A 61058-nucleotide genomic window follows, 5' to 3' on the forward strand; every position below is an offset into this window, starting at 1 on the left:
ATCAGTATGTAGTGTCTCTACTTTAAAGAGTCCTCTCCTGCTGATGTACAGGTGTATATCACTATGTAGTGTCTCTACTTTAAAGAGTCCTCTCCTGCTGATGTTCAGGTGTATATCAGTATGTAGTGTCTCTACTTTAAAGAGTCATCTCCTGCTGATGTTCAGGTGTATATCAGTATGTAGTGTCTCTACTTTAAAGAGTCATCTCCTGCTGATGTTCAGGTGTATATCACTATGTAGTGTCTCTACTTTAAAGAGTCCTCTCCTGCTGATGTTCAGGTGTATATCAGTATGTAGTGTCTCTACTTTAAAGAGTCCTCTCCTGCTGATGTTCAGGTGTATATCAGTATGTAGTGTCTCTACTTTAAAGAGTCCTCTCCTGCTGATGTTCAGGTGTATATCAGTATGTAGTGTCTCTACTTTAAAGAGTCCTCTCCTGCTGATGTTCAGGTGTATATCAGTATGTAGTGTCTCTACATGTCTCCATGTTTTAATGTTCAAAAAGCTCTTTATTTTTCTCATACTGTCTGTGCTGCAGCACCTCTCTTCACCTTCTGCCTGAAACCAGAGCCCAGTCTGCTCTGATTGGTTAGCTGGCAGTCTTAGTTTTTTTACTAATTGTGTTATAATAACGTGTGCATACTTAGCAACTTACCACTTTATCTGCTGTTGTAATCATGTACATTTCCCCGTTGCGGGACAAATAAAGGATTTCTAAATTCTGATTCTGTTTTTCTGCACAAAAATACTGAGGTCTTCATTTGAGTGGCTATAGAGTGGTGCAGTGACACGTCCTAAAACCCGGAAGTAAGCTGCGCATGTGTTGCCTGGACAAAAACGCAATGCAATCTCTCCATAGGATTTGGGAAAATAGCTGGAAATAAGGTCTGTAGTTGAGACACATTTAAGAGACGGATCACATTTTGTTCTGCCGGATAATCTCCACATGTCTACCCTACTTTTATAATTTAATTGAATAAATCTAGTCGTCAGAAGCAAAATGCTGACGTTATGCTATAAAGGAACTACAGCAGGGTCGCTGCTTCAACGTCACGCCAACTTAAGATCTAAATGGTTCAAGTTGAAGCGATTGTTTTAACAGTTTGCAGGAGGCAGGTACTTGCTTTCAAGCAGAACACAGGGGAAAACAAACTTAGAGTGTTTACGTGTTCGGCGTAATGACGTACAACGGCCTCCACAACTTCTGTGGTCCTATTCAGCCACTTGGTAACTAGGGATGCCAGAAACTGACCATGATCAAATTCGAAAATCGGACAGCCCTGGCAAATATTAATCGATTATTCACCGCTGCTGGCTTCCTCCAAGTTTACAGTAAAACAAACTGGTGGTGTGACCAATGGCCATTTACAATTATTAATACTATTACTATTATTAGCATTAGTCTATATTTTGGTTGAAACTAAGCCAGAAAAAATAAATAAAAACATAAATAATAATAAAAATATATATAAATAAAATCGAAATTTAAAAAATAATTTTCGATTATGGAGACTGTAACGAATATTCGAAAAATCGAATAATCGCTGGCATCCCTATTGGTAACAACCATTGTTTTTCAGACACGTAAACTCTTCAGAAATCACCAGTCACTGCTGATGGATTTAATGTCGTAGAACAAAACGTGATCCGTCTCTTGAATGTGTCTCAACCACAGACCTTATTTCCAGCTATTTTCCTAAACCCTTTGGAGAGATCCCATTGCTTTTTATCGAAGGAACCGGAAGTGGTAAAATGCTAACTCACTTCCGGGTTTTAGGACGAGTCACTGCACCACTCTATAGGATTTCACATTTAGAAAACTGTGGCTTACTACACACAATAAACCCATTTTCTGGAATCAGCAGCACTCGGATTTACCAAGGCACTCCTGACAACAAAGTGCTTCCTCATGAACATAAAATAAAAGGTCACGCTGGAGCAGAGGGTTTAAAGAGAGTTTTTTCAATGGGTTTAATATGCAAACTTCCTGTCTCTTCTGCAATAATCAAGCTGCCCTTCTCCAAATATCTAGAGGCTGAAGAAGGAAAGCCGAGTTGTGCAGCTTTTAAGTGTTTCTTTGTGTAGACGGTAAAATCTGGAAAGCGGACTTCTGTTTTTTTTTAATGCACATATTTTATATTTCATGCCATTCTATTTCAATGTAAATACTGCTATATTGTATTTTTTAATGTTATTATAGTTTTCTTAAAATAGTTCTGTGTTTTTTTTATTTTTGTTTTACTTTTATGTATGTACCACGACACCAAGTCAAATTCCTCGTACGTGTCAACCTACCTGGTGATAGACCTGTTTCGGATTCAAGTGACGGCAGTTTGAGATGCGAGAGTCAGAGAGAACCAGTCGTACCTGCAGCCTGAAGTCCAGTCACTATGTTGGGCTGCTCCAGTGATTTGCAGACAGGCTTCCCAGAGAAAGCAGCGGAGTGGAGCGAGCGCAGGAAGGGAGCCGAGCTGCTGCTCAGGTAGTCGGCCGTCTTAAACTCAGACACAGAGCTCTCAGAGAGCACCGTCACATTCAGCTGTCTGAGCTGCAGGCAGTCAAACACCTGCAGGAGAGAGAGGGGCACAATTAGCTAAAACACAACAGCATGGGACAGGGACAGTTTCATCCCACAGGCCATAAGACTGTTAAACACCTGAACTTTTGAAAGAACATCCATAACATTAATCTGTTTGCAACTTATACAGTATATATATCAATATTCCAATTACTTGTATATAGACTATTCTGCACTATTTCATAACTACACTGTAGCTGTGGTCCTCAGTCAGTAGGGGCTTGGACTGGGGGCTGTAGGGTCGCCGGTTCAAATCCCCGACCAGACCTAAATATGGAGTGTGGACTGCTACTTGGAGAGGTCCCAGTTCACCTCCTGCCCTGCCGTGGTGTCCTTGAACAAGGCACCGGACACCCCCCTTCCCCCCCACTCCCATTGCTCCCCGGGCGCTGTACAATAGCTGCCCACTGCTCCTAGTGCTAGACTCCTGGTACTAGGGTGGGTTAAATGCCGAGAACACATTTCACTGTGTGCTGTGTGCTCTGCATGTGTGACCATTAAGGAGGGTTTCATCCCTCCCTATTCTATTCTACATATGACAATAATAATAACTTAGATTTATATAGCGCCTTTCAGGGGACCCAAAACAGCAAAGAACAGGAGTAAAACAAACATGTGGTTTATTAAACTACCATTTACATTTTCTATTGAACTTACAGCATTGTTTAATCATTGAAGTGATAATGCTTGACTTACATGTTTTAATTTACATTTTTTATAAATCTCCCTTCCTCCCCTAAAGTTACTCTTACCCCAAAAACACGTCGGTCAGGACAGCTTGCACATCTTCCGGCGCAGACTGAAAACTCATCTCTTTCGACTCCACTTCGAGCGATATAATTACTAACAAAGCACTTATATACTAATAAAGGACTGGCTTATCTAAAGCCAGTTGAGTAGCACTTGAAATGTTTGGCTCTATGAAACCTGATAATACTTATATGATTCTGTTTTCTTCAAGGTTGTGTCTTCTTGGTCGAATGCACTTATTGTAAGTCGCTTTAGATAAAAGCGTCAGCTAAATGCAATGTAATGTATCTCACCCTGAAAAGTCCCTGTATGTTTGGCTTTGTCGTTCTCCAGTAAACATTGATTAAAGTGTACCATTATACAACTAACTAGCTCCCCTGTAATTACGTACAGGACAACATTTTTCTGTCTGTTATAATCGTGTTGTGTGCCCTTTCTTTCCAACAGGCTTTGAGCTGACGTGCCGATAAACTTCTCCTGTTTCTACATCGATATGCTTCATAGTTGTAGGAAAACGGATATAAATCTGCTACCTGAGGAGAGAGAGCTGCTCCTACATTTCCCTGAATAACAACATCATCTACTCACAGTGCCATCCGTCTGATTTGTGTTGTATAAACATACCTTTTCTGTCCATTGGAAAAGCTGGTCTTCTGCAAGGTAGCAAGTCACTTGGCATATCAAAACCTTCAGGGAAAGAAATACAAGAGATATATTATGCAACGTTTTTCAATTAAAGACATGCTTTTAATTCTCATATAGTCTGTGTTATAGAAATGCAAACAAGAGGGAGTATCTTTTAAAAAGGGCCCTGTTATGCTTTCAAATTCATATCTTCTGTCTCCCCTGTGACATGTCTCCATGCTTTAATGTTCAAAAAGCTCTTTATTGTTCTCATACTGCCTGTGCTGCAGCACCTCTTTTCACCCTCTGTCTGGAACCAGAGCCCAGTCTGCTCTGATTGGTTAGCTGGCCTGCTCTGTTGTGATTGGTCAACGGCTTAGAGATGTCCCGCCCCTTAGCCTATCACGTAGAATGTGTTGGATCCATAGCCAATAGAAGTGCGAGTGTTACAAAGATGTCACGATGTTACAGAAGTAACAAAGGAGTCCATGTGAGGCGTTTCAGGGAGGGGGGAGAGAGACTCCCTCTGGTAGGAAATTTGAGAGTTTAGCCTTTGCAGACCATTTACATGCACTGAAAGCTATATAACACACTACAGGAATGGGATAACCATTCTTTTACTTCTAGAGAAAGGTCACTCTGCTGACCATTTTGTTATCTAGCAGACACTGGCAAATCAATGTCTAAAGTGCTTAATAATGCTTCAAAATGTAAATAAACTATATTAAATAAACACAGTCCGATCACAGGGCTCCCCAGTGGATAATTGACACATTATGCTAGCGCTGCATTATTTATATTATTGATTAATCAGCGGATTATTTCTTGATGAACTGTTTGCTCTCCGTCGGCAGAAAACTGTGAAAAAGCCGAGCACCGTGTTCCGGAGCACAAAGTGACGTCTTCAGGTGTCTGATGTGAAGCGCAGTAAATCAGTGATGTATAAACTAATGGGTGATTGCTGCAGTATCTGTTGTTCACAGCTGCTTCCCACTGTTTGAGAATCTTCTCCTTCAGCTCATTAAATCCCTGCAGCCGTCAGAACACAAGTGTGTAATAAATCTGACGCGGCACACATCAGACGCCCGTTATAACTCTGTTTTCTGACACTTTATGGGAGAGGCGGCGGATTACCAGGGCTCATTAATCCTGTGTTCGTGGCCTACTTTCCAACTTTTAAAGCTGAAATGGGGTTTCATATTATGTTTTTGAAATGATGCTGACATGACTTCCAGTACAACATACACTACAAAGGTGTTGGATTCATTAACTTCTACTAACTATAAAAACGGCTTTAACAGATGTTTTTATGATTTATTTAAATGTTCATTAGACGCATCTTGTTGTGAAAATACTGAATGTCCTCTTCCAATATGAGAGTAACATGATAACAAAGGTATCCCAACTGTAGCTGTGAACATGACAGGATGTGTGATTACCTAGAAGAGCATCAGGACTGCTTTAGGCAGATGATAGCTATGTGATTAACATGATGATTCAGCCTCTATGGAGAGAGACATCAAGCATGCTCATTTCTGACGTGGAGCTAATCTGAAGTAAACATTGAAGACTGCTTTCTATTCCTCCATCTTGTGACTGTGTAACTCCCTCTCTTGGATATCAGCATGTGAAGGACACTGCTCAGGAACTAGTTGATGCTCTGTATGTGATGCTACTTCCATTCTGGAGAGGATCACAGATACATGGATCCTGAGGTTGAAGCTCAAGCCGGGGACCAGGGAGATATTTCTAACACATCTGCATTTCTTTGATCTATCTAATTTCCTCAGGACTTTCCTCCTGTTCGTAGCTTGACAGTGAACTGGGGAGGATCGTTATAATAGGCTCCTGATAAACTAATAAAACAAATGAAAGCTCAGCAGTAAAGTCCGTACACTGAATGATTATTGAGTTCACAGCACTGTGGGGTCACTCACTGCTGGGTTGTCCTTCGGTCTGTAGAAAACACAGGTCGACTCCTCGCTGGCGACCCCCCCGCTCCTCTCGTTCCACACCGATGCTCGTCCCAGCGCGTCCCAGTTTTCAGAGGTGAGAGCGTACACTGACAGAAACCCTGTGGAGACGGATGAGAACTCAACAGCAGCTCAAACGTCAGACAGACCTACAGTACATTTATAGCGCTCTCCTCACAGCGGACATTGGAACAGGTATCTGCTATGATTCAGGTCTGACCAATTAATGTATAACATATTTAAAAAGTTAATCATTTAAGGTGTTTCTGGGAAAATGCCTACTATTTATTGGTTTCATCCGATGAACGGTTAGCTTTAATTAGCTGTAGCCTATGTGACGTTGAAGGGGTCCCTGAACTTATCCAAATCCTAATGATGGGTCAGAAGAAGCCTTTTGTAATCTTTTTGTGTTGTTAGGTTGCAAAATAGTACAATCATAATTCATATTAAGAGAGCAAAATCAAACTTTTGTTACACTGAACATGTTCACAGTTGCAAGATGAAAACAAGATGCAGTTCAAGCCAGAGTCCTGCACGGGTCTGATTTTCAAGACCCGCTCCCGCCCCGCAACGTGCAATACCGAACCCGCCCCGCTACCCACACATATTGCCAATTAGTTCCGCAACCCGACCCGTCGGCACAAGATCCGCAACCCGACCCGATCTAGGATGACACCAGAAGCCTCCCAGACGTTGGATTTCGCTCTTGAGGAAGTGTTATTGAAAATGCTGTATTCTCCGCTAGAGAGCTTCACCTCAGCCATTTCGAATGTGGCGCGCTCAGCAGCAGATTGATGCGCTGCAGAGGTTATGATTATGCGCGGTCCCGCGGGGGAGAGGTCTGAGGATTTAAACATTAAACTAAATTATTATTATTTTAATATATTTATTATGCAATACCCGCGACCCGACCCGCATCTTCTTTGTTTTACCCAGAACCGAACCCGGAAAAAAGCGTTTGAAAAAATACCACCCGCGAATCACCTTTTTTGCGGGTCACCCGTCGGGTACCCGACCCGATGCAGGACTCTGGTTCAAGCTGACATTGTGTACTTTACCATACTGTGATGATATTACTATTTAGTTCCAACATTTTATTGACAAACAATCCAATGATGAAATAAGGAACCACATTCACTAAATCAACCTCAAGTTAAAATATTCAATGTAGCTCTTCTATCAACAATGCCTGGCCTCATTATGTAATTTAGTTCTTGATGGGTTCTTGTCCTCCTGTGCATTTGTTTTTTCTGTTTGTTTTGCTGAACTGAAAATCTGTGTTATCTCAGAGTTAATGGCGCTGGATTGCTCCATGTTCCAACGTCCTCTGAGGGAACATTAACGTTTCATGTGATCTGTAATAATATTGGGTGTTCTTTCAGAAAGACTCAATAATGGTAATGCAACATTCAGCTGCTCTGACACTTACTGGCGGCGTTGTGTCCCACAGCGAGGATGAAGTCTGAACACGGCAGCTTGTTTCCGGACTTCAGCGACTCGGAGACTTCGGGGCTCCAGTGCAGATGAACCTCCCTGATCAATGAGGGACGGGGGTTAGGAGAGAAGCAACTGTTATACAAAACACTGCACAACTAAATATTTATAGACTAAAGTCCACTTAGTATCCAGCTGCCTGCAAGTAACGACCATTTTTTCCTTAAATCATTTTCCATATAGGTCTCTAGCAGATTTGACACAACATTTTTATGGTTATTTCTCATATTTTATTTTTAATGACATCTTTGTCTACTTAACTTAAAGGTGGGGTAGGTAAGAATGGAGAAACCAGCTCGAGTGCGCTAGAATTAGAAAATACACAGCAGGAAAAAATCTGCCCCTTCCTTCAGACTTCCTTACAGAGCCCCTCCTCCAACACACACGAACGCGCACATGACCAATGAGGGCACGAGATAAGTTTGTGCACAGATGGAAGGCTGACAGGCAGGGTAGGCCATCCAGTTACCTGCCGCGGGCCGGCTCAGATGGTTCGTCGTGCTTTTTACAGCGCCACGGCTTCCACAGATGAATTTTTTGTATGTATTTATTGTCAAAGCATTTCATGTATTCATTGCTATCGGGATGTTAAGAGCATTCCATGGAATATAACAAAAAGTGTTTCTGAAGTGAATTACCTACCCCACCTTTAAGCACTCCTTAAGGCCACGATAATCAAACCCCCCCTCTCCTCAGAAGAGATTGAATCAGGTACTTTACTTTGAGGTATTTGGACTTGTCAATTGCATGCTATTTTGTACATCTACTGAGTAATCTAGGAAATAGTGTGCTTTTTAAGCCAACTTTATTCGACAGCTCAGTTCAATCTTGCAACCCAGGTCCCGTAGGCATCAGGTTCACCAAATATGTGCTTAAACTGAACGTAAATTGCTTTTTAAAGTCTGCATCACAGGCACAGACTGTGTGTAGATCAGGGGTGTCAAACTCAATTTTGACACCCCTGGGGCCGAATCCCGTCCATGACTTCATTTGATGTGGCCCCACAAGAGCTTGCAAAGAATATAATATGTTTATTATACGGTTCCATGCCAATTTACAGAAGCACGTTGCCATAAACTACATGTCCCACAATGCATCTCAAATGTGATTTTTTTTTTCTCAGAAGTTGCCTTTCTTTAAAAATGTTACTTTTTTTCAAAATTTCATTTATTTTTCTTGATTTTGATTTTTTCTCCAGAATTTGGCTTTTCTTTTTTAAATCATTTTGTGACGTTCTCACTGAAGAGAATTGCAATTATTTGCCCCAGACTTCTGCTTTCAGATGTAGTTAATTAAGTTATTACTCTATCCGATAATAATCCAATGCAGAGGCAATAATGTTATATAATACATTATTTTATATTACATTTTTATATGTATTTTTATATAGTCTTATATATAAAACTGGCCCTTTGAGTGCTACCATGATGCTAATGTGGCCCGAGATGAAATTGAGTTTGACACCCCTGGTATAGATTGAATAATAGTATAGTAAGAGTTCTGCAAGGAAGAACCTTGGATGGGAGTGGATTTACATAAAGGTAGCAATTGTTTAGCTGAGAGTGATGTACTTAGCAGAGGTCTAAGCACATTTACTCAAGTACTGTACTTTTTTGAGATACTTGTACTTTACTAGAGTATTTCCACTATATGCTACTTTGTACTTCTACTCCACAACAGTTCAGAGGTAAATGGTGTACTTTTCCTCCACTACATGTGTTTAATACCTTTAGTTACTTTACAGATCTGGATGAATGATGTGAAATATAATCAAGTGTTAAATCAGACTTTAGTTCCACCTGGAGTAAATCCACAAGCTACCCTGCAGTATACAAAGTCATTCAAACTAGCTGCACCTTTACCAGCTTTGAGAACACTTTCATGATCAATCATTATAAAACATATCATATATATTATTCTGAAATGGACCAATCTGCACAACGACTACTTTTACTGTCGCTACTTTCACTATATTTTGATGAGAATACTTTTCTACTTTTACTTGTAACAGAGTATTCCTACACTGTGGTACTTCTACTTTCACTCAACTATAGGATCTGAGTACTCCTCCCACCTCTGCTGGTTATAATGCCATACACACATCATGCTGCAGGATTGTTTTAGTGATCATTAACATTGTTTGAATCTGAGCCGTTATTATACGTTTTTAACTGGTTTCTATTGAGTCTTATTCACTTTTTCACTCAGCTTTGGATTCCATAATGTACCCATCTTCTATTTGATTGTAAAAAATAAACCAAAGCAATACAAATATTGTCACAAAAAGGAAATCAAGGGGTGGGTGTTACTGAAATGTCATGTGTCATGTTAGCTAGCTAGAGCCTGGAAGATGCTAACTCAGATCAACGTGTTTTACATACAACTGTAAATACGTGTATAATGCTCACATACAATATAACGTCTTACAACTTATTTCACATGACTTGATTAAACTGTCTGTCGTCATTAAACTAATATTACATGTCCATGCTTCCTGATTTCCAGTCCTTATGCTAGCTGGCTAACGTTATTTACCTCTTTTCCTCCAGTTCTCTGAGGATTTCTGCATCCTCTTCGTTCTCATCGACCTCCTCTTCGTCTTCCTCCACAGCCCGGGAATACACCGACAACACTTCACCGAAAAACGTCGCCATAATCACTTAGTTTACTAAAGGAAAAGCGAAAGTTTACTTAGTGGTTCAGACTTGCAGATATGAAAATACTTCCTCAACTTCCGCCGGCAGCGACACCCCTTCAAAATAAATTCTCAACGCTTGAATCCTTCAGAATAAAATAATAACTTCCACAAACTAAAGCCAAGATAAGGTACACATTATTTTAAGGACTTATCTTGAGGTACATAACGTTGTACAGGAGCATTGACACGCCAAAAGGTTAGTTATACCTGATAACAAATTACTTAAATTACATAAATTGAACAATCTAAAAGCCTGAATAGATAGAAATGGGCTTTTATTACATTTTATAGTTGCATTTTTGCAGAGGTGGGAGAAGTACTCAGATCTTGTACTTAAAGTGCACTTATCGTGCTATTTTTAGGCAATAGCATAGGTCTCAGATATATACAAATATATATATTTTTTAAATGTCTATGAAGTGTTTTGCTCAAAATACCAAACAGATCACCCATTCTAGCCATGCCTCATATCCCTCTATTTCACTTCCTGTTTCAAAAGTGCTGATTTTGGGTATAAAGCTTTAAAAAAAAGAATTGATTAAAAAAAAAGGAGGGGGCTGAGCTCATGCCGGACCTGGCAGCTACTGTCTAAACTAAATACTGCCGTGATGAAACGCGATATCATGGATTATCAAGGATTATTTCTGAAACAGTATGGAGCTCAAAGGCTTTCTCTCTTGCCGGTTATACCACAAGGTGAGTACCTTTTTATTTTCACACTCATGCTCTCCAGTACAGGTTAGCTCCGAGTGTTAGCGATGCTAATGTAAACACCGACCATATTACGTCCAAAACAGTCGGGCATTGTTTATGATAGCAACGTTTCTAATAGGGCCGTGGGTGTAAAGCCAGCCTACATTTCCGATATTACGTCATATCGGACGCAAATCTGGATCAGCTTCGTTGTATCCCCGTTTTTTTTAGATTTGGGCGCGGAGGAAAAGAGAGAGGGTTTTATTTTCTGACGCTGCGTGAGTTCCCCGACACACCGGGGATACATATTTATGTATAAAAGACATAAAAAATGCATTTTGCATGATAGGTCCCCTTTAAACTAAAGTAAACTTAAGTAAAAGTAGAAGTAGTGTATAAATATTCTGTTACAAATTAAAGTCCTGCATTCAAAATGTTACTCATTAAAAGTAGAAAAGTATTATCATCAGAATCTTGTTAAAGTAGCGACAGTAAAAGTAGTGATTGTGCAGACTGGTCCATTTCAGAATAATATATATGATGTGTTTTTTAATGATTGATCATTAAAGTGTTCTCAAAGCTAGTTTGAATGACTTTGTATACTGGAAGGTAGCTTGTGAATTTACTCCAGGTGGAACTAAAGTCTGATTTAACACTTGATTATATTTCACATCATTCATCCAGATCTGTAAAGTAACTAAAGGTATTAAATACATGTAGTGGAGTAAAAGTACAAAGTAGCATAACATGGAAATACTCAAGTAAAGTACAAGTACCTCAAACAAGTACAGTACTTGAGTAAATGTACTTACTTAGTATGATCCGCTTTCCAAGGTTATTGACATCTACTATAAATATCCTCCAGCTATCGACATATGAATTAATCATACCTCATATTATATAACATCATCTTTATTTCCCTTGAAGGGATATGCTGCAGAAAACCCATTTCCTCAAATGCTCCATACATTTTCATTTAACACAAAACGCTAATCAAAGGTAACTTTCCTTAAATAGTAATAATCTTTTCTCAGACAACAATAATTGAATAAATTATAATATTAAGAGACAGATTTAGCTATGATGGGTTATGACTTCTTACAGTAGTTTATCTTAAAGCTGGACAAAGGTGAAAAGTAAGTGTTGGAATAAATATCAACTGATAACAGATTGCATTACACAGATGTGGTCGATACAGTAGGGAAAAAGCGTATACAGTGTGCATAGATTTATGTTTCACAGTAATAATATTGACAGGTTACAAAAACCATAGTGTGTATTTTACTCACATTGTGAATTCATGTGCACCTGTGGTTTAAAGATACACCCAGCATTTATTTTCATCACTGTGATACGAGTTCCTACAAGTAAGGTGTGCATGAATATTTCAAAAGCACAGAAACACCATCAATTGAGCAGCTCAAACAAACAGAGACATGCAACACCAGTCGCTGCTCACAATCCCTGCTGGGAGCTCAGAGCGGCATGCACGAGTACGGCCTGTCCCTCATTCTGCCTGAGCTGCTCGCTTAAATCAATCAATCATTTAAGGCCTGTGTCTCTAGAGGTTTCACATGTATGGCTATACAATTCATATAGGGGCTTGAATGTGACAATTAGCACAGGGAATCTTGATGTGCTATTTTTAGCCCCTTTGTGCTAATTAAGGTTAAATCTGACATAGCGCATGACATCTTAGTGGCGATGAATAATTAACACAGGTGGAAGAAAGCAGGAAAACACGATTCTTGAAGGATTCTGGCACATCCTTCAGTTGTACAGCTAGATGGAAACATAAGCCAAGTCATGTTAGGGGAAATTGGCTTCAAGATGACTGCAGAACATCCATCCTTTCCATTGTGTTGTATAATTCATTTTCCCCTTTAAGCTGTGCCCCCCGAGATGAGGGACAAACAGAAATGTGATGACATCAGCACGACCATAAAAATGCTTCATTGTCACCAGAAAAAAAAAGGTCCAGTGTTCGAAAGACAAATTGGACGGCGGGGTGAAGCCTAGGGTGGAATAGAGAGTATAAGCTCTATTACCAGGGTCATGAGATAATGTGGCAAGATGGCCATAAAGCAGCAGAAGAGGGGTTTGCTGTCACAACATGGAGCAACATGCTAGGAGCAAGCTTCAGGCTGCTGTTAATATAACGGATAGTGGAGGGAGGGATGGAGAGAGAGAGGGATGTTCTGCAGCTTAACAAACAATAAAGCCTCGGGACGAGAAGAGAGGAATGTCAAGAGGACAAACAGGGAATGTCACAACATCATTGGCTATTAAAAAAAGGGATGAGGACAGTCAGAGGACATTCAGAGAGAGACTGAAAGCCTGCCTGTCTTTATCTTGTGAGGGCTGCAGTTCTAATTATTGTTATTTATACAGTCGTTCTTCAGCGTCAGAGGCACGAACCTGGCATGTTCCCGAGAGGAGAATTTATAATTATACTGTTGACCCCCCCTGTGACATTTCCACCAGTGCCGCCGTGTCCCAGAACATCAGGAAATATCAATATCTAACTGGCAGATTAGCAAAAGATTTACTGTGCAAAGCCATGATTCTACCAAGATTAATGTTTTCAATTGTAGGTTCTGTTGTTTCATATTTGGCCAACTTCAATCAGCCCACTAATGTACGATTATTTTAGTGATTTTAGAGAACACTGCAGCCTTGAGAGGAAACCAGCACGACGTTAAGACGTTAAGTTCAGTGATTTTTTTGAGGTACTTACACTTCACTTGAGTATTTCCATGTTGTGCTAATTTACACTTCTATCTCCTCTTAATCTCAGAAAGAAATACTGCGCTTTGTATTCCTCCGTCCCAAATGTATTTATTAAATTACTCTTGTATTAAAAACCATATGATATGCTTATGCAATAGGGTGCTCTGTAAAGTATCTGAAATTGGCTGGACTAAATTATGAAAATATGCTTAAGGATGATTACAGAATATAACTGTAAATATAATAATATAACTGTGAAAGGAGCCATTCTGAACATTGAGTACTTTTACTTTAATTTATTTGTAACATCTTGTGATGGAGTATTGTTAGACCGTAGTACTGCTTTATACACATGCATGAAAAATGAAAAAAAGCTACGTGAGACCTTTGAGTGTTTTTCACACCACCAAAACGTTTACAGGAATTCAGGACTTACTTGTAATGAAGTATTTTCAGACCATTATATTTCTACCTTTACTTAACTACAGTATTTATTTCAATATTGCTTGATATAGAGATGCAAGAAAACTGGAGATAAAAAGCTACGTGAGACTTTTGAGTGTTTTTCACACCTCCAAAACATTCCCAGGAATTAAGCAATTTGACTTGTAATGAAGTATTTTATATTTCTACTTTTACTAAAGTATCCAACACTGCTTGATTAACAGATGCATATCAAACTGGAGAAATGTGGTACTTGAGACCTTTGAGAGTTTGTCATACCTCCAAATGTTTGCATATTGATGCAGAAATGTTTAACACACACTCATGCACCGCTTCCATCAGACCTCCCACTCACACTCACATAGTCGTGGGGTGATTTAAAGTGATGTGGACTGTGGGAGGAAAGCGAAAAAACGCCTGGAGTATTTCCCACGCAGACACACACACGCAAACAGATACATGCGAACCCCATGATCAGTTGCTTAGGAACCGCATTGTTCATCCACTGGGGGTGTGATCACTTCTGAGTAAAGTGTGGGATTAATCATGTGAACTTGTGTGTGAACGCTAGCGGGGCTCTGGTGATGCTGCTAGAGCCTGGAGGTGGGTGGGAAAGGTGAGCTGATGATGATGATGATGTACCCGATGAAGAAAAAATCCATACAACCGCGTCTGTGAGCAAACTGTGAGGGGGAGGACGTTTACAGAAGTTTGATAAATATCACATGTTTAAAAATAAGCTTACTGACTGACGTCGGACACAGTTTAAAATCCAACCATAGGTAGTGTGCAACATTTCATAAGTATACTCATACTGTATCCTATTGGCTATCTGTTAAAGCGTTTGAAGACGAGTTCTAAAAAAATAAATACAGTTTCTTAACAGGTCAGTCCAGGGTTAGCTTCTCCTTTTCTATCTGCAATAATACAGTTATACCCATTAATGCATTAGCAGTTATAATCCACTAATATAATATAAATTCTTCTTCTTCTTAGTAAGTAGTTTTAGCTTTGAATTTGTACTTGTAAAGTAGTATTTGTACACTACGGTATTGCAAATATTTTACACAGTAGTTTTACTTTTAATACCAAAGGTACACTTTGCTGCTTCCAAACATTTCCCAATTTGGGATCAATAAAGCACATCTTATCTTATCTTAATACCGTACTTATACTTCTTTGTATTTTACAAAGCCGTATTACTTCAATAACCTATAAAATATACAAGTATCTGTTTCCACCACTGGAGACAAAGGATTATCCTAATCAAACACAAAGGAATATATATTAATAAACAAGCGGCCGTAACAGTGTGTGTGTGTGTGTGTGTGTGTGTGTGTGTGTGTGTGTGTGTGTGTGTGTGTGTGTGTGTGTGTGTGTGTGTGTGTGTGTGTGTGTGTGTGTGTGTGTGTGTGTGTGTGTGTGTGTGTGTGTGTGTGTGTGTGTGTGTGTGTGTGACCAATTAGCCAAAGAATAGATCAATCAACACATCTCAGACACAACGAAAGGATAATTTCCTTCTTTCCACGTCTCACATATATTTGATGAAAGATTTCTTTCAGCTGGCTATGTCACTCACAGTTCTAAACAGGCATATAATAAATCTCAGTGACGCTGGTGATGTCATAACTCTCACTCCCCGCATGTTTCCCTTTCTCCACCTCTACTGTCACTACACAAGGAATCCATTAACAGGAAGAACAAAGCAGGGAGGTTGTCTGTCTTCATTTAGAGTGCAAACATGTAAAATCCTCACATAATAAATGCACGCAGTTTATCACACGAGCGCTCAGCGACAGGTTCATCATTAAGAAAAAGTCAATTTGTGGAAAGACATTGCCTCTCTGCGGTCCTCATTCATTATTTTCCTAAAACCATTTCTGTTGTGCACAAAAGGAAAGTTGGCCTGTGTGTGTGTGTGTGTGTGTGTGTGTGTGTGTGTGTGTGTGTGTGTGTGTGTGTGTGTGTGTGTGTGTGTGTGTGTGTGTGTGTGTGTGTGTGTGTGTGTGTGTGTGTGTGTGTGTGTGTGTGTGTGTGTGTGGCCTAGCATTACCATCCTTGTGGGGACCTAAATCTGTTTACACAGTCACGTGTGGGGACTCGCCCCCCTTATGGGGACAAAATGAAGGTCCCCATAAGGGGAATCATTAATTTTAGGGTGAAGACTTGGTTAGGTTAAGGGTTAGGGTTAGGCATGTGTTGGTTATGGTTAAGGTTAGGATAAGTTTCCAGGAAATGCATGTAAGTCAATGTAATGTCCCCTGAAGTGATGTATACATGGTATGTGTGTGTGTGTGTGTGTGTGTGTGTGTGTGTGTGTGTGTGTGTGTGTGTGTGTGTGTGTGTGTGTGTGTGTGTGTGGTGTGTGTGTGTGTGTGTGTGTGTGTGTGTGTGTGTGTATGCATGAGTGCATACATGGTAAACGGGCTTTTGTGAAGCTCATTCGAAATTCTGCTGACAGAGACTTGCAGGGGAAGCTGTGGCGTGAGCGTGGAAGGAATATCAAGAGGATGCTCCTGCCTGGAGATGGCCTGCAGCTTTAAAGATATCAGCTCATTCATATAAAGAATCACAGACACACACACCCAGACACACACTCTGAGTGGACAGCAGCGTGTACATCGATATACGTTTAGCATTCAGACCCACAAAGCTTTCTCATCACAGTTAATAATCCTGATTAACACAAGCTGCAGTCACAGAGTCTGGAAGAGGAAAGGGTGCCTCAATAACAGGCAGAAACATAATGTATCATTGAGAAAGAGAATAGTTTGGGGTTTTAATGAAACTGACAGTAAGTCACTGAATATATTTACTCCTGGTCTGCACTAAAGCACAATTCTCAGGTATACTTTATACTATAATGAACTACAATTAAAGACATATCGCCACATTTATTTTAAAACTGTTGTTAACCCTGATGGAGATTTATTATACAGAATATAATAAAATATGACTATTATTATTATTATTATTATTATTATTATAAGTAAGGTTATAGTATGACTCATTTGAGCCCAGCTATATACCAGCTGCAACATTAAAGAGGCCCTATTCTGCTTTTTGTGGTTATCCTCTTCCTGCCTGTTATTCAGGTGTTAGTGCATGTAAATGGTCTACAAAGGCTAGAATCCCAGAGTTTCTAACATAATGACATCACTAAGTCAATCAATCAATCAATGTTTATTTATATAGCCCAATATCACAAATGTAACATTTGTCTCAGTGGGCTTCACAGTTTGTACAGAATATCAGTATGACACCACAACACCCTCTGTCCTTAGACCCTCTGTCCTTAGACCCTCTGTCCTTAGACCCTCACATCGTACAAGAAAACACTTCCAGAGAAAACCCACAGCTTAAAGGGAACATGGGAGAAACCTCAGGGAGAGCAACAGAGGAGGGATCCCTCTCCCAGGACGGACGTGCAATAGATGCCGTGTGTAAATCGAAGAGATAATACATTTACAACATAGGTAGACCGAATGTTTGGAAATGCATGTGTCTGTAATTAGAAGATGAATCCACGAGGATGTCAACAATCCTGTGGGAGCCATCAGGGAAGTAGTATGATGAGAGTCAGGCAGGACCGCAGTGACAGGTTCAGCCACGACTCAGGATCCAGGGCTCAGGATGCAGGACTCAGGATCCAGGGCTCAGGATGCAGGACTCAGGATCCAGGGCTCAGGATGCAGGACTCAGGATCCAGGGCTCAGGATGCAGGACTCAGGATCCAGGACTCACCTGTTCCTGTTTTGTTTTCTTCAGCCTATGTATCTGTATGATTATTATTACCTTTTTTTGGTTTGTTTTGTTACTTCCTATTGTAAAGCGTCCTTGGGTTTCGTGAAAGACGCTATAGAAATTGAAATTATTATTATTATTATTATTAGGACTCAGGATCCAGGACTCAGGACCACAGCTACAGGATCAACCACGACTGGCGTAGATAGACACCAAAAAGAAATGTTTAAGCAACAATCACTCTTCTTTTGGCTAACGTTACAACACAATATATGTGATAGGCTAAGGGGCGGGACATCTCTAAGCGGTTGACCAATCACAACAGAGCCTGCCAGCTAACCAATCAGAGCAGACTGGGCTCTGGTTTCAGACAATAAACATAGGTATTATTTAGTACTTTTACTTATGCATATACTTCCTCACCACTGGGAACTATTTATTTTTGTTGAGATGCATAAAACTGCTAAAATAAACATATTTCTATTACCGCTTGATGAAAGGACGTTTAAGAAATGTCTTTTGTAACCCATAGAGAAATATCCTCCAATTCTTCAGTTTCCCCGCAGCTCTGCTGAGTGTTTCCACATCTTTCGGCCCATTGTTTTGGTTTTCACCGCTGTGGTTCACTCTCTCTCAAACCTCGTTTCCAGCCTCAGCGAGCTCCAATAAACCCACTGCTGTTTGTTGATGGGCGGGTAGCACACAGTGTGCAGCAGTGTGAAATTGGACAGGGTTTAAACTTCTCTCAAGCTCTTTTTCTTTCATGAAAGCCTTCAAAGAGAGACTTGTCTGAACGGTTGTACTATTACCTCCATTTGTACAATTAATCAAAGATACACACTTTCTGCAATTTAATCTGTTTGTAGAGGCTTTCAAAGACAAACTCCTTCTACGTTAATACGACAGGATTTCCTGCCACAGCTGCAGAGCCACCACTAAATGCAGCGTCTTGTCGACCTTCAAAGCCCCAAAGAGGCTGTATCTTGAGAGTTTTTTAAATAAGTAACAAGTATGCCATTTATTTGAAGGTTAAGTGTGTCCTCTGTGGTTGGAGTTAGGTCAGGTGGATCTTAATACGAGCCAGTTGACCTGAAAAACTGAGCGGACCTGATGAATATTAAGTGCTATAATCACTCTCCATTTAACAGCCCTAAAACATATGCCCGGCTTTAAACTGTGCATGAATAGTTGTATAAATGTTTCAGCATGCACTCATCTTCAGCGAGTTCATCATTCAGGAACCCTCTCTCCCTCCGAGGACATTCATTTTTCATGGAGCCCCGCTGGTGGGAAAGATGTCCACAAGTAGGACTGGGATAATACTGTAAAAAACGCTTTGTGGTGCCCTTTTCTTTTATCTGTAACTTATATCACAGGGTTTTACACATCCTGCAGCACTGTAATCTACTTTCACTGCACAATTATGCAAAATTGACTTGGAAATATGACTTTTATCACATTTTCCTAAGATTTAAGTCCAACATTTAGGTAACAATAGTGTCCATTATTAAATATTTCATCAAACACTGCCTTCAAATCCTAAAATCTGCTTGCAGCTTACTAATCGAAAACAGTGAAAAGTTTAAAAGGGGCTCTATCATGCTGATGTTCAGGTGTATATCAGTATGTAGTGTCTCTACTTTAAAGAGTCCTCTCCTGCTGATGTCCAGGTGTATATCAGTATGTAGTGTCTCTACTTTAAAGAGTCCTCTCCTGTTGATGTTCAGGTGTATATCAGTATGTAGTGTCTCTACTTTAAAGTGTCCTCTCCTGCTCATGTTCAGGTGTATATCAGTATGTAGAGTCTCTACTTTAAAGAGTCCTCTCCTGCTGATGTTCAGGTGTATATCAGTATGTAGTGTCGCTACTTTAAAGAGTCCTCTCCTGCTGATGTTCAGGTGTATATCAGTATCTAGTGTCTCTACTTTAAAGAGTCCTCTCCTGCTGATGTTCAGGTGTATATCAGTATGTAGTGTCTCTACTTTAAAGAGTCCTCTCCTGCTGATGTTCAGGTGTATATCAGTATGTAGAGTCTCTACTTTAAAGAGTCCTCTCCTGCTGATCTTCAGGTGTATATGAGTATGTAGTGTCTCTACTTTAAAGAGTCCTCTCCTGCTGATGTTCAGGTTCATATCAGTATGTAGTGTCCTCTACTTTAAAGAGTCCTCTCCTGCTGATGTTCAGGTGTATATCAGTATGTAGTGTCTCTACTTTAAAGAGTCCTCTCCTGCTGATTTCAGGTGTATATCAGTATGTAGTGTCTCTACTTTAAAGAGTCCTCTCCTGCTGATGTTCAGGTGTATATCAGTATGTAGTGTCTCTACTTTAAAGAGTCCTCTCCTGCTGATGTTCACGTGTATATCGTATGTAGTGTCTCTACTTTAAGAGTCCTCTCCTGCTGATGTTCAGGTGTATATCAGTATGTAGTGTCTCTACATGTCTCCATGCTTTAATGTTCAAAAACCTCTTTATTTTTCTCATACTGCCTGTGCTGCAGCACCTCTTTTCACCCTCTGTCTGAAACCAGAGCCCAGTCTGCTCTGATTGGTCAGCTGGCCGGCTCTGTTGTGATTGGTCAACCGCTTAGAGAAGTCCCGACCCTTAGTCTATCACGTACAATGTGTTGGTGTGCTAGCCAATAGAAGCACGAGTGTTACATAGTGATGTCATTGTGTTACTGAAGTAAACAAAGGATTCCAATGGAGGCGTTTCAGGCAGGGGGGGGGATTATTTGGGAGACAAATTCCCTCTGGTGGGAACACAGGGATTTGAGTCTTTGGAGACCATTTAAATTCACACAAACCTATATAACACATTAGAAGAAATGGAAGGGAAAAAATCCGTTGGGCCCCTCGAAAAGAATCACAAATGTGTGAATTATGATTATGAATTAGAGTTTATCTGATTTCTGAAATAAATCTGAGTAAGATTTTATCTACCAATAGATGAGTAATATAAAGTCAGATTTAAAAAACATTTTAAATCAAAGCATAAAAATAATAATGATTCGTAATAATGAAAATAGATTTAGAAAATGAGAGGATGTTCCCTTTTGTTCTCAGTCGTGCTTGCTCTCGTCAGACTTCAGAAGCCACACGCTGTTTTCTCAGATCTCGGATGACTCTGCTGTTTGTCATCAGGGACGAAGAGGCTGAATATGAAAGTGTTGTGGACCGGATTGTGGAATGGTGTGGGCTGAACCACCTGCGGCTCGGATAAGATCAAGGAGAGAAGACTCCCCTGTTCCGCTTCAAAGCAGCTGTTCCTGAAAGTGGCCCTGGACAATAAGAGCTACTCAGTGAACTACATCCTGTTGATGTTATCGTGTCATGAAATGGCCTTTATCAATTATTTTCAATTCCACTCAGAAGGGGCCAATTACTCCCACCAGTAAACCAGAAGATGCATATCTATGAAGAGCTGCAGGATTGTTTTTCAGTTGTGTTTGGAGACAAAACTACTAAGTATTTTAGGAAAAATATAATGGTTTGGATTAAAATAAGTATCCCTATGTTACATTACTCAAATGAGGCACATATGTCACCACCAGACCTTTTATTTATTTCAAAGAGAGAAACATTTCCCTCAGTAGTCGGTGCAGACCAACACAGAGCTAAGAGACTATATATTGAACCAATATCATAAACATTAAGACTGACCGCATCACGGCAGCTGCACCGCCCTCAACCGTAAGGCTTTACAGAGGGTGGTGGAAACTGCAGAGAACATCACCTGGACGGAGCTGCCATCCATGGAGGGCCTCTACTCCCAGCGGCTCAGGAAGAAAGCCCTCAGGATTACAAAAGACCCCCATCATCCCAGCCACAAACTGTTCCGTCTGCTGCCGTCTGCAGGCGTTACCGCAGCATCCGGACTAAAACCACCAGACTCAGAGACAGTTTCATCCCGCAGGCAAGAAGACTATTAACATCTGAACTGTTGAAACAACATCCATAACATTCATCTGGCCGCTACTTAGAAATGATTTATCTATTTATCTAATATATCATTCCAATAGCTTGCATATAGACTCTTATTTCACAATTTCACTATTTTTAAAGTATTTTTCTTTTTGTATTTGCTTTTTAATATTTACTTGCACTATATTTTTCTGTTTATCTGTATTATTGTGTTGCACTGTTGGAGAAGCCTGTGACCTAAGATTTTCATCGACATAACTACACTGTAGCTATGTTCGTATGACCAATAGAGAACCTTGAACCTTGAACTTAGTTAATTCTGTGGCCGTTTCCTCCAGTTAACAAAAAATCTGTTATCTGTTTGACCAAGTTTCTAAGCTACCTAATCCAATAGTTTCCATAAAATATAACTGACCTTAACGATGCTGCCAAGCGCAGGAATAACAAGAGAGCATTTTAAAAAGCGTCATTATTGAACATAGAGTCGTGACCAAGACCAAGTCTTTTTGGTTCGGGCACCTAGTTAGGATGCCACCTGGGCGCCTCCCTAGGGAGGTGTTCCAGGCACGTCCAGCTGGGAAGAGACCAAGGGGTAGACCTAGGACCAGGTGGAGGGATTATATCTCTTCGCTGGCCTGGGAGCGCCTTGGGATCCCCCAGTCAGAGCTGGTTGATGTCGCCAGGGAAAAGAAAGTTTGGGGCTCTCTGCTGGAACTGCTACCCCCGAGACCCGACCACGGATAAGCGGGAGAAGATGGATGGATGGATGGATGGAGTCGTGACATATTGACCGTTTTGTCTGTCAATGAGGTTGATTCTTTGTTGGTGGTCAGTGTCTTCTTCCATGTGCTGTGGCAGCAGACTGAGAGCAGCTGACACTAACAGAAAGAAAAACAAGCAACATCAGGAAAGCTTTGTGTGAACTGGGGGGAGGAGGTGCAGCCTGAATCTCTGCTGGAGGTGTCAACGAGGAGCTGAAGCTGCAGAGCATCAGGAGCAATATCTTACAAACTTCTTTCTGGGTGAAACACACTCCTTCCTCACAGAGACAACACAACGATAATATCTCAGCAACTACTGTATTTGACCGCTTTAACGTTGGTGCATTTATTCCATAACCCCAGACGATGAATCGTGCTGAGTTTGGTGATGCCCTGGTTGTTTAAGTCTGCAAGAGGTGGAAGCTTTAGGAACCAAAACATCATGATCCTGAAAGTCCAGAGTGACACATTTGTGAGTTTGAATTAATAGATGCCAAAAAACTGCTACATAGCAATTTATAATATCAATCCTAAGGAAAGATTAAACTGCTTCAGGATCAGATTAAGTTATAGGTTCTCACTTAGAAGGAATTTGACTTGGTGTTTGGTGCAATAATATACATTTTACAGTAAGTACTGCAAATGTATTAGACTGTTACAGCAATAATGTATTATAGTCTTTCAGGATGAAGTTGTTCACGTTTCATATAATCAGATTTCATAATTTCTTTGATTGTTTTTTGCTTTGTTCTCAAAGCTATTCTACCTTCAGTCCAACTTATGGGCTTTTGTTTCACAGATGTGAGCATGCCATCCTATTAATTAGTGCAATGCGTCCTGGGAAAATGTTGTCATCAATCAACACCACAATCAATCAGCTAATTGTAGTATGCTTTACCACGTCTCCAGTGTGAACACACACTTACTGCTTAGAATCAGTATGTGGTGTGAAATGCAGACTCTCTTCTGTCTCACACCAAGAGACTCTGGTACTGCAGACACAATCAGACATAAAAACACAAAATGGAGAATGATGTTTTTTGTCTGAGTTCACACTGCTTTAAGGTCAAGGTGCAGCCTCATGGTAAATGTGACTCCTCACTGCACACACTATATTTGGAGTGCTTGTCACACCGCCTGCAGCACTCTTCAAGTCGGGGGGAACTGAGCTTGATTTGGTGGGTGTCTAAATTAGTGGTTTTCTAACTTTTATCTTCGGCAAAAGTAAAAGCGGGGTGTATTATTCACAGCTAATGTCAAACTGCTTATATTAGGCTATTATTAAGAGCACTTCCTTCATTTAAACCAATGGCATAACTGCACTTAGTCTGTAAAGACCAGTTATCAAGTGATGAGTCAGTCCATCCATTGGATTCATCACTCATCATTCTGCCAGAATATTTGGTCTCCAAGGAAGTCTGGCGGGGGATGAGAAGGCGGCGAACATCACAGATGACTTTTAAGACTCTAATGATTGTTTTTACTTTTATATTAAATTATTATCTGGCCTTATTAGTATATTATTAAAGTGTGCTCTCTGTGGGCTCTTGCTGTCAACATAATGTTGTAATTCATATTTGTATTACACATTACACATTAAAACCTTCAGCCTTAATTATGGTTTTAAGGAATTCATTTTAGGATTTCTTTAAATTAATTAAAAGTGTTTTCAAAAAAATCTTAATAAATGGGGACTTTTTGAATGGGTTTAAATTGCTGAGAATGTATCCACATCCTTTCCATAGGACAGACAAAGCTTTCAAGGATGTTTAATGATAGTGGCAGTATTTGTAATGAGATACACTGGTTTAATGAAAGATTTATATTGTAATTAATGCACATGGATGTTTACTAATTGCATATTTTGTATCTGAAACTATACAATATGGGCTTTCAGCCAACGTTCTCTCTCTAGTTTCTGGGGGAAAGCTAATAATTGGCACATTCCTACTTGCTCTTGGCCAAAGGAATGCATGACAGCTGGACATTATTTATACCCCTCGTTATGAGGCTTAAACGCTACAAATCATGCAGCATTTGACTGACCACACCCTCCGGAATGTCAGTGGATAGGCTGCAGATCAAGTTCTAAAATTATAACTAATTTATTCATTGTTTGATTCAAGTGAAACGTCAATAAGCACAGGGGAGCATATGCACGCTGGGGTTGGTAGACTGTTTGAAGAAAGAAAAAAAAACAGCCGTGCAGCTGACTATAAGGAACCTTTAATGCAGCTGCAGCTCTTCATTCAGATGCTGAGCGGAGCAGCGGAAGAGCGGAGGAGGGAGACGCTTTTCAGGGGAAATCACCACAGCTCTTTTTGTTATCGCGTTTTTAAAACCCACTTTAATGCACAGTGAGGGAATTCCTTCCCGTTACTAATTTAGCGGGGGAAGTGGTTTCCTGGATGCAGACTGAGCGGATTGCGGCCATTTAAAGCGTCCTGAGTGATCGGAGCTCAGCAGCAGCCTCTCATTGTATGAAATGCGTCACCGTGATCCTGTTCTTCCATTCACACATCGGCTCTCCACTCACGGACTGTTCCCCGAACTGACTGTTTCATCAGGTAAGGATTCCCTTTATTTGAATTTATTTTTAGCTCAAGATGCAACAAATGCAGACATTATCTTCTGACAAAGATGCTGCGTGAGTGCAGGAGAGGATGGCTCCTGTTTGGCTACATATTGTAGGCCTATTACAATAGATGATGTATTGTCCCGACTTCTACCATCTTATATTCATGGCAGCGTCTTTTTTGTACATTTGCTCTAAAGGTAGGCAGCTTTTTCATTGTGGTTTAGCGTGAACAGTGCGCACTGCCAATGTGAAATGGCGTTACAAATTGATCCAGTTAATGAGGGTTGGTGGGCGGGTTCTGGTGGTTCTGATACAGTGTCCTCTGAGCTCGCTCTCATGTGTCTTCTCTTCGGTGCAGGTAACCACATGCGCGGGCCAGTGTCACCGCGCTGAGCCCGGAGAGCACGAAGGGTACCGGGGTCAGAGAGACACAAGTGGCCGGGAAAGGTGGACCGGATGACGGCCAGAACCTCTGAGGCCTCGGGGCTGTCGGTGCCACCGCACCGCTGTCACGGGGGTCTCCAGGCCGGTAACGGCACGTGCGCGGAGCAGCTCCACTTCTTTCCACCCCTCTCCTCCACCCTCGCGCTCCTCGTACTGGTGGCCGTGCTCGTGGGGATCGTCCTCGTTTCCCTGGCAACCTTCCACTTCCACAAAAGGAAGCTCCGGAACAGGAAGATCCAGCGCGCGCAGGAGGAATACGAGCGCGACAGTCGCAGCCCCGCGCACGGCGCAGGGACGCGCGGAGAGCCCGTGAGGCCGTGCGTCATCGTCAGATCCGTGAGATGTGAGGAGGAGAGGCTGTCGTGCCCCCAGAGTGCAGCGAGCCAGGACGCCACCGAGGTGCTGCACGAGACAGTTCACATTGACTGTTAACTTCAGGGACTGTGGAATAAACAGAAAAGCAATAAGGCACAAAGAGCTCCCCATCTCTGCTGCTTGTAGATTAGAAACATTAACGCAGAATACTGAGCAGAATAGTCGGCAGAGGTAAAACTACAGTGACACATAGGATAGCTTCACACCTTCCTTAACACAATAATATTTAGCCAACCGGTAATTACTTATGAGACTGTAAAGTATTTGCCTGCTTTGACTTTTGGACCTCCTCCTCTTCCTTTTAAACCCTCAAAGATGTTTAAACTTTAAATCTTCCCTGGGATGTGACACGAGGTTGTGTTGAATTATTAAGAGTTTAGTGACACAACACAGACCTTAATGGCTCGCTGATCTTCCTTGGCATGTCTCTCTGACACACTACCAGTATGTAGTTAGACTATAATGGATGTTGTGGTGCTGTTAGGCAGTGCAAAGCTGCATATAGGCTGTAGAAAATGGCTTATTTGTTTGCGTAGTATTTTTTCCTTCAATTAAGTGACTTAGCATATTTGCCTAAAGTACTGTCCTCCAATGTCTGTTAGACATCTAGCTCTAGTTAGTCCGACGGACTTTTTGCTGTAGTAATGCACATAATGGTTTTTTTAATGTGTCAGATAGTAAGTTTTAGCGCTAATACAGTATTTTCCTTTTTGAGTATTTATAATGTATTCTCTGACATGTAATACGTTTAGAATCCAACAGAGGGTTTGAGTTTAAGCCCATCTTCTTTTTTCTCCTTTTTTAATCCTTCATATTGTATTATAGTGGGCTTAATATCAATTCTGTGTCATTTATTATATGAAATCACTGTAAATGTATGCCATTATGAGAGCTGGAATGTTTTACAGTAACATCATCTTTCTGGAGTTCATATAATCTGCCTTATGAAGGAAAATATGTAATATTCTAAGTTTATAAATAAATACTTACATTATGTTAATCCTTGTAATGTGTCAGTTACCTTAAATGCTTGAAGACTGTTTGGGATTCTTTAAAAAATCAGATTGCTGCTACTTCTCAGTGTATTGAATGGACTGGTGAAAATGTACATGCCATTAGATAATATGCAAATTGTAGATGGGTTTTCATTACATCACCCAGTAGGCGAATGACCTTCCAAGGGGAGATCCATTTGCACGGGGTCCCCTGCATTAAACCTCTATAGCAGGGGTGGGGAACCTTTTTCCTCTCAAGGGCCATTTCAATGTTTACAATATCCTCAGAGGGCCGTACAAATTATTGACCTCTGCTTAAAAAAACTAAAATCACAGCCCATTCATTTCATTCTGTGCAAAGAAAAAGCAACCTCTTAATCCAGATAACTCACCATGACTCGTGCATGCATGCACGTGCACGGTGTGGCGTGACCACCAAAACAGAAAGATATTGACACAAGATGTGTGCAAATGTATTTAGTTTCCTATCCATGTGAACATGATTTAAGTGTGGGGGGGGGGGACCTAACCTCCTCTAGGGGGGTCCGGGGGGCATGCTCCCTAGGGAAGATTTTTTTTTTAAATGTTGAAGTTAAAAGCAACAATCTGGTGCACTTTGAGAGCAACACTAGGAGATCTATGGATACCTCTCTCAACACCCATATGAAACAGAACTGTAAGCAGATTAATTTTTCTTTATGGATATTTTACAAATCACTTTCAAACTGTATTCTTCTTTATTAATAACAACTTGTTTTACTGTCATATAGTATTTTATACCTGTTTACTTTATTCTCTTATTTTTTATATAACTATAATGCTGCTCATATAAAGATGTGCCTTTACCTCACTGGTTGTAGAAAAAGCTTTTTATATTCGATAGCATAGCTAGCTAACCAGATGCTAATAACAACAAAGTTATTGACTGTATGATCAGTATGACAGATGAACAGATCGTCACTGGGCTTTCAACTAAAGACACAGTCACGCAAAAACTGCGGCATGTGTACGGCTCCTTATGGGTACTGCAGTTTCTGAAGTGCCAGAGCAGCGTTCTGGTGCTCTCCGGCAGAACTGCACCCCTGTCAGACGAGACCATAGATAGACTGTATCAGCGCCGGACTGTATAAAGAAGGTCGAAGACATATACCACGTGATGACACGTGAGGCTCGTGTTGTGTTCAAGGACCCTGACCTTGGCCAGGAAAAACAGGAACTCGCTTGTTTAATTTTTTTGCAGTCTAGATTTCTTAAATGTTGTTATTTTTTGCGTGTGTTTATAAATTACCTCGAGGGCCGTACAAAATTGTCTCGCGGGCCGTATACGGCCCGGAGGCCGGAGGTTCCCCACCCCTGCTCTATAGCTATCAAAGTATTACTGCTTATCCAATTCCTATGGTATAAACGACACACGTAAAATACTGTTACTACACATTTAGACCCAGTGCATATAGAACTAGTGCACTGTAAATACCCCATCAATCTTTCAATGGGATTTATGAACATGAAGGTTATCCATAGAAGTACCACCCTTAATCTCAACATCTCATCATAATGGCGCTACAGCCTGTCATATTGGAGGTCAGTGGAAGTGAATCAGCGTCATTCAGTGTTGGCCAGGTACCAGGACACCATGTTCCTAATTGTCCCCAGTCGGAAAAAGGCCTGGGAATATGAAGTAGTCTTTGGCAAAGCTCCGGTCCCGGAAGTTGCACTGACAGACTGCCCGTCGACCCTATCTCATTGGCATAAGAGCAACAGAATGAAACCATTTATCTTAGCAGGGGAATTGGAAGTAAGTCAACAAAAGATGACTAATGCTTTCTACATTCAAACGTATGTTCCCCTCAGACCAATTTAGAGATTGGGAGCTGGAATACCAAACATATTTTTGGGATGAACAAAATAGGAATTACATGGCACTCGAGACATGGATTTCTTGACTATTATGTAAGTCCAAGTAACTAAAACCAGGTAGTATGAAGTCGTCATAGATATAACTATATTTGTGTCTTTCAACCATCTTCTGGATAGTGCATCTGTATTGCCTGGCTGTTGTACACTTTTCCATCTGCTAAAAGCTGTGTTAAATTGTCATCTATTGTGCAGGGTGGCAACACCTCTTGCTGGTAAGTTCTGAAGCTGGCTGGACATCAGTAGCAAAGAATGTATTGGAGAGACCAGGGATGGATGGAGGTCAAAGAGGGGAATAGATCGATATTGGCAGAAAGATATATACGAGTGGAGAGATGTCAGTCGCCAGGAATGAGTGGAGGTACATTGCTGGTAAATGATGGGGTCAAGGAGTTTAGAAAGCAAGCGATGGAAGGAGGTCAGGGAGTCTAGGGATGGTCGGTGTCTTGCAATCATACAAGAAGAGTGGCTACCAGGAATCAATGGAGGTTAGTTGTTAAGAATGAATAACAGTCAGTAGATAGGACACAGGTTAGTGGCTGGGAATGGACTAAGATCAGAAAAGTAAACCTGTATTCTCTCTAAGATCCAGCAGGGGGGCTTAATTGGTTGCAAGAGAAAGTCAGGTTGTATGTACACAAAAATGATCCTACATCTGATTTGATTTATTGTGTCAATTCAACTTTTCCTAATTTGTTTAGGGTCTCACTTGCTAATTTCAGCTCTTCTTCAATTCAGCATGATTTTCCATTTAATGATGGTCCTATTGAGTGATAACTAGACAATTAAACAAAGTACATTTTAGGGTGTTGCTATGATTATAGTCCCTACCATGGCATTCTCCACTCTTTTTCCAACCTTTTCTCAATGTATTTGTAGTTCATGGAAGTTTATTGTAACGTTTTTGGACAATCATCTTGTTCAGGGATTACATTTTTCAGTTTGTTTTTGGCTTGGCTCCAAAAAAACAAGATGACGACGACCGAAGACCAAATTGGCAACTGTGAAAATGCCAAACTGAGGCTTCAAATCGTAGTTAACAAATCAATGTGTGGCATCGAGGTGACTTCCTCCACATCTGTTACAGTGTCTGTGGTAACAGTTGGTGGCTAGGAATCAATGGAGGTCAGTTGTTGGACAATGATGAAGGACAGTGGCTAGCGATCAATGGAGGTCAGTGAGTAGGAATGGATGGAAGAACAGAAGGAGATGGTAGTTCACTAGGAATAAATAAAGGATGGTGGATATGAATCAATCCATGGCTGCGAATAGATGAAGGTCAGTTGGTGTGTAGGAAAAAATATCAGTGGCTTGAGAAAGAAAATAAAGTCAGTGGTAAGGAAACGTGGAGTCAGTAGAGGTCAGTGGCTAGGAATCGATGAATGTCAGAGGCTGTGAGTTGATCGAGGAATGGATGAAGGTCAGTGGTCGTCAGTTGGTGTGCAGGAAAAAATATCAGTGGCTTGAGAAATAAAATTAGGTGAGTGGTTGGGAGACGATGTAGGTTGGTGGCGTGGAGTCAGTAGAGGTCAGTGGCTAGGAATCGATGAATGTCAGAGGCTGTGAGTTGATCGAGGAATGGATGAAGGTCAGTGGTCGTCAGTTGGTGTGTATCAATGGATATCACAGGCTTTAGAAAAACTGAAGGTCAGTGGTAACGAATCATTAGGTCCATGGCTGAGAATGAATATTGGAAATTGAACAAGGTCAGTGGCTAGGAATCGATAGAGGTCGGTGGCTTTGAGTCGTCTTCCGTGGCTTCGAAGGATGTACGTCAGTGGTGTTTGGTTTCTAGCAATGAAAGGATGTCAGTGGCTAGGATTCAATGAAGGTCAGTGGCTACGAATCAATAGAGGTCAGTGGCTATAATTGGTTTCTGTGATGGATGGATATTGGCGGCGGTCAGTTGCTTGGGATTGAAAAAGGTCAGTGACTAGTGTAAGCTAAGGTCAGTGGTTATTAATCAATGTGGGGTGGTGGCCTATAGTCAGTAGAGATTAGTGGCTGGGAATGATGAAGGGAAGTTCTTAGAAAGTGGATGAAGGGTCCTGCCTATGAAGGATTGAAGAGCAGAGGTCACTTGTTGGGAATGTATGAAATAGAGGTCATTAGTCAGGGAGAGATTAAGTAGGTCTGCCTTTAGTTATTGTCACACATATGGAGCTCCTTGAGAAAGAGAGGCAGAGCGAGAGACTTTTGTGTCACATAACTTTGCTTTGGGAATAGCCTAGTTATTGTGTATAGCCTCATTTGGAGTTAATGAGGCCAGTTTGCAGGGTTTTGCCTTCCCACAGGGTTCTGCTCCTCAGTGCTGCAGATAAACTTTGCAAGGGACGTTAGTTGGCCAGTGAGTGGATTAGGTCCTCTGAGACCTTTTATTACAGCCTTATTATGGTCGCGTGTAATGTGTTTGTCGCCTCAGGCAACTGGTCTTCAGTTATCAGCATTTAAATAGTACAACATAATCTAATCTGGAGATTTAGTGACCCCAAGTGAATACAACCCAGATTCACACTGAGCATATGCTCTGTTAAAGGTTGGCAGGTTTAATCTAAATGGGTGATTTACTGTGAAATGGTGCAATGCCAATGTTCATTGTTGCAGATTGGTGTAATGGTTGAACCATGGTCCGAGTTATAAGGGTTGTTGGGCTGATTGTTCTGATTGGCAGTGTCCTCTGAAGCTTAAGTGTAAGTGCTATATAAATGAAGTTTATTACATACTTTAACTTTTCTTCACAGGTCCTATAGTGCCCAAGGACACATTTTACATTTGTAGGCCCACTTTTGGTAAGAATGTGTGTTACATTTATTGGCTATACCTCTATACCTCTTGGCTATAAAAAATGCTCCCAGCTCTTTAATACATTTTGAAACTAATATGTTGAACACACAGTATTGAATATTTTTTAAATCATCGATTTCCTTTCATTTCTTGAAAGATCAACTTGCAGACACTTGAAATATAGTCGAGTCTGCAATCCTGGGTTGGATTGACACTCAAACTTTTTCTTCTGGCTTGCATTGGATATAGTCAGCATTATTGTAAAATATGCAGTGTGATTGTATAGACATAAAGGAAGACGGGTCTTTTAAATGATTTCAATTGGAAAAAGGAAGATTTCTGCACAGCAGGCGGTGAAGAGGAGACCGTGGGAGGCTTGCAGATTTGGGCCAAGAAGCTGTTTAAAGAAAACAGTACGACTCAACTCAACCATTGTTCCTTCCTACAAGGCCTGGCAAGTAAACTACTGGGTGCACTAATTAGTAGGTTTCCGTTTGCACTCGATATAGAACTAACACCCTGCCAACAGCCTGCTGAGGAGCCTCAGACTCTAAAGGACCACACTTTAACAAAAGCAACATTTCACAAGGTGAGTGGCTGCATCAAGATTGCATTCAGTTACAGCTTACCCATATTGATGAGACTTTGTCCTCAACTTTACAGCCCACTCTTATTATTCATCTGAGCTGCATTAGCAGATTGGTTCTGCTCTCTAAATCTGAAGTCACAGCGATGACAAGTGACAGTTCACTGTCAGGAGGAGAGGACACCGCTGCTCCTCTTCTCACCCGTGCTGTCAGGGTTCGAGGTGGATGATTTGTCACCACCAGTGTCTGTTTCTATGCTTCATTACTGCAGGTTCAAGCTGTGGCTGGGAGGTACAGTTCCAGAAACTAAGAGTATTTTATCTGCTTTGTAGGCCAGACCAGGACAAATCTCGTATGATTTCTCTATTGTGCAATATTAACTTTTAACTTATTGCTGAAGTTTTCTTTTAACATAGTCTCATACTTAAACATACACAACATACATACACAACATAACATAACATACACAGCATTTCTGCCCTTCATACTCGTGTACTTTTGAGAGACCTTTGACTGGAACCATTACTGACACAGTTTGAAATGATGAAGACCAGAGCTCAGTGGTTGGGAATGGATGAGATGATTGAGGTCATCGTCAGAGATGGATAAAGAAGGTCTGATTATACTTATCGTCACACATAAAGAGCTGCACTGGACAGAGACCGGTAGAATGAGAGACTTCAAGGAATGGCCTAATTACTTTCCATAGACTCATCTCAAATTCAATTAGAATCTGATCCTTAACCTAAATGTTCATTTGAACTGATTTATTCAAATGGGGCAATGGAAACACTGACATATTATCACTATAAAAAGTTGCCCTGGTGCACTTGCTGGCAAGCTGATGCTTAAATTACACATCTAGCATATCTGAAGCATCCTTTTCAGTCATGCTTCCTGCTAGCCTGTGAATTGATCCAATAGTCTCTCTCTTCTGGCTCTGTTTCTGGTCTTCACAGCTGCTGTGATGAATATCTGGCTTTTAGCTGCTAAAAAGCTCCACTTTCTTCACCAGATATTCACTAACTTTGGCTGTTTGAAGGCTAAAATTATATTTAGGCGTGAGTGAAACTGCAGACTTGGGTTTGTCTCTAGGCACCCCTTTCAAATAGAAGATATTATATGAAATAAAAATTACTTAATATTTGTCAAAGCAGATTTAAATGCCTGAGGTCTATCAGACAACAAGAAAAAGTACCGTGGCATCATGGGAGTTATTGTCTTCATCACCATTGCCGTCATTTCTGTCATCTTTTCCCAGTTGGGATTCATTCATTCAAGACCAAGTGCTACCGAGGTGTCCCTGAGCAAGGCACCGTTCCCTACACTGCTCCCCGGGCGCCGCACATAATGGCAGCCCACTGCTCCTAACACTAGGATGGGTCAAATGCAGAGAAACCATTTTTGTTATAGTACCTGTAGCCTACTACGTAATGACAATAAGTTGAATCTTCAATCTTCTTCAATTCAACGTTCAGGAGCGTTTCTTCCTTCCTAGAAACAAACAGACATGTTGAATAAAACCTGTAATAAAATATATAAAGCAGTTTCACAAAAACAAAGTGTTCTCCTATGATGCTGCTGCTCCAGTTGCCTTTACTTGTTTCTCTCATAATACATAAAGAAAACTAACAAGATCTCAAATACATGACTTCAAAACTGCCAGGATGTTTCTGGCAACACCATAACAGAGATTCATGCTCAACATGGTTATTACATTACATGTTTTTATCCAAAGCGACTTACATACTCAATACTGTGGACAATCCCCACAGGAGCAATTTGGGGTGAAGTGTCTCAGGGACACAACGACATGCTGACTGCAGTGTGGTTTGAACCTGTGACCCCCTGATCCGAACACCTACGCACTAGTCCACTGCGCCACACGCCTCCCATGACTTGTATAATTACTTTCAATTCAAAGGTAATTTTAATTTTTATTGCAAGTCCACAACTCAACAAAATATATAAAATAGTTCCTGTTGCTTTTAGACATTTCAATGACTAAACATACTTACCTTTAAGATTGTATCAGTGGTTTACGTCTAATGATTCTAACTGATATTAGGACACACACACCACCATGTATTTCAAATCACCGGGACTTTTAGCTCAGTGCTATGAACTGTGAGTACAGCAGCAAACAACACAAAGTAAGATGGCTCACACCACCGAAGTGGAGAGGGGCTTCGAGATGAGATAAGCTGATGGATGAGGCTGCTACCTGCCTGGCTCTCTGTAGATTTATGGCGCCACAGCTCCATGTCCTGTATAGTAATGCATTTGTGGGACACTGCATCATTTTCTGACAGCTGAATTAGGTTTCTGTGGGATTGCTCACCTTAGTTTATGACATAATGGCTTGCAACATCAAACCCTGTGCAGAAGCCAGAGGTGTTTTAGTTTGTTTTACTAATAAAATTGTTACATCATTAAGTTACATTGCCATAACGTGACAAATCATTCAGTAAGTTGTTCAGTCGTAATAGAGATTAACCTTGGCAGTGCTAGAAACTGGATTTTTGGTCAGTGAAAAATTACAAGCCATGAATTACAAAGGAAAAACTTCTCTGAAGGAAAAGTGTGCCACAGACTAAACATGTAACTGACCTTCATAAAACACATTACGTCCAGTAACTATGTGCTATATGGTTATGGTAACGATTTATCGAATGACAACGTGGAGGGGTCGCTTTTAATGAGCTACATTATATTATTGGCTTAAGCTCCCACCTTCTGGAGCCTCAGTGAAATGTGTATGATTTTGTATCCGTTCGACCTCAGAATCATTTTCATTTGTTATACCTGCTCATCGGCTAACAGCTAAAGAGACAGATACTTCCCTCAGGGGGTGGCCGAGGACCCAAAACAGAGCTTAAATAATACACATTTGTACTTGCATTCATCAGGTGGACACAGACAAGACTCCTTATCAGTGGTTGTTGTCACGTATCTGCTGGATGTGGATAACATTTCAAAAAACGTATGATTTACATTTTAAAGGTGACTTGTCTGCTGCTGCACGGGAACATGGGTTATTGCTGTTGTATGCGTCCAGTAGCCTACTAAATGCCACCAAGGTGAAACATAAGCTTTGATTTCAATACGCTAGAAAAAAGAAAATGCTAATGAAACTTAAAGAAAGCACGATCATTATCATCGATAACTAAAGCTTTATGGACTGTGTTGTATAGGGTGACATATTGTTGGAGAAATACAGTTTTCTTCAGAATTTGGGAGTCGAGTAAAGTTGGAACGATATTGGCAGATTCAGATTTCACGGATCAATGACTCATGAACAAAACGTTGTTCAGAAACAAAGTACGTCTCCTAAGTACCGCGGTCAATCAATCAATCAATCAATCAATGTTTATTTATATAGCCCAATATCACAAATGTTACATTTGTCTCAGTGGACTTCACAGTTTGTACAAAATATCAGTATGACAATACGACACCCTCTGTCCTTAGACCCTCACATCGTACAAGGAAACACTTCCAGAGAAAACCCACAGTTTAAAGGGAAAAATGGGAGAAACCTCAGGGAGAGCAACAGAGGAGGGATCCCTCTCCCAGGACGGACAGACGTGCAATAGATGCCGTATGTAAATTGAAAAGATAATACATTTGCAACATAGGTAGTCCAAATGTTTGGAAATGCATGTGTGTATAATAGGAAGATGAATCCACGAGGATATCCATCCAGGACCTATGATCCAGGACCACAGCCACGATTCAAGATCCAGGGCTCGCGATCCAGGACAGAGGAGCGCAGGATCATCCATGACTCCGGATCCCGGCGTATATAGACACCAAAAAGAAAGACATTTGGGGAAGCTGGGTTAATCGGAACATGAGAGTACACAGGTATAGACAGAGAGAAGGAAGAAGTAAGATGTCCCCCGACAAACTAAGCCTATATCAGCAAAACTAGGGGCTGAATCTAATCAGCCCTAACTATAAGCTTTATCAAAAAGGAAGGTCTTAAGCGCACTCTTAAAAACGGATAGGGTGTCTGCCGCCCGAACACAAACTGGAAGCTGATTCCACAAATGTGGAGCTTGATAAGAAAAGGCTCTGGCTCCCATTGTACTTTTAGAGACTCTAGGAACAACCAACAACCCTGCATTCTTGGAACGCAATGCCCTAGTAGGACAGTAGGGTATAATGAGTTCTTTAAGGTAAGATGGCGCCTGCCCATTAAGGGCTTTGTAGGCGAGAAGAAGAATTTTAAATTCTATCCTGTGTTCTATAGGGAGCCAGTGTAAGGCAGCCAGAACAGGAGTAATGTGGTCCCTTTTCCTAACTCTGGTTAGTACACGAGCTGCAGCATTTTGAATCAGCTGAAGCGACTTGACTGACTTCTTGGTACACCCTGATAATAAGGAGTTACAATAATCCAGCCTTGAAGTAACGAATGCATGGACTAGTTTCTCTGCATCGTTTTGAGGCAAGATATACCTGATTTTTGCAATGTTACGTAGATGGAAGTAGGCGGTCCTTGAAATTGATTTTATGTGGGCGTTAAAGGATAAATCCTGATCAAATATAACACCAAGATTCCTTACAGTCTCACTGGAGGCCAAATTAATGCCATCCATAGTTAGTATATCCTTAGATAATTTGTTTCGTAGATTCTTCGGGCCAAGTACAATAACTTCAGTTTTGGTCGTGTTTAACATCAAAAAGTTTATGGTCATCCACGTTTTTAAGTCCTTGAGGCAGTCTTGAATTTTATTTAGATGATTAATTTCATCAGGCCTGATTGATAAATATAGTTGAGTATCATCCGCATAACAATGAAAATGTACAGAATGATTCCTTATAATATTGCCTAACGGAAGCATATATAATGTGAACAAAATAGGTCCGAGCACTGAGCCCTGTGGCACTCCATGGCTAACTTTGGTTTGCGTGGAAGATTCATCATTGACACGTACAAACTGAGAGCGTTCAGATAGATAGGACCTACACCAGCCTAAAGCAGTTCCCTGTATGCCAACTAAGTGCTCTAGTCTTTGCAATAAGATATCATGATCGATAGTATCAAATGCAGCACTGAGATCGAGCAAAACAAGAATAGAGACACGTCCCTTGTCAGAGGCTATTAGAATGTCATTTGTGACTTTAACCAGAGCTGTCTCTGTGCTATGATGTGTTCTAAAGCCAGACTGAAAATCTTCAAATAAATCATTGTTTTTTAAGTAATCACACAACTGTTTTGCGACCGCTTTCTCAATAATTGTTGAGAGGAACGAAAGATTAGAAATAGGTCTATAATTGGCTAAAACCTCTGGATCGAGGTTGTGCTTTTTAAGAAGTGGTTTTATCACTGCTACTTTGAATGATTGTGGAACATAGCCTGATAATAAAGACATATTCATAATATTTAATAAAGAAGTGCTATTTAATGGAAAAATTAATGGTGGTAAGGTTGACAACGAACTACAATCACATGTTGATAAAAAAAAAAGCCAATACGTGCCGTCCTCCAAACTGGACACATTACATTGGTCTTTATCTGCAGCCGGAGAAGAAATTAGTGCTTAGGGACCGTCTGCAAAGTGCAACTCTGAAAAAAGAGAATACAATAATATTCAATAATATTCAATAACGTTACTATTATACAGTACATTTCTACCAAACTCACTACACACATCAATAGTCTCCTGGTGGTCAGACTACAGCAGAGAGTTTGGAAGAATGTGGTTTGGAATAATTTTGGTGAATATTTATAGTGTAAAATCTTCAATAAATATGGTATAATCTTCAATAACGTCACTATTATACAGTATATTTCAACCAAACTCACTACACACATCAATAGTCTCCTGGTGGTCAGACTACAGCAGAGTTTGGAAAGATTTGCTTTTGAATAATTTTGGTGAATATTTATAATGTAAAATCTTCAATAAACATGGCATCATCTTCAATAATTTTACTATTATACAGTTTATTACTACCAAACTCACTACACACATTAATATTACATTCCATTTAGCTGACGCTCATCCAAAGCGATTTACAATCGGTATAGTCTCCTGTTTGTTATACTCCACCGATACATTTGTATAAATATTTTTGTGAACAAAACTAAATGTTTATTACAGATTTAGCAGATTTATGTTCCACATGTGTTATACATACAGAAACATTGAAATACCGTTTCTTACAGTCCCACAGCTTGAAAAAAAACAATATATATATATATATATAGGGCTGTCAAACGATTTTAATCAGATTAATCACAGCTTAAAAATTCATTAATCATGATTAATCACCATTCGAACTATGTCCAAAATATGTCATTTCTTTATGTATATTGTCGTGGGAATGGAAAGATAAATGAAAGAAGGCAGATATATCCATTTAACATGTGTATTGTAAAAAAAATTGTGTGTCAAAATGAAAGAGAGCACCTATCAATCATCAAACCGTGGGGTCTTAATTCATTACGTGTTGATTTCTATTAACGGGGGAGTACTTCAGGAAAGTCGACGGGGGGGGGGGGACGGGGGACGGGGGGGCTAGTGGAGTACTTCGTGACCACAGATGCCCCTTTCACACCAACGCGTTTTCAGCTCCGGCTCGGAGCTGGAGCCTCTTAGCTCCGGAATCCGGTTCACTTCCAGCTCCAAAATATTGTCGGTCTAGAGGCAAGAGCTTTGGAGCTAAGAGGCGGCGTCGCTTACGTCTATACGCGGGATTTGATTGGCTGACGCCTCCGTCGAGGCGGCAAAAGTAGAACATTGCTCTACTTTTGCAGCGAGCACCGCGAGAGAAGCTACGCTTTGCTCCCACAATGCAGTTCGGCGAATCGTGACGTCACCCCATTCAAAGTGAATGGGCAGAAGCGTTGAAGCGGCAACGCACGCCGCCGTGTGTAGGCTCCGTTACGGCCCGTCCACACAGCGGCGTGCGTTGAAGTAGAGAGTATTTCAAGATGCGCCGGAACAGACTGGGAAAAGAGGACTGGGTTAACATCAAATGGCAGCCTGGAAAGATAACCCACACCTTCCAGAAATATGCCACCAGTTGTGGAGTCTTTGTCATGCAGGTGATTCAATGCAACATGTTGTGTTCATTAATAATAAAGCTTTTTATTTTAAAGGGAAATTCAAAAACACGTCATAACGTCATGTTATTTTACCATCTGTCCAGATGGCCAAGATGACAGTGAAGGAATTTCTGAAAATTCCACAGACGTTTCCATCAAGTCATCACAACAATGTCTTCAACATATACGAAGAGACATGGCAGAAGAAATTCTCAAAGGATCAGGTATTAGCCAAAAATATTAAATTAATATATGGATGGCTTCCTGTAAATTGAACAGTAATACACCGGTTTTTTTGTCAGTTTCAAAGGATGACTTCTGTTCCTTCTGTGGAATTGAGGACCTGCCCACCACTGCTGTTGATGCTGTTTGGGTGAGGCTAAATTATGAATTGTGTCAAGGAGAGAACTCTGAGGCATGAACTCAAATGCACGACTCAACTCAGACTCAGGTAGTGTTCAAAATAAAGACTTTACTGGTATTGTCACAGTAACAAAACAGAGAAAAACTATAACGCTCTTTCGAGGAAAAACAAGGACTATGATCATGAGCTTAGAGGAACGTAATATGTCCGTGGAGTAGGCTTGTACGTGTATCCTAAATGAGGAAACGAACTGGCAATGGACAGGAGGGGACTAGCACAATATATACACAGGGTAAGGGGAAACAGGTGGAAACAATCAGGGCGGGGAAAACAATCACGGACACAGGAGACAGATAGGGGCGGGGAGCGTGGAGGCCTGAAATGAGAGGGAGAATTACTTATTGGAATAAACATAAAGCACAGGACAAAGGGACCTGACAAAACTAACATAAAGAATAAACGTTCACAATAAGTTTCTTAGACATGACAGATTGTTTTGAAACTCCAGAAGATAATCTGAATAGTAGATAATATATAGATCTGGAGTTAGATTTCAGGAATAACATAAAAGTAATGACATTTTGTATATATTTATGCATTACAGGTTTCCTTTTGTTTTTCTTATAATTTGTTAAAGTTTTAGCACAGTACAGATAAACCTGAATAACAACAAGTATTTATATATATATAAAAACAAGTATAACCTCTATAAAATATAAATGAATATGCCTGCTTTACAAGTGTCCTACACTTTACATTTTCTAAATATCTTTGTTGTATTTATCCCCATGTAGATTCAGTGTGAAACTTGTGGAAGATGGTTTCACACGCAGTGCCTCGGAATGACTGCTGCACGAATACCCAAAAAAAGACCCCGTGGTATTGTGTGTTGTGTATCCTCCCAAACTAAAGAGGCTAGAGGTGAGTTTGTGTAACTTTTACCAGAGGTACCAGGATTTGGGGAGGTAAGGCTTGTAGTTTGAACTACTACCACAGTAGAAGTAGTGCGCTTACAAACGGCATGTGGGGGGGAAATCCAGCCCAGCCAGTGATTTGAAATCGGCTAAATGAAAGCTGAATTTTGTACAAAACAAACAAAAATCCAGAAAAAAGCTTTGCTAAAGATTTTGGGCAACTGAAGTAATGATTAATAATCACCTGTCCATAGTTTTAAATTGTTATATTCTTAATTAAGATGTTAAATATATTTTCAATTACAGATTAAAGTAGTCATAGATGTTCATGATGTTTTCCATGTCTGACATTAAATTGTGGATTTGTTCATTAATATTGTACAGTAGGTGAAAAGCCTAAAATGTTTTATTTTTCAATGTTAACTTTATTTTGTCACAGTCTGTTCCATCATTCACCAGCAGTTTTCCATTCACCTGTCTCACCTGTTAACCACACCCACGTTGTTGCTCACTCTCTTTCTCTTCTGCACCCATTAGCTTTACTGCCAGTATTTAAACCCTCACCAGACACACACCCGTTGCCTGATCGTACTTTGCCTTCATGCTAGTCTTTCACGCGTTTGTTACCAGATTGCCTACCCGGTTCCGACCCTGCCTGCTCTGCCTGCTCCCTGATCCTGCCTGTCCTTGGACTATCCTGCCTTGCCTGCTGTCTGACCCTGCCTGTACCTACGCTGACCGCCTCGCCTCCTCCCTGACCCTGCCTGTCCCCGACCTGCCTGCTCTGCCTGCTCCCTGACCCTGCCTGTACCTACGCTGACTGCCTCGCCTGCTCCCTGACCCTACCTGTCCCCGACCTGCCTGCTCTGCCTGCTCCCTGACCCTGCCTGTACCTACGCTGACCGCCTCGCCTGCTCCCTGACCGGCCCTGACTCACCTTCTGCCCGCTGTCCTCCGGTTCGTTTGCCTGCACATCATCCGGCTGATACTGTTCTGCTGGTATCCCTCTGCTCTGGTATTATTACCAATAAAGTTCATTACCAATACTCCTTGGTTTCTCGAGTGCTGCATTTGGGTCCTTCATAAGATTGTGACAATTTTACTGTTTCATAGCTAATGAAAAAGTTATTTCATGTCTTAATTTATATATAACATACTGTATAGACAATGTGTAACATTGTCTATACAGTATGTTATAATACATTATAAATCTTCCCCAAAATTATTCCAAACCATATTCTTCCAAACTCTCTGCTGTAGTCTGACCACCAGGAGACTATTGATGTGTGTAGTGAGTTTGGTAGAAATATACTGTATAATAGTGAAGTGATTGAATATTATTGTATTTTCTTTTTTCGGAGTTGCACTTTGCAGACGGTCCCTGAGCACTCATTTCTTCTCCGGCTGCAGATAGAGCCCAATGTAATGTTTCCAGTTTGGCGGACGGCGCATATTGTTTTGTTTTTTATCAACATGTGATTGTAGTTCGTTGTCAACCTTACCACGGTACTTAGGAGACGTCATTTGTGTCTGAATAAAGTTTTGTTCATGAGTTGATCCGTGAAATCCGAATCTGCCAATATCGTTCTAACTTTACTCAACTCTCTTTGGGTTGTTTTAATGCACTGATATCATGTGTGGCTCTGAACTGTGTATGACCTTGCAGCTGCCTCTTCTTGTGATAGGAGGAGGCAGGGCATTTCAGGTTGTTGATATTTATGAGAAGACAGACTTGCTGTCTCCTAAATATCTTATTTCTATGAAGCGTGAAGGAAGTACGTGACTCTTTCCAGAAGACGTCACAGATGACCCATTGCAGATGACCCGACTTTCCGACACCCGCGGCTGATATTAGCGCCATCTCGATTTACGACTTTGTTGTTATCTCCTGTGTTTTGGACTATATAAGCCTGATGTTTTTTGCTGTTCCTTTGAGCAACATACCCCATGTGTGTGAGTTAACCCATATCCTTTGTATGTGATTTAACTCTGCTCCTTCTTGCAAGAATAAATTAGTTACCTGATCATTGATTCTCAACCTGGTATCGAGTGATATTTTTCTAATTGATTGAAAAGTTTATTAACAGCTTGTATATTGGGTACAGTACAGTACAGCTCTAACATATTGGTCCTTCGAGCCGGATCCAAGATCTCCTTTTTTCTCCGGGCAAACGAGCCTGACACTGTGCACAGGTAGTCGAGAGAAAAAGACCCCTACCTTGTTTCCCTTACAAATAAACAATTTGGTAATAGGGGGGCCAGGTTACGCTGGAGAGGAGAGAGTGACACAGGAGAGAACGTCAATACAGGCTCCGTTTTGGTTTCAAACCCCTGGTTCGCGGAAGGATACCAAAAAAGTCCTAGAAAGACACAGGTAAACTTATCTAAAGTAGGCTACTTTTAAATGGTTTGTGGTTTCAAACTAGAGGCCTTGGGTAAAAGTAGTTTGTGGTTCAAACTATGAGGTCAGTTTTTTTAGTTAATTAAAAAACTAAAGGATCTTATAGTTCGTGGGTGGACATAGGGTAGGCCTACATTTTCTTAGTTTTACTAAAACTATTGTGTGAGTTTATAGTAGGATACAAGGTACGGCTATTTTATAGTGGGAGACTGAGTACGGCTATGGGCATGAGTTTTGGGGAAAACTTTGACAGTTTAGTTTTCTTAGTTTTGCTAAAACTATTGTGAGCTTATAGTACGAGGTACGGCTATGAGTATTTGACCTAGTTTTGGGGGAAACTAGGACAGTTTAGTGTTCTGGGTTTTGCTAAAACCGTTGTGAGTTTTATAGTTTATGCGTAAGCTATAGGGCATTTTTACTTAGTTTTGGAGAAAACTATAGAAGTCTAATCATCATGGGTTCATGCTGCAGCAAGACCCGTGGGAAGAAGATAGAAACAGAAATAGTCATCTTATCAGGAGATGCTAAATGGATGAAGGTGATCGCATGGAACGAGTGTGAAGAGATTAAAAAGTGGCAAAATAAATACAACTTCCAAGGGAGGTTAGTGGTAGAGGAATGCCAACAATTGATTGATAGCATCGAGAACAAATGTAACGGGAATAGAAAAAGGGAGGAAGAAGAGGATTTATTAGGGGCTATGATGTGGTTAGCCGAAACAAGGAATAGAAGGGAAGGACATGAGAGAGAGGTAGAGAGGAGACAAAGAGCTGAGAAAATAGCAGCATCAGAGAAAGAAAAAGCTAACTCAGAAAAGAAGAAATCAGAAAATGAGGTTTTGTATAACTTGTATCCTAATCTCCCCTATTCCGAGAAACTGGAGAAACTTGACGATCAAGTGATATGCAGACGCCGCCAACCCCCTCCTCCGTATCTCCCTCCTGTGGGACCTGCTGTGATGCAGGAGCAATGGATAGATGAAAACCATGCACCAGCTCAACACCCCGGGGATCTCCTCGGACCCCTGACCTCCTGCTCGTCTCACCCCTCTGCTCCCCCACCGACTCCGCTGCCTTGGCCCCCCGCTCCGCCCTACCACCCACCTCCACCCACCGACCCTCATGCTCCCGCGCAGAGAACAGCCGGCATGAGGGAGGAACCCAGCAACACACGGTCAGGTAAGACATTCAGAATGCCCGTTATGAATATATCAGGGAATGTGACTGATTTTCTAAGAGGAGCATTTAAACGGACTGGGGTGAAATTGGCAAACAAAAGAAACAAAAGAAACAAAAGCAAACTGCCGTGTTTTTAACACAGGATGAATCTGATGATTACACTTCTGTATGTTCTGTTGAATTGCTTTTCCGAGGTGATCAAAGAGGGTGTGGACGGAAGGGACAGACGAGGTGGAGGGCGAGGTGGGGCACGAGGTGGAGGACAGGGAGGAGGAAAAGTCCCGGAGGGAAGTTGCTTCACATGTGGCAGATTTGGGCATTGGAAAGAGAACTGCCCAGCACAGGCGGCACAGGAGGGAACGGAGGACTGGGTGGAGAAGGCATGACTAGAGCCAAGTGCATCTGCAAAATCAGGTCATGTATTATCGCACACAAACATAGACCCTGAACAGATGAGAAAGGTTAACGTAGAAAGTCAAACAACAGAAACAAACAACTACAAAACAAGATAACCCAAATCAAGATGACCTAAAACAAAATTACTCAGACCTTGACGGTGACACAGAAGCAAGTTCAGATAACGTGTCTATCAGCTCATCCGATGAGGAAGTGGAGATTTTAGAATTAGGTACAGTAGAATTAATGCTGGCTCACGTAGAGAAACCATTTGTTACCTTAAAAGTAATGGGAATAGATGTAACAGATTATGCAAAACCGTTTGTTCAATCAGCAGATTGTAAGAATGGATTTATGACGTCAGTACTCACTCAACTACATGGGGGGAAAGAGCCATGCCCATTTGTTTACAAGCAGTAATAGCAGCCTCCATGGCAGTACAGGCATCTGCAACAATAGTGCTTTTTAGATCCTTGACTCTAAAAGTAACTCACACAGTTTCCGTACTATTGTTACAAAATAAACAAACCTATATGTCACCAGCTAGACATTTAGCATGCATGGCTACGTTGTTATCACAACCAAATCTTACTATCGAGAGATGTACTACTTTAAATCCAGCTACACTACTGCCAGTAGAGATAGATGGGGAATCACATGACTGTATCGCAGAAACTGAGAACAGAGTGTTACCAAGGACAGACCTGACGGACATTCCCTTCCCAGATGCAGACATAACGATGTATGTTGACGGTTCATGTAAGAGGAATCTTGATGGAACTAATGCAACAGGCTATGCTGTAGTGACACAGACGAAACTGCTCAAGGGCGCAGTTTTGCCGTCTCACTTATCAGCACAGGCAGCAGAACTAATCGCACTAACAGAGGCATGCAAGCTGGGAAAAGGGAAGACAGTTAACATTTATACAGACAGCAACTATGCTTATTCATGTATGTGTTTGCACAACAATTGAAAAATAGGGGGATGGTAACATCCACAAACAAACCTATTACACTAAAGATTTGATCCTATCACTTTTGGATGCAGTATTTAATTGAATTGATTTATTTAAAAAAGGATTACCTAGTCGTTAATGTCGAGCCCTGATAAAGATTTGATCCTATCACTTTTGGATGCAGTACAACTCCCTAAGAGAGTGGCTGTCTGTAAGTGTGCAGCACACACTACAGGGACGGACCCAATTTCCACAGGGAACCAAAAGGCAGATGAAGAGGCTAAGAAAGCAGCGCAGTGACAGTGACAGGACAATGACCAATATATTTCTGAATATATGGAACACATTGATCATGACATCCTAAAAGACATGCAAGCGAATGCACCTGACAAAGAAAAGGTATACTGGAAGAAGAAGTTGTGTACACAGAATAAAGAGGGGTTGTGGGAAAGTACAGAAGGCAAATTTGTATTACCAAAAAGCTTATTTCGATATGCAGCTATATTGAGCCATGGGTTGGACCACGGCTCAACAGTGGGAATGGTGGACGTAATACAGAAGATATTCACAGCCTATGGCTTTACAAAGTACTAAAAGTAGTAAAATGGTTAAGCATGTTCTGTGTGTGCACAGTATAACCCTCAGGGACAGTTCAGACCAAAGAGAGGTAAAATACCGGAGCCCCAGTATCCGTTTCAGCACATTTGCATGGACTTTATTGAACTAAATAAATGTGAGGGAATGAAATATTGTCTAACAATCATTGACATGTACTCAAAATGGATTGAAGTTTTTCCAACTAGGAATCCAGATGCATTGACAGTGGAGAAAGCATTGACAAATCACATAATCCCACGTTTTGGAATTCCGGAAAAGATCTATAGTGATAATGGCACACACTTTGTAAATAAAGTAATTCAGGATTACCTAGTGCTAGAGGGCTATCACCTTTTGAAATGTTATATGGAATACCATATATCTGCCTGAGTTAAAACCATTTGTAAGAGAGGACGAGGGTATGAGTGAAAATGGCAAAAATGTTGAGAAGAAAAGAGATCACAAATGTTCTTGTCCCCTCTGCACAGGAAGTACCTGACTCCACACAGACAGTGAAACCAGGAGAGTGAGTGTTCACCAGAGCGATAAAGAGGAAGAGCTGGCACTCGCCCAAGTGGGAGGGTTCCTACCAAGCACTCCTGTCTACACCGACTGCAGTTAGAGTGGCGGAGAGACCATCCTGGATACATCTGACTGTGAAGCTGTTTAAACCTAAAGACAGAAACTCGCCTCTACTGTGGTGAAGTCTGGCTACAAAGGGAGGTGATTCCAATAAGGGCACTTGTCTCAAACCAGTGAAGAAACCAACAGAACCCAGTATAATTTAAAGAGTGGACGTTAGCAGGGAAACAGTAACGGGTCTGAGTGATAGGAACTGACGATGTACAGAGAAAGAATTAGGCCATGGCATCCATTCGGATTACATTAACATGTAACATACAATCTACCTACCTCAGCCGTGTGGGTACTTTTGTATATGAATTTTTAATCTTTATAATCATTTGTATTTTCCAAGTTCTATGTTATTCCGTAGTATAAACAGGAGGGATATGTTGGAGAAATACTGTTTTCTCCACTCTTTGGGTTGTTTTAATGCACTGATATCATGTGTGGCTCTGAACTGTGTATGACCTTGCAGCTGCCTCTTCTTGTGATAGGAGGAGGCAGGGCATTTCAGGTTGTTGATATTTATGAGAAGACAGACTTGCTGTCTCCTAAATATCTTATTTCTATGAAGCGTGAAGGAAGTACGTGACTCTTTCCAGAAGACGTCACAGATGACCCATTGCAGATGACCCGACTTTCCGACACCCGCGGCTGATATTAGCGCCATCTCGATTTACGACTTTGTTGTTATCTCCTGTGTTTTGGACTATATAAGCCTGATGTTTTTTGCTGTTCCTTTGAGCAACATACCCCATGTGTGTGAGTTAACCCATATCCTTTGTATGTGATTTAACTCTGATCCTTCTTGCAAGAATAAATTAGTACCTGATCATTGATTCTCAACCTGGTGTCGAGTGATATTTTTCTAACACATATTATAGATCTGGTAACGATTTATTTTACCTCTTGGTCAGGGGAGTCAAACTCAATTTCATCACGGGCCACATCAGCATTATGGTTGCACTCAAAGGGCCGGTTGTAACTTCAAGACTATATAAACACATATATTTAATATAATTACTTTATTGCCTCTGCATTGGATTATTATCAGATAGGGTAAAAACTTCATAAATAACTACGTCTGAAAGAAGAAGTCTAGGGCAAATAAGTGCAAGTCTCTTTAGTAAGAATGTCACAAAATTATTTTAAAAGAAAAGCCAAATTCTGAAAAAAAAGTGACATTAAAAACAATGCATTGTGGGACATTTAGTTTATGGACATCGTGCATCTGTAAATCGGCATGTAACCGTATAATAAACATATTACATTCTTTCAGAGCTCTTGCGGGCCACATGAAATGAAGTCGCGGGCCGGATTTGGCCCCCGGGCCTTGAGTTTGACACCCCTGGTTTAAAGGTAGGGTAGGTAAGAATGGAAACCAGCTCGAGTGCGCCATCCAGTTACTTTAGCCGGGCCGGCTCAGATGATTGGTCGTGCTGTTTACCGCACCACGGCTTCCACAGATGACATTTTTGTACGTATTTATTGTCAAAGCATTTCATGTATTCATTGCTATCGGGATGTTAAGAGCATTCCATGGAATATAACAAGTGTTTCTGAAGTGAATTACCTACCCCACCTTTAAGATACTGATATTAAAAAGCTAAGCTGTACAATTGAACTTTGTTTAATTAATAGTAGGTCACCTTTTTAAGCAAACTGGAGGTTGGTTTTGGTATTTTTTGACTAAATAAATAAACCTTGACCACTTTTAGGGGCTAATTTGAATGATCTCTGTGACAGTATCAAGTTGAGAATACTGTACTCACTGCAAAATATAACATTACTTGGAAAAAATCAAACAAAGATGTATCTTAGACTCATAACATATTTATACTTGGTAATGTTTAGTTGCTTTTTACATATTACAAAAGTTTCGTATGAATAAAGCACAAAAGAAACTGCAGTGGGAGCATCATGAATCTCAGGGAAGAGAAATACATTTATTGTTGTAGACATTACTTCAAGTCAAACGTTAGAAAAATAATCCATCTAAAGTCATGGCCCACACATCTGAAGTCTCAATATGTATTACAACATCTCATATTGAAACGAACATGTCTGAAACTAAATCGCAACCAAGGAAAGACGGAAACAAAAAAGCACAGCCTCTAAAAAACATTGTCCACTTCTCCTCCCTATTTCTTCTGTTTGGGTTTCTTCTTCTTGGCTGAGTTGCTCTCAGATGTCGTCGTTGTCTTGCTCTTCTTGGCTGGGCTTGGAGAAGCTGCGGCGGCGGCTGCTGCTCCATCGGCTGGTCGTTTCTGTTTAGGTTTCTTGTCATGTTTCTTTTTCCAGTGACCTGTGCCTGCTGCAGGTTTCCCCCCTCTGAGGGCCGCCTGCTCCGCTGCGGCTGCCGCGGCCGCCGGCTCCAAGATGGGAATGTCTCGCTTCCTACGCTTCTTTGACTCTGGCAGGAAACCTTTCTTCTTCTTCAGAAGTTCCTTTGGGTCGGCTTTCTTCTCGGGCTTTATCTTTTCAACTTTGGGTTTTCTGTAAATGTGAAGAGGAACATACGCAAGGTCATCATGATGGATTGAGACAAGACAAGGACGGCAATTTCAAAGTGCTTTACTAAAAGAATACACTGAGATGAAGAACATCGCAACACACTGATAGAATAACAACTGCAATACAGGTGTTCTGTGGTAAAGAAAACAGTGAAGCGCATGTTTGTATGGAAAATAAAATAATTCTTAAATAAAATAAGTTATTAATTAAATCAAAAATAATAATAAATATATAAGTTGATTAAATGTATCTGAGTCAGTATGAAATGCTTTTAATTGAACCACTTATTTGGGCACCAACACATGCTAAACCATCTACTTCAACCATATCAGTATGTAGTGTCTCTACTTTAAAGAGTCCTCTCCTGCTGATGTTCAGGTGTATATCAGTATGTAGTGTCTCTACTTAAAGAGTCCTCTCCTGCTGATGTTCAGGTGTATATCAGTATGTATTGTCTCTACTTTAAAGAGTCCTCTCCTGCTGATGTTCAGGTGTATATCAGTATGTAGTGTCTCTACTTTAAAGAGTCCTCTCCTGCTGATGTTCAGGTGTATATCAGTATGTAGTGTCTCTACTTTAAAGAGTCCTCTCCTGCTGATGTTCAGGTGTATATCAGTATGTAGTGTCTCTACTTTAAAGAGTCCTCTCCTGTTGATGTTCAGGTGTATATCAGTATGTAGTGTCTCTACTTTAAAGAGTCCTCTCCTGCTGATGTTCAGGTGTATATCAGTATGTATTGTCTCTACTTTAAAGAGTCCTCTCCTGCTGATGTTCAGGTGTATATCAGTATGTAGTGTCTCTACTTTAAAGAGTCCTCTCCTGCTGATGTCCAGGTGTATATCAGTATGTAGTGTCTCTACTTTAAAGAGTCCTCTCCTGCTGATGTCCAGGTGTATATCAGTATGTAGTGTCTCTACTTTAAAGAGTCCTCTCCTGCTGATGTTCAGGTGTATATCAGTATGTAGTGTCTCTACTTTAAAGAGTCCTCTCCTGCTGATGTTCAGGTGTATATCAGTATGTAGTGTCTCTACATGTCTCCATGCTTTAATGTTCAAAAAGCTCTTTATTCTCTCTTACTACCTGTGCTGCAGCACCTCTTTTCACCCTCTGTCTGAAACCAGAGCCCAGTCTGCTCTGATTGGTTAGCTGGTCGGCTCTGTTGTGATTGGTCAACCGCTAAGAGATGTCCCGCCCCTTAGAAGTTACATGTCATGATGTGATGTCACAGAAGTAAACGAAGGAGTCAAATGAAGGTGTTTACGTCCGAGAGGAGTGTGTTGGAGAGAACCTTTACATGCACTAAAACCTATATAACACTACAGGAAAGGGAAAACCCCCCAAACTATAATAGGGCCTTTGAGTAAATGATAGTGATTTAAAATATATGATATGTAATGCTGGAGAATCCAATAGCTGCTGTACGATGAGGATACATCATGTTTTTAGTTCAGATCATAATCTGTACAGTACTGCTGCTGTTACATAGAGACAGTGGGAACGTTTACCTGCACTCAAGTAATCAGTTTACTCCTGCAGTAATCTGATTTCTTAAATGCAATTTAAATAGGAAACCTGGTTTTTGTTATCGGGTTAAGGAGTTAAGAGAAACCTGATTCCCCGAGCTAGATTCCTCCCAGTAAAGTGCGATTTCCTGGCCGTGAGTCGGTAACTGGGTTTCTTATTTCTACAACAATCCTGCCTGTCCGTACAGGAGGAGAACGGCTCTGACAGCAGAGCGGAAAAGCCATTACACATAGAGGTTCTACCGTCTGTGTATTCAACATAATTAGATTCAAAGTCTGATTAAAACCCAAACTGACATTTGACTCTTGTAAAACTCAGACCCAAGGACAAACTGTGGCCTCAGTGCAGAGCCGTCTCGTAAATGCAACAACACACACTTCATGGTAACGACGTTCAAATCAAAAAGACGACTTTTCTGTTTTCTAAATATTATTTATACATTATCTTACACTGCATGTATCTTTCCCTGGCAGAGCACCACCCCAACAAAGACTATCACTGATGTTCAATAACACTGCCTGTAAATAGAAAACCTGCTGTGCAATACCAGTGCTCTTTTGCAATATACACTTATATACAATTAACATTGTTGTTCATTTTGTTAACCTTACAGGCTTTTTCAACACGTTTTTAGAATCGCATACGTTTTAAAATACATATGCTACTTTTTTACCATGGTGTATTATTTGTTTATATATTTTTTTAAATGTATGTGTTTTTATTGAATATACAAGTAAACGCTTTTCCTTTTATCTGTACTGTTGCTGCTGTAACGCTTTACATTTCCCCGCTGCAGGACGGTTTAAAGGAATTCTGATTCTGCCCTTTAATTTATTCATTTAAACCAGTCTTTTTCTATATTTAGCATGTGTTTATTTATATTCTCGAGTATGCATTTAAATACAATTTTGTAATGTTTTTAGTTGCCATTTCGTAATGCTTTTTGTGTTTGTTGTAAGGCACTTTGAATTGACTTGTTTTAATGAGCTTGCACACTGAATTATGTGAGAAATATGATTTTATGCACAGATGTTACGGGTCTAGCTCTTCCTCAGAGAGCAAACTGTGAGGCTTATTTTCTGCATTTGTCACAGTGTGCAGACCGTTCAGTCATGATTCGTTGTTCTGAAACAGAGAGCAAAAACCATTCTTGCCACCGGGAGCGTTTCCTGTTCAGACCTCAGGTGGCAGATGGCTGCTCATGAACCTTAGATTGCAGGTCAATTAGTAAGGGAACTAATAGAGTCAATCATGCTCCGAATTAACTTAATGTGAAGTGAATTTATATAGTTAATCTACATCAGTGTTGCTTAGTGTTTTTGCTAATTCACACCAAAAAACAACATTTTGATCTGAGCCAAACTGTGGATTTGAAGGGTACGGTAAGTGAGTTATAGTAGTACTAAATCATGTGGGGAGGTAGGATGTAAATCAGGCCAGTGGCTTGCAGCATGTATTTGTAGACTTTTACAGAAATCCTTTTCTTTTACCCAAGGGGCAACCTCCGAGGCGCAGAGATGAAGTGCCAAAACCTGAACTTCATCAAATAACGACTTAAGGCTGGATCTAAAGGGAACAATCTCCCTCGATCTCCAAGTTAAAAAGCACCACTTTACAGCAGAAATAAACCTGTTTACAGTTTGGATTGGGTCTTAAAGAGGACACCTGATGCTCATTTCCAGGTTCATATTTGTAGTGTGCCTTTACTGTGAAGCTTTAATGTTTAGAAGGTTCTTTAATTTTCTCAAAGTAAACAAAGGAGTCCAATGTTTCGGCAAGGGGGAAAGAAACTCATTCTGGAGGGAACACAGGAATTCTATATATATATAGACATTTTTATTGATTGGGATAAACCCCTTGAGATGCACCATCTCCTTTTCAAGGGGGTCCCGTAATTTATATAGTTAATCTTTAGTCTTCAGCAGAGAAGTACACACATCCTTTACTCAAGTAGAAGTAGATACTCTGGTGAAAGTAGAAGTACTGACTAAACTCCTTTACTCAAGTAAAGTAAAGAGGGCTTTGAAATGTACGTAAGTAAAAAGTAGTTGTTTTAGCATTAATCATGTTTAAATAACACAAACCTGTATAACACACTACAGGAGAGGGAAAACCCCAAGAAGCAGAATAGGGCCTCTTTAATAGCCAATTGTACGGGGGCGTTTTGTTATACAACTTCTCCATTGAAATTATATTCACGCTTCCAGTCGCCCACTTCACGCTGCTCTAGAGAACTGATGTCACAGAGACAAAGTCAACATTATATATGGTTATACCCTTCATAACATGGTTTGTTCCCTCTATACTGGTTTCTAATATGCATTCGAGTAGCTGCATGAGAATGACCTCTTGAGACGCTGACACAATAACTCACATGACTCCAAAGTGCTTCACCACGGCCCAGTAAGTGTCCTCCAGCTTTCCCGTCTTCTTGAACGCGATGGCGCTGGTCAGAGACTGCAGGACGGTCTGCAGAGGCTCCAGGTCCACAGACAGCTTCTACACATGAGGAGCAGAGCCTTTAGTCTTCAGCAGAGAAGTACACACATCCTTTACTCAAGTAGAAGTAGATACTCTGGTGAAAGTAGAAGTACTGACTAAACTTCTTTACTCAAGTAAAAGTAAAGAGGGCTTTGAAATGTACTTAAGTAAAAAGTAGTTGTATTAGCATTAATCAGAGATGACAAAAGTACACACATCCTTTACTCAAGTAGAAGTACAGATACTCGTGTTTAAAAATAATCTGGTAAAAGTAGAAGTACTGACTAAACTTCTTTACTCAAGTAAAAGTAAAGAGGGCTTTGAAATGTACTTAAGTAAAAAGTCGTCAGAAAAATAAGTAGTGGAGTAAAGTACTGATACCAGAAAAATGTACTTAAGTATAGTAACGAAGTATTTGTACTCCACTACTTCCCACCTCTGGTCTTCAGTAGAAACACTTAAACACCCCCCCCCCCCCACCTACCTTCTGTTTGACGTTCTTCACCAGGAACTGACAGAGCTCCAGGGTCTTCACCACCTTCTCCTTCACCACTTTGCTCTCAGTCTCCCCGACCTTCTCCAGACTCTGAGAGCAGAAGACACTTGGGTTACACTGCTGGCATTACATATCTTCATACAGTCAATGCTGCCCAGACAATAATATAAGTAAGTGTCTCTGAGTTCATAAGGGAGGGTTTAAGGTAAAAAACTATACGGACTGATGTTGTTTTGCAGGTTTGTTTTTGCTCGGATTTCACAGACGGCACGATGGAGGGGCCGAGTGTTTTTTGTGACAAATATTAAGCGTGTTTCCCCATCAGCCATCTTGAGGACACACAGAGGGCAGTGAGTGTGGCTCTAATCATCATTCATCAGAGCAAGATGCAATTTCTTAAACCTTCGAGAAGTATAATTAAAGGATGTTGTTGTAGAAACGTGTCGTCTTCTAAAGAATAAATGACGTGTAGTTACAGCCCCAGGAACATTTTGTATTGACTATATAGCGCCAGACAACGTCCCATAGCTGCTATATAAGAACAATATACCACGTCCTTTAGCGAACCTTTGCTTAAAGTCATCCCAGTGTTCATACATGCAGCTCATGCCTGGGATTATTATTATTATTATGTTAAGTTGTGTTGACCTATAGGACATGGCAACCATTTTTAACGTATATGGAAACTGTGTACTCTGAATTAGAACACAGATTACTATAGTCAACCATGGCTGACATTTATCTCGACCGTTTTATGTGTTGTTTTTAGTTGTTTTTGTGCTGTGATTTCAACCATTTGTTTGTCTATCATTTTAAATGTTGTTGTACTATTAATCTTGTCTTATTCTGTGGGGTGGGGGAGGGATACAAAAAAAAAGGACAACCTGCACACCTGTATTTTTTTTGTCTTGACGCTGTATGTGTTGTTTAAGAAAAAGTTGTGTTGACCTACCGCTGTCAGCTGACCTGAGACCTGCCCACAGAGCTCGGTCCACGCAGCGCCGCTCAGCAGCTGCTGGACCTCCCGGCTCTGCATCCCCCGCAGCACCAACACACACGCCTGGCCCTGAACACAACACACACACACACACACACACACAATAACGTCCATCAGAATCAGAATACCTTTATAAGTCCCAGAGGGGACATATACATTGTTACAGCAGAAAAAAGCCAAAGACAGCTCAATGTTACCTAAGCATGCATCAACAGGAACGTACACATGAACAAAGAGCTGTACTTAAAGGTCCCCTACTATACTGTTTTTCATCAATATATCACAGGTCTCAGATATATACAGAGCCTGTCTCTGATTGGCTGAAACACCAAACAGATCATTGCAGCATTACCCATAATCCCCTCTGTTTCAGCCCTGTTTCAAAAGTGCTGATTCTCTGTCTGTTACTTTAGATGAAAATAAGGAGAGAGATTTGGTTACAAAGAACTCAATGGTGCTCTAGGAGGAGATTCAGGTGATAAGGGGGGGGGGTTACCTTGGTTGCTGATTGGCTAACGGTTACACAAGACAAAACATCGTTATGACATCATAAAGTGGCCAAAATCTGATCAGCTCATTTTCAGACAGGTTTTTATAGAAATGGATCAAAAAGAGAGAAAATCTTTGTTCCTGAAACTTTCAGAGTCTCTTTCCACAGAGGGGACACATGTTGATGTAGAAGAGACATGAAGAAGAGGGGACACATGTTGATGTAGAAGAGACATGAAGAAGAGGGGACACATGTTGATGTAGAAGAGACATGAAGAAGAGGGGACACATGTTGATGTAGAAGAGACATGAAGAAGAGGGGACACATGTTGATGTAGAAGAGACATGAAGAAGAGGGGACACATGTTGATGTAGAAGAGACATGAAGAAGAGGGGGACACATGTTGATGTAGAAGAGACATGGAGAAGAGGGGACACATGTTGATGTAGAAGAGACATGAAGAAGAGGGGGACACATGTTGATGTAGAAGAGACATGAAGAAGAGGGGACACATGTTGATGTAGAAGAGACATGAAGAAGAGGGGACACATGTTGATGTAGAAGAGACATGAAGAAGAGGGGACACATGTTGATGTAGAAGAGACATGGAGAAGAGGGGACACATGTTGATGTAGAAGAAACATGAAGAAGAGGGGACACATGTTGATGTAGAAGAGGGATGAAGAAGAGGGGACACATGTTGATGTAGAAGAGACATGAAGAAGAGGGGACACATGTTGATGTAGAAGAGACATGAAGAAGAGGGGACACATGTTGATGTAGAAGAGACATGAAGAAGGGGATGTTGCACAATAGGTGACCTTTTAAAAGAAACATCTCTCTTACCTGCTGGTGCCACTCTGACCCGCCGAGTTGATGTGCTGCACGGCAGCATCCAACATCTTCACACACAAACCCTGGAAACATCACATAAGGTAACTTTAAAAATGTGTTCCGTTACAAATTACAAGTTATCTTACATAGATTCTGTATAGATTCACACTTGAAGCAAACAGTACAGCTTAGAAAGAAGAAATAAACTCTGATGTGCCGCTGTACTCACGGGGAATCTGGTGAACAGATCTGTGAACATCTGAGCGCTGAGCGGGCTCTTCCTGCGGCCCATGAAGGAGTTCAGAGCTTCTATGAAGATCTTGGAGACGCGGTCCACATCCAGGGCTGCCCATGAACTTCAACTACACACAAAACACACACCATGAAGGAGCAGAAAATCATCAGGAGTGAGATGAATGTGCAGTTTATGGGCGCTGTGCACAATGTAGGCTTGGTTCTGTTGTTTAATATTTAGTATTAACAGTATTAGTAAAAAAACACTTTCTCCCAAAAACCAACATCTTCAAATATCTCATTTTGTACGAATTCCAATTCACCATTACAACAAACCAGTACATGATCACATTTAAGATACTGAAACTAAAATAATTACTTAAATGAGTGAGGAAGACTCTCTGGATAATAGAGGGTCATGAAAGCCTTACTGAACTAAATCAAATGAATCTGTGTGTAAACGTACGTCACTTCCTGCATCTCCGTCAGCCGTCGCGTCCTCTTTGGCTTCAGCAGCTGGAGCTCCTCGCAGCACCTTCACCACGTACAGAGACGCACTGCAAGGACAGATAGACATCAGCAAACTACAGGAGACTGGAACTATGACCTGGTATTTAGTTCTTCACCTCTAAGGTCTATGTCCCGTAACAACTCAAAGTTCGAACAGCTAAAAAGGACGCAACACCATCCTGCTCATGAGGACGGTGTGATGCAGCCGTAAACTCAGAATAACACGGATGAGGAGTTAATATTAAGATATCAAAACATGTGTGGGGTGTTTTTAAAAAAAGTAAAGCGGCACAAAAATAATACACAAGAACATTTGGTAACACTGTATATTAAAAATGTACACATATTAACCACCAACTAGTTGTTAATTAACATGCATATTAGCCGTATATTGGCCCTTTATTAGTCATTATAAAATGCATATGCCTAATTCTGCAAGTAATGAGCCATTAGTTGAGAGTTTTTCCTCAATAACTCTCTAATTAGTGCTTATTTATTGTAAGTAAGGAAGTTGTCGTACATGCGTTCTTATGTAACAAGACATGAAAAAATCAACAACTAGTTGATGGTGAATATGTGTACCTTAATATAAAGTGTTACCAAATGTTCTTTTGTGTATATTAGAGTCAAACTACTAGCTTATTGGTTATGAAACAAGACTTCACTTTAAAATAGGGAGCATATTCTGAGTTAGATATACCACATTTTGACACAATTAACAACTTGTAGTTTTCATGTCTTGTTACATAAGAATGGACCATATTTGTTAGGTGTTATGAGAGAATGCCTCATTAGGCCCATATTGGGCATATTAAGATCCAAACTCACGTACAACAACGTCCTTACTTACAATAAACAAGCACTAATTAGAGGGTTATTAAGGACAAACTTAACTAATGACCTAGTACTGGGAGAATATGTAGAATAAGGCATTAATAAGCGTTTTATAATGATTAATAAAGAGCCAATATACGGCTAATATGCATGTTAATGAACAACTAGTTGATGGTGAATATGTGTACCTTAATATAAAGTGTTACCCGAACATTTGCAAATCTTATATTGATTTAAAATGCTTCTCACAATCATGTATTTCTATACTTCCCTAATCCACATATTTTATTACTAGAATGTTCAGAATTCATGTTCTTTTGCTAACATGGTATCAACTGACTTAAGTAATATCTATTCTCCTCAGCCCAATCATTGAAACCTCGAGTACCTGAAGTAGTAGAGGCAGACGGAGGAGTCGGACAGCTTCTGGCTCTTCGTCATCAGTTTCTCCAGCAGGTCGTGCAGCTCCCCCTCTCTGTCTCCGACGGTCTTGCAGTAAACCTTCGACCTGCACAGCTGGTGTCCTGAAGACAAGCATTCACTCGGTGAGAATCAGTGGATTGAGACATTCTTACATATAAAGAACTAATGGTTTCTCCTCTCTACTCCTTTAAGGTATTTAAGGTCCTGCTACTATTACATGCCTAGGATACATGACTATTATATTGTTACTCATATCATTTCAATGTAGTCATTTATTACTCTTATGTAGCACAGTTTTTTTAGTCTCTGTGTATATTTTGTCATTTGTCTTTTACTTGTAAATGCACCTTAACGTCTTCTGTGTATATGTGACACTGTACTTGTATGCAAATTGTCTTGTAACTCCTATATCACTAAATACAAAAAAAATAACTAATGGTTTAAAAACCCTCGCTGTGGCACCAGTGGATTTTATTTAAATATAACTTCCAGAGATGAGGGCTTTGCAGCTTTGCTTATTATCTGTTGTTTTTTTCATCTAATGTTGAGTAAAATATGAGCAGGGACATCACAGTACGAGTAGATGATGATGAAACACAACAAAATAGGCGCTTTCACACCGGAGTACTTTTCCCAGTATAGTTCCGATATTCCGAAAATGTGCGTTCACACCAAAGAAATCTGGAACTAGAACTTAGTTCATGAAAACATTTTCACCCCCTTTTCCGTCCCCGCTAGAGAGCAGGGACTTTCGTGGAGAAAAAGGTTCCTATTTCTGATTGGCTGGGCGGATTGCAAACCACGCCCCGTAAAATCCCAAAAGTTTTGTGAAGCCGCCATTTTATTATCCTCGCATTAGCATTAGCCCCGCGCACAAACGCAGAGAGACTAACTTATGGCAACACAAAAGAAAACATGGGAGCGGTGGAGATGAGGAGGTGTCGGCGTTCTGGCGATTTACTCGGAAGGCTTCAGTAGAAGCTGCTGGGAGTCCCAGCAGCTTCTACTGAAGCCAGTCCCCAACTCCGGGGACTTCCGGCCGGGGAGTTCGGGTGGCAGTATACGCCGTGAAGTGGTTTGCGGCCTGCCAGTAAACCCAAAGCAGAAGAAGAAGAAGTGACGTCAGCGGCTTCATTTGCCTAATCCTCCCTCAGGGACTTATTCCGGTGTGAACGCGATCTGTACTTAGTGTACACTAAGTTCTGATGAACTAAGTACGGCAAAGTACTTGGTGTGAAAGCGCCTAATGTGTTTTTCAAACCACATATAGAATCATGCTCAACACAAATCATGTAAAAAAAATGAAAAACCTAAATTGACCCAGTAACAAACACAGTTGCTATGAACCCCTCTGTGTTTTACCTGATATCTGCGGCCCGGCGGAGGAAGTCCTGCTCCTGCTGGTCGCTGTCAGAGCTCATCCCTCGGTCGATGATGGTGAGCAGCGGCTCCACCAGACCCAGAACCAGAGGACTGCCGGCCTGCCGCGCCACGAACACCTCCAGCAGATCCAGGACCTGCAACAACACACACAAGAGGGATATTCAGGGATACGTTTGACTTTTAACGGAGCTGAGCAGTTTCCCTGTTTTATAAGTTCTGTCTGCTAGAAAAAAGTGTATTTTCTCTCTCAGGTGAAACCTATTTTTTACATGTGTATCTTTTATACCCAGATCAAAATACTCAATTCATTGGTTTATTTTCCAAAGTGTTAACAGGTCTTGGGTTACTGTACCTTGATCTTAAAGTCTCGGACAAGCGCTTTCTCTTTTTGCATTTTGGTCTTTTCATCCTTCTTGGCCTGGGCCTTTTTCTTCTGCTCTGAGAAAAGCTCTGCCAGACCTTTATCCAGCTGCAACATGGCGTCATCGTCCATTTCTTCATCACTGCTGCCGTCCCCCTCTGTCCCTGCTGTGGTCTGAAAATAAAATACAACGTGAGCTGAGATCTGACACATAATACTAACTTTATCTAGCAGTGTCACAATTTAAAACTGCATATTAGGTGTAGTAGAGGGTAGGGTTGCTCTGAATCCACATTAAACATATAATGGAACTTGTAATTAAAAGGTAAAACTGGTATAGACAAAAGGGAGAGAGTATTTAAAGACAATATTTAAATATGATGGCCACCTCATACAGTGCTGAAAACAACAAATGCACTGTGAAGTCCTACAAACAAAACTAAAATGAAGCTTCTTGTGATGCTTGACACACATGTTCCAGGTTTACACTGGGGCTAAGCTACATGAAGCTAATTGTTGTACACTAAGGACAAACCCACCATAGCATTCTGATTCTGCAGGATCTTCATCATCTTAATACGGAAGTTTTGGTCCACTGGCCCCACTTCCTCTTCATCGTCCTCTTCGTCCTCATCGTCCTCTGCGTCGTCGTCCTCCATTGCTTCATCATCTTCACCTTCATCAGAGTCATCATCCGACCCATCAGACTTCTATCGGAGACACAAGGACGCGTTTTAGGATGTAAAATCTTAATTTTCTCCTAATTAGATTTGAGCAGGATAAGTGGCTTTTAGATTTAGTAGTGGCAAAGCTAGGCCGCAGCACAAGTTGTTAAATAAGCAAAAGAAGAACTGACCTCCATGTCTTCGTCTTCCTCGTCATCTTCCTCGTTTGTGTTCTCTTCTGGGTTTTGTTGTCATCGGTGACGACCACAGCAGCGTCGTCCGTCATCCCTCTCTGGGTCCAGGACCTACACACAGCGACCATCATTACAATTAAACAGGTTTTCAAGACATAAACAATCGGAAACTATATAAATAAAACATACAGAGGACAAGGATTCAAGAAAAATAACATGTATTAACTGAGTTTCATTTCTTAAACTATAAATACAAATTAATAACTCAAATAAACTTCAAGGAAAAAGTGATTTGCCCAAAGTCTTAGCGCTATAATATTATTTAATATAAGATAATCCTTTACTTCTCACAGTTAAAACTACTTCACAAATATCAGTGACAGCTGGAGTGGAAATGGACTGACTGAGTGTGTGTGTGTGTGTGTGTGTGTGTGTGTGTGTGTGTGTGTGTGTGTGTGTGTGTGTGTGTGGTGTGTGTGTGTGTGTGTGTGTGTGTGTGTGTGTGGCCTAGCATTACTATACTTGTGGGGACCTAAATCTGTTTA

The 61058-nt window shown here is 40.8% G+C and overlaps 3 protein-coding genes and 1 pseudogene across 3 annotated transcripts in view; 2 read left to right on the forward strand and 2 right to left on the reverse strand.

Annotated features, from left to right (window-relative positions):
* The window catches only part of psmg1 (proteasome (prosome, macropain) assembly chaperone 1), a 12378-nt gene extending 2218 nt beyond the window's left edge, over positions 1-10160 (reverse strand). The window contains exons 1-5 of the mRNA XM_034220457.1: positions 9955-10160; positions 7355-7458; positions 5890-6026; positions 3953-4015; positions 2368-2566 (exon numbers count right to left, since the gene is read on the reverse strand). Of these exons, the coding sequence (XP_034076348.1) occupies positions 2368-2566; positions 3953-4015; positions 5890-6026; positions 7355-7458; positions 9955-10073 (622 nt within the window). The 5' untranslated portion in view covers positions 10074-10160. The remainder of the gene's footprint in view (positions 1-2367; positions 2567-3952; positions 4016-5889; positions 6027-7354; positions 7459-9954) is intronic.
* A 14419-nt stretch (positions 10161-24579) lies between these two features.
* On the forward strand, positions 24580-26806 carry LOC117548930 (uncharacterized protein C11orf87 homolog). The gene is made up of 2 exons (XM_034220460.1): positions 24580-24976; positions 25346-26806. The coding sequence occupies exon 2, from the start codon at positions 25444-25446 to the stop codon at positions 25861-25863; it is 420 nt and encodes a 139-aa protein (XP_034076351.1). The 5' UTR covers positions 24580-24976; positions 25346-25443; the 3' UTR covers positions 25864-26806.
* Positions 26807-41967: 15161 nt separating this feature from the next.
* On the forward strand, positions 41968-47419 carry LOC117548926 (protein enabled homolog). Its single transcript, XM_034220458.1, has 2 exons — positions 41968-44000; positions 46438-47419. The coding sequence occupies exons 1-2, from the start codon at positions 43277-43279 to the stop codon at positions 46446-46448; spliced, it is 735 nt and encodes a 244-aa protein (XP_034076349.1). The 5' UTR covers positions 41968-43276; the 3' UTR covers positions 46449-47419.
* A 1063-nt stretch (positions 47420-48482) lies between these two features.
* Positions 48483-60624, reverse strand: LOC117548929 (annotated as a pseudogene).
* Between the last annotated feature and the right edge of the window lie 434 nt (positions 60625-61058).

The sequence above is a fragment of the Gymnodraco acuticeps genome, unplaced genomic scaffold, assembly GCF_902827175.1.
Source record: "Gymnodraco acuticeps unplaced genomic scaffold, fGymAcu1.1, whole genome shotgun sequence".
NCBI classification, from domain to species: domain Eukaryota; kingdom Metazoa; phylum Chordata; class Actinopteri; order Perciformes; family Bathydraconidae; genus Gymnodraco; species Gymnodraco acuticeps.

Bases quoted from the DNA above. Each gene is read 5' to 3' on its own strand.
- LOC117548930 (XM_034220460.1), top strand. From the start codon at position 25,444: ATGACGGCCAGAACCTCTGAGGCCTCGGGGCTGTCGGTGCCACCGCAC.
- LOC117548926 (XM_034220458.1), top strand. From the start codon at position 43,277: ATGGGTTCATGCTGCAGCAAGACCCGTGGGAAGAAGATAGAAACAGAA.